The 72089-nt window shown below is 38.0% G+C and overlaps 3 protein-coding genes across 3 annotated transcripts; 1 reads left to right on the forward strand and 2 right to left on the reverse strand.

Annotated features, from left to right (window-relative positions):
- Window positions 1–9521: 9521 nt before the first annotated feature.
- On the reverse strand, window positions 9522–9968 carry LOC139736301 (craniofacial development protein 2-like). Its single transcript, XM_071647029.1, has one exon. It carries the CDS (start codon window positions 9966–9968, stop codon window positions 9522–9524), a length of 447 nt encoding a protein of 148 aa, XP_071503130.1.
- Window positions 9969–16201: 6233 nt separating this feature from the next.
- Window positions 16202–21410, reverse strand: LOC139736316 (ATP synthase subunit C lysine N-methyltransferase-like). The gene is made up of 3 exons (XM_071647043.1): window positions 21047–21410; window positions 17765–17953; window positions 16202–16596 (listed from the first exon to the last, which is right to left on the reverse strand). The coding sequence occupies exons 1-3, from the start codon at window positions 21338–21340 to the stop codon at window positions 16390–16392; spliced, it is 690 nt and encodes a 229-aa protein (XP_071503144.1). The 5' UTR covers window positions 21341–21410; the 3' UTR covers window positions 16202–16389.
- Window positions 21411–28285: 6875 nt separating this feature from the next.
- On the forward strand, window positions 28286–55639 carry LOC139736317 (tRNA selenocysteine 1-associated protein 1-like). The gene is given in 10 exon segments (XM_071647044.1): window positions 28286–28368; window positions 37387–37484; window positions 38859–38958; window positions 39795–39840; window positions 39843–39885; window positions 42082–42182; window positions 46610–46757; window positions 50013–50214; window positions 53729–53756; window positions 55248–55639. Coding segments are annotated over 10 exon segments (945 nt in total). The 5' UTR covers window positions 28286–28329; the 3' UTR covers window positions 55388–55639.
- Window positions 55640–72089: the final 16450 nt, after the last annotated feature.

Here is a 72089-nt window from a genome sequence, read left to right on the forward strand (position 1 = left end):
CAAAAGATGGAATTTTGTGAAATTCTCTTTATATTTTCCATATATTGTTGTACGCATGTGACATCTAAGTTATTCATACACTGCAGTAGTCTTCTCATCCAGCGGGTACTGCACAAAAACTTCAAAAATTCATAACTTTTGAACGGATTGTCTGATTTTCCTCAAACTTTCAATGATGTGTTCTACTAATATTGCTACATTCTCTCAATCCTTATGTTTATGAAGGTGAACTTGTCCTTTAAAGATAGGAAATATAAAGTTGAGTCAATAGTTTAAGTGGCTCGTGAGGGCTTCAAAACAGAGTCACAAAGGCCTTAAAGTGCCTAAATTCCAAACATCTTCTATTTCAAGAGGTAAGAATGCAAAATGGTTCATGTTATTTTCGTCCGTTCCCATCGAGAAGAGGAAGGTCATCGCTTTCCGGTCTATTGACATACAGAGCGTATCAAAAAAAAAGGTAATCCAACTTTGGAGGGCTGCCATTTCTTAATTGTCAGTTATGAAGAGCACAATGTTGGTTGTAAGGAAAGGGGAACTCTTTCTCTTTCCATTGATACCTAATTATGTTGACAATTGTTATGCATGCCTGAGCACATGGATTTTAAAGACAACAATGACAAATTGCACTTTTTCCAAGTTTGTGTGTTATTGTGAAGGAGCAATGCATGTCTCACTGCATGGATGAGATCTGCCGATGAAAGTTGCCAGCCTGTACGAATGCAGGTTTGTGTTTAGGGTTTGTGTTTAGGTTTTCTCCTAACATTTTACGGTCCATAACCTTTAACATGGCCTTTTGTCCCATAACTTGGTAGCTCCCACAGAGGCCAACCCACACAATCCATTTTTCTCTGTTCATATTCAACACATAGCTCCCAGTGGCAAACCATGTCTTGAATACGAAGAGAGTAAAATGGATAATGGTTTCGCCTTAGAGGGAAGGACTAAATATCGACAACGTGGCCATGTTGAAGGTTATGAACCATAAAACGTTAGAAGAAAACATAAAATACGAATTTGCAGTCGTGCAGGCTGGCCTGATGATTTGATCACTTTCATTGACAGATCTCATCCATGCAGTGAGACATGAATTTTTCCTTCACAATAACACACAAACTTGGAAAAAGTGCAATTTGTTATTGTTGTCTTCAAAGTCCATGTGCTCAGTCATGCATGACAATTGTCAACATAATTAGGTATCAATGGAAAGAGAAAGAGTTCCCCTTTCCTTACAACCAACATTGTGCTCTTCATAACTGACAATTAAGAAATGGCAACCCTCCAAAGTTGGATTACCTTTTTTTTTTTTGATACGCTCTGTATGTCAATAGACCGGAAAGCGATGACCTTCCTCTTCTCGATGGGAACGGACGAAAATAACATGAACCATTTTGCATTCTTACCTCTTGAAATAGAAGATGTTTGGAATTTAGCCACTTATACGCTCTTTAGTTTGCACTGTCTTATCCTTACAATGTACAATGGCCATTGTCTTGCACTGGTTTATCAAGTGGACCTCTCCCTTTCCCATAGATTATGTCCAAATCCAATTAGTAACCTTTTCCAGAATCAAAATATCCTGCAGAATCACAGTATCACAGCAAAGAATTGGGTCTCATTTCTATACCGTCTGTTAAAGCAATCTTCTACACCAATATTTCGATTTGCGCATCTAGGTTAAATCATGGATAGAGTGCAATGGTCTCTAAATGAATGAAAGCAAATCAGACTTTCAGATCTTTGGTTTTAAACAGAAGCTGTACTACTACTACTATTTCGAGGGCATGTATTAGCTTCAGCCGATGCCAATTCGGGTTCCATAAACAAAGTTGCGCCTCCAAACCTCTCTATCTAACATTACTGTCCTTAGGTCATTAATGCTATCAAGGCCTGCGTCCTTCTTCAGGACACTGATTAAAGTGGCCTTAAGTCTTCCTCGTTTTGCAGTTCCCTGTTTAGGTTCCCAGAGTACGAGGGAATTCGCAGATAGCTCAGGGTGTCGCGCACAGTGTCCCGCTAATCGCATCCTTCTCTCACGCACTTTGTCAGACACCTTTGGCAATGTACCATACAAGTCATCATTTCTAACGTAGTCACTCCATGACACATTAAGGGCTATACTGAGCATGCTTGTGTACACTCCGTCCAATGCTTTCTCGTGTCTGGCTGTAAGTGTCCACGTCTCTGCTCCATACAGTAATACAGACTCAACTGTTGTGACAAAAAGTCGCCGTTTTATGTCATCTCTAAGCTGGGATATCCACACTTTCCTCATACTGTGCAAAGCATTCCATGCGTGGCCACGTCTGATCCTGATGTCTTGTTCTGTCGAGGCAATACAGGAGCCCAGATACTTGAAGTCGTTCTTCACATCGAGTACTGCGCCGTCTAAGGTTGTGATAGTGGTGTCGTCAATATCAAATGCCATCAACTTTGTCTTCTTTGCATTGAGCCGTAGACCAATCTTCTTGCACTCCTTTTCCACTGCATATAGCAGCTCCCTTGCCTTTTCAGTCGTATCTGATATTAAGGCAATATCGTCAGCAAAATCAAGGTCAGTGACCATTACGGGCGGAACACGACGGCTTTGACGGGGCACCAATGTAAATCCAAGCTCCTCCTCCTTGCCATTGATGGCAAGCCTCAAAGCATAGTCAAGGGCTACGATAAACAGAAAGGGTGCCAATGTGTCTCCTTGAAGTACCCCAGCCTGTATTTCAAAATACTCTGTCTCTCCATCAGGCGAGCACACCTTTGCATGCGTCTTGGAGTAAGTGACATCAATCGCACGAATTATATTTCTCAGGAATGCCATAAGCATTGAGAATCTCTAGGAGCTTCCCCCGATGGATGTTGTCAAAGGCCTTCTTGAAATCGATAAATGTGATCACTGCAGGGAGGCTCCTATCTCTCACTCCTTCAAGTATTCTTCTAAGTGCTAGGATTTGTCCTACAGTCGATCGTTCTTGTCGGAAGCCATTCTGGGAGTCCCTAAGCAGTGGATCAATGTAGGGTCTGATACGGTTCAAGATCATTCTGTTATATGTTTTGGCTACTACTGAGCTCAGACAAATCCAACGGTAGTTGTCAGTCTTGGAGAGATCCCCTGACTTTGGTACTGTGATGATGTTAAGTGTAGACCACTGTTCCGGCTGGTCCCTATCCTCATATGAGCGGTTGATAAATTCTAAGATAATATCATCCACAGGAACCTATTTCAGAACTTTAGGGGCTACCCCATCCTCCCCACTGCTTTTGTTGATCTTCATGTCTGCTTTAGCTTTCGTGTACTAACTCATCGTAAACGGACCATCTGGTATGGGAAGGTCACTAAAAATAGGTGCTATTGGTTCATTACTTTCTAGAAGCTCAGGAGGGTTGCCCATGAGGTTCTTGAAGTGTGAGTACCAGGTCGCAACTCTCTTTTCTGCACTTTCATCTCGAATCCTGACAGACTGAGATGCCTTTCGTCCGGAGATGTCATTGATGAGCTTCCAGCTCAGTCCATATTTTCTATTTTCATGTGCTTGCTCTACTTCAGCTATTTGCCTACTCAATTTTTCCTGATTCAGAATTGCATATGTTCTGTACAAGTTTTCCTTTGTCCTTGCATACTCTTCTCTGCTCTAGCCATCTTCACCCTTGTCTGCGACGAACGCCCTATATGCAGCTTTCGTCTTCTTCCTGGCAACAGTAACTTTAGGGTTTAAAGGGATCGTATAGTTTTGGTTGAGACCTAATATCAGGTTTCTAACATTTTTTGGTGAGATAATGAGAAACCTCTTATGAAATATGAAAGAGCATGTAATTCCATGAGGAATTCAACGTTTATTTGATGAAAATTGGTTTTGAAATGGCTGAGATATCCAAAACAGAGCGATTCTAATAAGTGTGGGACCCACACTTTATTACGATCGCTTTGTTTTACTTTGTTTTTGGATGTTTCAGTCATTTCAAACCCGATTTTCATCAAATAAACTTTGAATTCCTCTTAAAATGGTATGCTCTGTACTATTTCATAAGTGTTTTCTTGGTATCTCGCAAAAAGTTAAAAGCCCAATTCTCATCTCCACCAATACAGTACCATCCCTTTAAGCTTTGCTCCTCCCTCCGAACCTTTTTGATCTGCTTGAGACATGTTTCTGCTGCTTGTTGATTTGCATCAATAAAGCGTTGGTACGTTTCTGTGGCAGACTCATTCTCCTCCTGGAGTACATGAAATCTGTTTCTTATTTCCACTGCATATTGCTCCTGTAATTGACGGTCGGTTGTTAGATCCTCCCAGCATATTTCACTCTTTTCACTTTCTGCTTTTTCGGCGCCCTAAGACTAAGTCTTATTGTTGCAGTCACAACCCTGTGATCAGATCCAATTAGAGAGGAAAACGACCCATATGCTTCACTGTTAACGATGCTTTTACGCCACTTCTTACTGATGGGTGGTCTTGTTTGGTGACATTCATGTCCATAGCTTTCCCTTTCCCTTTCGTTTCTGAAAGAGCGTGTTTGTGGCCAATAACTGGTATTCTTCCATCACATCAAGCAGTCGTCTACCATTGTCATTCGTCTGGTCATTGCATGTGAACAGGACATCATCTGGACCGAGTCGTGCGTTGAGATCGCCAAGCACCACCAAGAAGTGATGGCGAGGAACAATTCAATTCAATTCAATTCGTTTATTCATCTCATTTTCGGATAAAACAATACAACAGTATTGGATTTTACAATACACAAAAGGATAATCAACCATTTACATATAACAGTGAAAATGAAAAAAGAGAACTTGAGAAAAGCCAAAAAGGCCTTGTGAAGTAAGTTCCCTTACGATTATGCACAGAATAATTGATTTTTAAGGTACAAAGTGTAGACATGGACGGAAAACCAACAAATACAACAAAATATAACATAACAAAACAAAACAAAAACATAAGACAAATGATATGATAAATTGACTATGACTATGTGTGATTTGCTAGAAGGTATATTTTCAAAAATTTCTTAAAAGAGGACAGGCTATTGCGTGAACAAATATCTCTAGGAATCGAATACCAGATTAACGGAAATTGGTGACGTACAGAGTTTGAAACCAGATTTGTTTTTACTACCCACATATGAAATCTATTGCAATTTCGTGTATTGTATTTATGAATTTCATTATTAGTTGAAAACATACATGAAATATTATGAGGTAACATATCTTTGAAATAATAAAATCCCAAAACAGCGGTATTATAAGTATACAAATCAAATATATTCAAAGTATTAAATTTACGAAAAAGAGGAGCCGAATGAGCAAAATAATGACTACCAGAGCATATTCGTAATGCTTTTTTCTGCAATTTATGTAAAACTTCTATCTTGGTTTTATTATATTTGCCCCATACAGATACACAATAATTAAGATACGGAAGCATAAATGTATTATACAGCAAAAAAAGTGCAAACTCTGGAAGAATATTTTTCAATCTATATAATATACCTACACATTTAGATACCTTATTTGCTACATTCGTTATATGTACATCCCAATGCATATTACTCTGAATATAAACACCAAGAAAATTTACCGAATCAACTTTCTTTAGAGGAACAGAATCAATAGAACATAACACATCATCAAAAATATATTTATCATCACAAACATTACGGTGAAATATAACATAATTTGTCTTAACAAAGTTAACAATTAATTTATTAACTTTAAACCAATTACTAACTTTATCTAACTCCTGATTAACTTTAATCTCAATATCAATCAAACTTGGATGAGTATAAAACAAAGTAGTATCATCAGCATACATCACATACTTAAACATAGTAGAACTTTGAACAATATCATTAATATAAATCAAAAACAATAAAAGACCTAAAATAGAACCTTGCGGAACACCACGGGTTATTAATGAATAATTTGAGGAACAATTCTTAAATGATGTATATTGAAATCTATCAGACAAATAATTTTTAAACCAGAGTAAAGGTGTCCCACGTACCCCATAATGTTCTAACTTATATAAAAGAATATTACGATCAACAACATCAAAAGCTTTTGACAAATCCATAAATATTCCAATAGCATATTTGTTAAGGGTTAAAGCAGAAATAATCTTATCTTGTAAATCTATAACAGCATGAGTGGTTGAATGATTTCGTCTGAAGCCATATTGACAATTAGAAAGTATATCAAATTTTATTAGAAAAGAATACAGACGGGTATATATACACTTTTCAAGTAGTTTTGATATGACAGGGAGAACTGATATAGGTCTATAGTTTTGTAATAAATGCGGGTCATCTTTCTTGTATATTGGAATAATTTTTGCAATTTTCAATTTTGTTGGGACATCACCAGAACTTAAAGACAAATTAAATATATAAACAAGAGGTTTAACAATGGAAAATATTATCTGTTTCAAAATATTACAACTTAGATTATCAAAACCACAATAATACGTTGTTTTTAAAGCATTACAAATTTCCAAAAGTTCACTCTCTGTGGTAGGGTTAAGAAATAAAGAATGGAAAAAATCACTTTGGAGATAATCTTTAAAATGCATATCAGAACTAGGTTTTGATAAAGATGATAATGTTTCATTACAAATATTTGTGAAATATGAATTAAAATTGTTTGCAATCATTTGAGAACCTGTTATTTTTTCTTCATTTCTTATAAAAAATGTAGGCATTTCATTTGGTGATTTATTAAGCAGTGAATTTATAACAGACCAAGTTTTATTCACATTATTTCTATTTTCATTTAATTTATTACAATAAAATTTTTTCTTGGCGTGTCGTAATATATTATTAACTTTATTCCTATAGTCTTTATATTTCTTTTCATTTGTTAAAGACCTATCACATAAAAATTTCTTATATAATTTATGCTTCTTATTTATACACCGAAGATGAAAAGGAGTTATCCACGGTTTGCGAATCTTTTTCTTTTTTACTTTCATTAAGGGAAATATATCATCGTATAAAAGATTCAATTTCGCAATAAATATATCATATGCTGCAGTTGCATTGGAAGTATCATATACTGCTGACCAATCTGCACTAATCAGTTTCTCATTCAATAAACAAATTCCTTCATCTGTTATTTTACGGGAATAATTCTGATTAATGTTTTTGTTTTTCCTTATCTTATTCAACATTAGAAATATAGGTAAATGGTCTGTAATATCATTACTAAATGTACCAAAACATAATTGACAATTCATAACATTTGTGAAAAAATTATCCAAAAGAGTTGCACTGTTTAAAGTAACGCGAGTTGCACTCTTTATAAGGGGTTCAAACCCAAATGAAAAATTAGCAATTAAGAACTTATAAGCATCTTGATTTTCTAAATACTTAAGGAGGTCTACGTTAAAATCACCTGTTATAAATATATTTCTATGTTCCTTCGTTACAGTACAGAGGGCTTCAGAATAAAATTCTATGAAATCGTCAACATTTGAGTCCGGTTTTCTATAAATGACACCAACAGTGTACTTGGAGTTATCATGTACAAAATCAATAAACAAATACTCACAAATACCTTTATCAATTTCACTTGAAAACAAAATATCCGATCGAATTTGAAAAAAAAATATCATTCTTTATAAAGAGACCAACACCTCCTCCACGACCAAAAACTCTATCTGAATGAATGAAAGTATAACCGGGTAAATTAAATGGAATCACAGGGTCTTTACATATCCATGTTTCTGATATTGCGATTATACTAAAAGAGTGCTTCAGTGAGGACAAAAATATGGATATATCTTCAAAATTCTTCGGGAGACTACGGGCATTAAAATGAATCATACTAAGTTCTGAGATATATTTGCAATGCACATTAAATTCATCGGAGGTAAAACAATTAAATGAACTGTGGGTATTAAACAAGTGAAAATCAGGATCGATGCTAGTGAATGGATTATTCATGTCGGAAAAGATTGAGTTGGTATATCTCCAATGAGCGGAAATAAACATACGACAGCATTGTTCTGGTAATAAACTGAAAAAGCATAGTATTGATACACTTTACGTTATATACCGATTCAAGAATCATAACACAAACAACACATCTACCATCCTCAACGTGAACAAACATGGAAGAAAACACACACATAAAAAAGGAAATCATACAAAAGAAATCTTACAGAAAAAAAATAGGAGAGCGAGTGAAACGTGCAACGAGAGATGTTGGAGTCAGTACACATTTTGAGATTATTAGCTCTGTAATCCATATCCTTTTAAATTTTCAAAAGTAATACCTATATGTTATTATAAAAGAGCTTTTATCTTGTGTAGGTATACATCATGTGTGTTCAGTTTCAACAGGCTGACTGGTCTTCAGTTCAAGAGACAGGTAAGTATAGCAGGTAAGTTATAGGTAGCTTAAGTCTTCAGTGCAGTTGATGATTTTCTTCCTTGTTTTCTGGCCATTCCCATGCAGTATGACGAAGATGCGTCCATCCACAGACCATGCAGCCTGAACCTTCACATGTTGCTGTGCCGCTTTCAGGAGTTTGCTGTTGTACTCGGTGAGGTCTTCCTGTATTCCCATGCCGGTATTCTTCAACGACTTCCTTTTTGTGATCAGCATCTGACGATACCTGTAGCTCGTGAGCTTCACAATGACAGGCCGTGGAGGAGCGGGTCCACCCGAATCCTTGGGATTCCTCTGCTTTCCGATCCGGTGGCTGCGATCTATGTGATGTGGTTGGAGATCAACATTGAATTTTTCCCTCGCCATCTGACACACTAGGGAGTCAGTATCTTCGTGCGGGCTCTCCTTGATTCCATAGACCCTCACGCAGTTCCGACGGGAGTACTGCTCCTGCTTGTTGAGATCAAAGGAGAGTTTCCTGGTGTTGTTAGCGCTGGACTGCAGTTGAGTCTCAAGCTTTTTCACCTGCTGTTGGGCAGCATCGAGCTTGCACTGGATGTCATGAATGACGCCATCTTGTTTTTCAATGTTTGACCTCAATTCAGCCAGTTTGGTATCAATAGCACTTGACACCAAGCCAGCAACAGCATTCAGGAACTCGTCATCCTCAAGTAGTTCCCTAATCAGCTTTTTGTTCCTGGCAGTCATGTTCAGTGGTCTCTGTCAGCAGTCCAGAAAAGTCTATTTTGTTTGGAGTTTAGCAACCTAGCCCAGCTCCAGGCTAAAACTCAGGGTGAATGGGGATTACCTGTTTAGCGACAAACTGCAAACAATGGGCTACTTAGGCCATTGACCCGATGTCGTGTGCAGGCTAGCAATGACCAATGTATTACACGTAGGCAAAGCAACCAGTTTCACAGTCAAGTCCAGAGGTACACAGAAAAAGGTGTTTGGGACTGAGCTATCCTCGGGCTACCAGAGATATACTCACAGTTCAGATTTCAGCATCCCAAATTCAGGTACTATAAACACACAAACTGGTGTACATGACTCCCAAGTAGATCCTTGTTGTGTTATTCCATGATAACTGTAGTCAAGTATTCACAAGAGACAGTAAATGTCAGCAAATTGGAGTCAAATTACACAATTTATACCACCTTCGTGTTGCTCTCTCTCTCACAGCTCACAGCTTCAATTGCTTGACGAAGATTGTCATTGAAGTCAGTTTTGTCAGTGCTAGCTGCATATTCACATGGTGCATATGCAACAATTACGGTTAATGCAGGATTTCCCTGGAAGGTTGCTTTAATCAGCCTGTCTGAAATACGATCTACACCAATAAGAGCCCTTTGAGCTATCTTGCCGATAACAATACCAACTCCTCCTGTTACCGCTTGCATTGTATTCCTCCATGCTGATGGAGTGTAGAGTTCATACCCCAGACCAACTTTATAGCAGTTGATGTCATCTATCCTGTCTGTCTTATGCACCTGTCTGTGCTCCTGGATCCCACATATTTCTACACTCTGCTTCTTCATATTCCAGGCCAGTTCATCGGTCTTTAACCCCGAGTCACCATCCGCGATCTTTGGCATCGTCAGAGTTTGGCTGTTAAACGTGGCTATCTTGAGAGGCTGCTTACATCTTCAGCTGTGAAAGAGTGAGATACGAACATGTGGCATTTGTACTTGTTGCAGTAATGATAAGGAACCTTAAATTCAATTCTCAACTGATTAACTAAGTATCTTAGATTGAAACTTGTCAATGATCTATATTTAATGGCGCATAGATAGGCCTCTGTATCACTATGTGTGCAATGCCAGTTAGCAACGTCAGTTTGAATCTGCATTATTACTATCTATTCAGCATTTGTAGGGGGCACGTGAAAAATCAAAACAAACAAACAAACAGAACAAGCGTAGTATAAGAAATCAGGCTTCCCCTGATGTGCTTCCCTAAGTTGCCGGACGGGGAAAGAGCAATCAGGAATTACAGTGTACGATGTATAATACGGCATTTGGTCTTTCCAATCAAGAATATACACCACCTAGGCCTACAGGTTTTACCTCACAAAATATTTCTCTCATTTCATCTCGCATGGATTTCACAATACCTTTAGCAGCATTCCTTTAAAAAAAAAATAATATGATGCAACGTCTTCAAATTACAACTTAACCCACTAACAAGTAATTTAGCCACATTACACTTCTCCTGCCTTCTCTCGACTGATTCCAAGGTTACAAACGCGTTCACTGTGATTGGTAATGCTCCTGCTTGTATTATGCACTTATTCGTCAGCTAGCTTTCATTAGTAGAATAACGTGACCCTGCAAAAGCCATAACGCAGCCTTTGCCTTTTCAACACTTTGTTCCACAGATTTCGAGAATCAAATTACATCGGGGAAGTCGCGCGTTTATATATTCAGGCTCCATCTGTGGCACGGACACCTTTTTTCATTTACGATAATATCCCTGTATTATTCTGTGTTAGTTACAATATTGTGACAGTCCAGTTTAACGCCAGTCGATGGAAAGTGCACTTTATAAGGAACCACTGGTATCATTGCTGTTAGCCTTTGGCCGAGTTGAAAATGGGATGTATCAGCATCTTTTAGTTTACCCCAGTGATGTCTCCGTATTTTGCCTTTATTCACCACGGAAAGTATAGCAGCGCTCTTTTCCAAGAGTGGCTCAACTGAAAACAATCAAAAATGGACAAACTCTATCCTGCTTTGAATTACTAACAGTTTTACATTACAGGCCGATGTGCCACGACTTTGAAGAACTTTCTTCAGATACCTGATTTGTCCTTTAGACTTCTAAAAACACACACACACACACACACACACACACACTTATAATATATTATTCACTACACTGACGAAGGTCCTACGCGGGTTGAAAATTTTGTGAATAAAAACCTTGTCGGATCTACAGATGGCGTATTTGAGACTCATATAATATGTATATATATATATATATATATATATATATGTTATATACATGTTGAGTAATTCGTAGTCAACTTGATGGTACAATAATATTAAAAACAAAACAGAACAGAACTCGAGCTCAAGCTGTCAATACCAAGTTTGTTTCTTTTTGACACACAAATTTTCGGGCTCCTCGCCTTTTATCAAGTACATGTATATGCATGTATATCGTATCACAATATTCTCTCTACTTTCTCAACGCCGTCAACAAAGTCATTGCGTCCCTGTAGAAACAAACATTACATAGCAGAATATTGTATTAATAAATCAAGTAATCTTTCAATGTAGATGAAAACGTGAATAAACAGAAAATCAGAGACAATAATCACGTCACATAATTATCATTCCTTCATGGATGGTCTCTAGAACGCTCTTGTATATAATTTTTCATGGCATGCAGCATGTAACGAGATGTATCTCCATGTATTCTTCAAAAATGTTGTCATTGCTGGTAAGTATGCAGACAATGCTGCGAGACAAAAATCAGTCATTCACAAAGTTACAACGAATGGCCGATTTATTTGACTCGATCCACCTTTGATAATCGTTTGATACATGCACTCGTACGGTCACATCACAACTGAGCAAATTAATACAACACAGCAGTAGAGGGCAGGCCAACAGAAAGCGTTGATGTAAACTGCACCGATTCGACTGTCACTGCCGTGCGGTCAATATGGCGATGATACCATATACACTGAGGTTACCGAATTAAGTACATGTGTATATTTGACCTTTGACCCCACTTTACACAGCCAAGATGGCATCTGAGCAAAAAGTTGTTGTTTCTTGAAATGATTCTTGCAACATGGTCCTTACGTGTGCAAAATGTGGGAAAGATATGACATGTATCTACCAAGATTTCCTACCCAAGATGGTGTCGGAGGAAGTAGTTGATACATGTATTTATGAAATGATGTATGTGACATGAACTAAACATGTGCAAAATATGGGGTTGATAGGACTTATTGTTCTTGATCTATTGTACAGAAAGTGAAAGAAAGGCAGAAAAATAATGAAAAAGTTGAAGTATTGTATAGAAATTTAAAGAAGAATAAAAGGATCAGAAAAAGATAAAGTTAGGAAAGGAGAATAAGACTTACTGAAGAAAAAGTATAAGGGTTTTAAAAAAGCAAAAGAATTGCTTGGGGTGAGCCTCGAACACGGGACCTTTGGTTTAAAGTCAGATGCACTATCCACTGACCTATTTCATCCCCCCATAGGCTCTGCGTATTAAGGAAAATGATGCTACATCGAAGCCAAGTGCCAATTTCAACCATGTTTTTCGACGTGATCCCAACGTCTAATGAAAAAACGGAGGTTGCATTACATATACGATAGCCCAAAGTCTCAGCTACAACATATTAAAATCTGGGAGAAATTCACTGAAGGGTATTAAAAGTGAGCTAGTGCTCGATGAAGACAGTCATGACAATTTTCATTTCCAGAAAAACTGCACTCCCATAGAGATAACACGTAAACTCGTCAAATTTGTTAAGCTTACTTTCAATCCATTTTTACGAGGTGATGACGTCATCAAATCAAAATTTTGATATGACATTACTGAGAGAGCGTTCAATAAGCTAGAACATACTGAAATCTGGGTGAAAATTGGCCAAGGTCAAGTGGGATACGCTTGAATACACTTGAAATTTGATGACGTCATTTTGAAAATTTGCCTTTTTAAATTCATTGAGAAATTTGATATCTTTTAATCATTTTTCCAGCATCGGCAACCCATAAAATGACACGGACAACTCATCAGCTTTCAGAATATGTAAAGAAAATGGAGGGGGGGGGGGGGGGTCGTCGTCCATCCTGACGAGTAAAATCGGATTTAAAATTGGCGGTTTTTTGGCATAATTACACTGTATATCGCCATTAACGCGCGTGCGGAATTTCAACTTTGACGGGCCCGTATGACGTCATATTGAGCCTGATTGACTTGAAACTCGGTAGAATTATTTCTTGATATTTTAGACATCCGATACATGTAAAACTAGAAATGTTGCTATGGCGACTGATGCCTCCGCCATAATGCATGATTCTCCCAATAGGCGTATAGTACAATGTCTTCACAATGTGTGATCCATGAGTTTCACATGACTGGCAAAATATTGAAATGACAGGTTTGTCAGAAATGTCTCGAACTGGGTTTGCTATAATTTTCTAAGAGTGCAGGTACACATATTTTGGGAATTGAGAATTTTTACTTGAATTCTGACGAGTTTATGCATTGAGTAATTTCCAAGGTATGAAGAAAGAGTGTAATGACGGTACAAAATAGATTTTGTTTTTGTTTTTGTTTTTGTTTGTTTGTTTGTTTGTTTGTTTTTATTTGGGGGGGGGGCATTGAAACCTGGCCTTTGACCTTAACCTCTGACCTTTGACCTTCTAGCTGGAAATTTCCAGGAGAATCTCCATTAGGTAATGGATGCATTAAGTTTTGAAACTAATAATGCAAGCATTGCATATACTAGTATATGAGGGAAATAGTACAATTTTGTGGAGTTAACCTTGACCTTTGACCCCGAACTATTGACCCATGACCCCTAAATTCCCTAGATAATCCCTGCCAGTCAGTACATGCGTATGTACCAAGTTCCATGAAGATACATTGAACCATTTGCGAGAAAAGTGATATTGCAATATTTTCACCTAACCTTTGACCTTTTGACCTTTGACCTTTTGACATGAAACTCTCTCTGGAGAATCTTTATGCAGTAGTACATGTCCACACCAAGTTTCAAGAAAATACCTTTGGGCATTGCATAGATATGGGGGAAATTGCAACATTTGTGGCATTTGACCTTGACCTTTTGACCTTTGACCTCCTGCCAATGTCACTAAAATCTACTCAACTAATTGTCCCATCATACATCATCCTTGGACCAAGTTTGGTGAAAGCTGCTTCATCCAGTTTTGAGTTATCACGTAAACAGATAAATTTTAGGATTTGACCTAGATCTTTGACCTTTGACCTCTGTCCGATTTCACTGAAAAACGAATCAAGTAATTGTCCCATAATACATCATCCTCCAACAAAGTTTGGTGAAATTTGCTCCATCCAGTCTTGAGTTATCGCGCAAACGGATAAAATTTCATGATTTTAATTGACCTTGACCTTTGACCTTTAGCCGATTTCACCCAAAATCTAATTAGATAATTGCCCCATCATACTTCATACTTGGGCCAAGTTTGGTAAAATTCCAGTAAATATTACTAAAGTTATCGCGTAAACGAAAGCGGACGGACGTACGGACGGATGGACAACCCGAAAACATAATGCCTCTGGCACCACTTCGTGGCGAAGGCATAAAAAAAAAACCAGAAATTTCCATGCCGTATGAGCTGCATGTGCATACATGCCCGCGCGTGTACGCTCTAAATGACCTGAAACGTGTGCAAAACAATTTTGAGCTCGATTGGAGCATGTGAAAATTTCAACGCGCGCGTACGCGTACGATTAACCCTAACTTACCGGGGAGGGGGAGGGCCATAATGCCCCCCCCCCCGACACTTCGCGCGACATCTCCGCAACACGAGAACGCATCCACATGACGATTCATGACAATTTACCTTGAAGCCTTGCGCAACTTTTAGACCAAATTTGCGATGTCCGGCTACGCGGTTTTGAAGTTACGCAACATTATGTAAGTGCATGCCAGACTGAAAATTGCTCAAAACCGTGATTTTGTGTACAAAACTAATGCAAATCAGGTTTCTATCTGAAATTCGTAATTGTATCATTATTTTTACTTTTAGTGATTAAAAACAATTCATTTTGTTTCTCATGATTGAAATAGTGTTGCCAATGATTCCCATTGAAAAAAACAATAAAGAAAGTAAAAAAAGAGAAATGCTTAAGAAATTATAAAAACAATAAAATACATAAGATATCAAAATTGACACCAATTTTTTTTTGGACCTATATTTAATCAGAATTCACCAAAGAGTCCTCAAGCAAAAAAATTTGAAGTTTGGGGGCTTTATTTATGATTTCCAGCCAAATTCTAATTTTATGCATGAATTAACATAATTAACTCATATAAAATAAAATAAAGCGACTTATTGAAATTTAACAACACAGCCCTATAGATTGCGTCAAAAGTGATGTGTGTGCCAATTTTGTAACGAACGCGCGAATCACGGCTGAGATCATAGGGGGGGGGGGGGGGGGGGTCATCATGCCCCCCCCCCCCCCCCCCCCCCAAGACTTTAAGCTCACGATATAGCCCCGGTAAGTTAGGGTTAAAGTGTAGAGATGAATTTTGAAGACATGAGTTGAAAGACTTTAATCTGAAATATATGTATTGTCAATTTCATTGAAAAATTCCATTCCATCTATGAGATATGAATGAGAAAGAGATTTCAGATAATGACGTCATAGTGACGTCATGATTGACTAATTACAATGATACATTAGATCTGTTGTCCTTATGACATGATGCATATATACAACATGTATGGTGTAAGTTTGAAATTGATAGTTGGAGGACTTTTTGAGTTTACCTTTGCACAGCATTTGGTGGGAAAGAAATACAGAATCAGTACATAATTATACAGAAGGTACTCAGAGGATACTCAGATCACCTAATAATCTAAACAATTATGGGCGCAGCCTTCCTCCTGCATTCTAAAATATCATTTATACATGCTGAAAGAGGATGAGGGGAAAGGAGCGAAACAAATGGGTGGATATCATATGGCCGATGAAAATAGAACAGTTGTACTTTGACATTAACTTTTTAGGCAGACAAGTACATACATGTATTTACCAAATTTTCACCTATACTGCAAAGACTCTTCTGTCACAGTAATTAAGTTCTCCTGTAATTCCAAAGGTACCACTTTTGGAAAGATACAAATTTATGTTGAAGTGTAGTCACCAATTCATTTCTATCCACAAAACCACAACAATCAGTTCCATCTTTTCATAGCATAACACGGACACAAGGTGATATACCTCTCTATGCATAGTGTATCACACACAGTCATGATTAATTTAGTAAACACAATCCTGTCATGAATCTCCAACATGATCACATCCAGGATATGGCTTTGAGTCAGTCTTATTGTTTGGATTGCTGGTGGCACCATAGAGCCAAACCTCATCAACTCCCTCTCCTTTTGAAGTCAAAGGCTCCCAATTTGGCACAGGGAAGCGGCATGCAACAACAGATGCTGTTGGCTTCATCTCCTGTGAGATCTTCTCCTCTAAGGCATTCATCTGGCAGAGAAAGCAAACAAACATAACAAAGTAATGAGAACACAGTCAACACCATGCATGCTGGCTCTAGTGAAACAAATAAAGACACATATAAAAATTGAGATTGTTTTCACTCTTCCAAAAGTTGCTTCTTGAACATATAAAGTCTCTCATTGGCTCAGATAAAAATCTTGTAATTTGTCTGATGATGTAATCAACATTTCAGAAGTTTGCTTCTGTTGCATTCTTTATGACATTACAAATATGTACCTTTATTTTCTTGATGAAAACTGTGAATACTATTTCAGCACTACCAGCCAGTGAGCAATAAACTACTGCTGATTGTGCATGGCAAAGGATGTTGACATCCCTCAGCCTATGCACAACAAAACCTTGTGACTACATGCTAACGCATTCACAATATTTTTTTCTGAAACTAAACATACAGTACATGTTACATCATCACATGCTTTAGATCTATAAACAGATGATAATTAGTTTGAAATCTAACTTAAGTACAATCATCTTCTTTTTTCTTTTTTTTTGCCAGGCAATTCCTGTTGAAATTCAAAGTACAGCTGTAGTGAGAAGAAACACTCGTGTTGAGAATTGACAGTTACAGCATGACTGGGATCACTTGCAAGGCAGCTGTTTATCACACCAGCACCAGCAATAGCACCTAACTTGAAATCGCCCAATGGCTGATTACAAATGAAATTCATTTAAAAAAGAGGAAAAATGTCATTACCTAACTAATGTATGATTTCATTTGGGAGGTTGTTTTAACAGGACTTTCACATGACTGACTACAATGTGCATAGTCAATCAAATAAGATTTCAATGAATTCTTACAACTCATAATCAGTGATGGAGGAAGTTCCTGAAAATAAAGCAGTTGTGTCTCTCTCTTCTGCAGGCCCATTAATCTTTTCTTATGTCTAATGGCAATAGACATTATGGAATGTATCAATTTTTTAATCAAACTGCTTCATAATTCACAAGCAAGAAATAAAATGTATCAAACTTCCAGAATTGCATGGTCATTAACAGCAAAGAAATACTGCACGTTAAAAATTAATCAACCCTAATGGTTCTGTAATGAGAAATAAGTGTTACAAATGTACTTGTTACTGGTTTCTCACCAAAACTCACATTTGAATTACTTAAATAACATCAATGTTGTTCTTACCATTTGTGACACACCAAATATGACAATGACATCAAATTTCCCCAGGTCAACATTCCAAAGATTTGTACGATGAAATGAGGTTCTCTGCTGGATGCCAGCTTGTCGAGCTGCGATCCGAGAATACCAGACAAGCCAGGGGTTGAGTTCATAGCCTATGCCATGGTAGCCTTGCTTTGCTGCCTCAATGACCTTGAAAGACAAACACAGGGCTTGAAATAAGGTTTTTTGATGGAAAAGGCCACATTTAAAAGGGTGCTTTTTAGCTGGGGCAAAGTGGCCTTGAATACCCCAAAATTTCAAGGGACATCCAGGCATTAGCAAGGGCATTAAGACCACTTTTAAAGGGCAGCTAATGTTGGTCAAATGTGCACCAAGGCATTTTTTTTTTTCTAAAATAACAACTAGGGCAATGTAAGGCACTTTGGGACCAGAACTGCAATACTTAGTATGACACACACACACACACGCATTTCATACAGGGCTGGAAATAAAATCTATGAAGGTCAAAGCAACTTTTACTTTTAAAAACATTAAAAGGGCACTTTTTAGCTTGGGGGCAAAGTGGCCATGGATACCCCAAAATTTTAAGGGGCATCATGGCCATTTGAAAGAGCATTAAAGGCCATTTTTAAAGGGAAGCTAATTCTTACTTACTTTCTTCTTGGGCAGTGGGAGATAATTAAGAATTAAGAAATACAGAAAAGAAGAGAAATAGCCTTATTTTAGGCCAATTAAAAGAAAGAAATAGAATCATAACATTTGAAATCCTGCCAGTGGTCTTGCCCCGGACCTTCGACTTGTGCTAGCTTCGAAACATTCTTTCCTTGTTTATTCCCCAAAGCCCCAGAGTTGTTTATGACCTCCAGGAATGCACCAGTGCATGGTTTCTGCTCTCTACTCCCCCATCCCCAAGTCTGGCACCTCGCTATTGTGGGATTTTTCTTTCTTTTCTTTTTTTTTCTTCAAGACGATGTTCACACACAGTCAAACTACAATATGTACGCTGTACCTCCACACGAGTGCACGTTTTGTTTAGTTTAAATGGGTTTATTTTTTAATCCTGAATGATCACAATCCTCTATCATCTACACGTGGAGCATGCAGAGTCACCTAAAGGCAGCTTACTGCTAGCAGAAAACAGCAGGCAATTTTCTTTGTTGCTTTTCACATTTTTAAGTGAATATTTTTGCACAACTGATTTTTTTGTTGGGCCCAGTAAGGAGAGTATCCAGGGATGCCAAGTTCAAAAAATTTGTATGAGTGAGATTTTCATGACTCGGCATCTCGGCACACGAATGTGCGCGCGAGCGATGGTGTGGGAAGGGTTTTTCCCTCCTGTGGCCTCCCACGGTAGGGAGCTTTTTCAATTTTTAGCTCAATGATGGGATCAGGTGCATACTTAAGTGACCATTTTTTTTACTTATTTTGAAAGACAAAAGGGAAATATACCTTCAATTGCAACTATTACTTCAATCTTTTGAGCTCTGCTCATTATTATAGGCCCAAGTTACAGACTTCGCCCAATGAGTGAGAAAAATGGGTGCCGTGTGTGAGATCGTGAGACGACCCCTAAATGCTTGAGTCTCACGCAGAATGCGTGAGACTTGGTAGCTTTGAGTATCACAGGTTTTTGATTCCATGAAATCAAAACATCATCTATTGTACTACTACTGGATTATACTGGCAAGCAAAAAAAAAAAAAAAATCCCAGGTGCTTTTGTTTTTGCGCTAGTTTCTAGATGTGTAAAATGCGCACAAATTTGAACACTGCGAAAATGTTCACTTTTACAGTACCAGTACCATTACTTGTTAATACTGCCAAAAAAACTCAAATTTTGTCACCACAGTCACAGAAAACAGAACCCCAAAATGAAGAGAGGGGCATGATGGCCAAAAGAAAAACGGCACAACTAGCATCTTTGACCACGCACAGGGGCACAATGAACAAAAGAAAAAGGGAAGGTAAATGAATGGCTTTTAGAATAATCAGGGGCATCACAGCCAACCAAAAAAGAGGCATTCCATTGACAGCCATGCCTATGCATTGCGGTCGCTGGCCATCAACTAACTTGAGCCCTGACCATAGATCGATCAGGGGCCATATTCTGAGAGCTTATTAATATTACATGTAAAGTGTCTGATTAGCACTTAATTACCGAATTGGTATTCTGAGAGCATGATTAAGTAGGGGGTATATCAACTACCATAGCAACAAGCATTTTGGCGGGAAGGACCTACGCGTTTGCGCGCGTATCAATGCGCGTACACCTCTGAGAGGACTTAATCACAGAGTTAATTACGAATCGGTATTCTGAGGGTGTAATTAAGTATGAAAGTTAATGGAAAAAAACTTAATGATACCAAAGAGTGTCATGAACTACTCTGATATCATGCATTACATCGTGTTTTCTCCGCCACAATGATGCTTACCGTCTTCGGTAACCGAGGAGCGGTTGAATCTTGTTATCATGGTATCCGTAGAATTCAGATAAAAAAAGAAATATAGCCGATCTTTGAGGAATTTTGTCATTTTATGTGAGCAAAGAGGTTGAGATCTTCGCGTGCGTAGGTGAGGGGTTGTAATCAAATACCAGAGTGTTCGCACGGAGCTCTTAGGTTGTAATTACAGGGGGCGTGGAGGAGCGCGCATTGCGGGCATATTTGCGCGTGTAATCATCATTTTGGCTTCTAAAAACACGTCTGATTGGATGGAATAACAATTAGATGGGAGGGACCTAAGATAATTACAGGGGACTTAATCATATCTTAATTACGTCCTCAGAATACCGATTTTGCCCATGATTAAGGGCCTATTAACTTCACATCTTAATCATGAAGTTAATTAGACTTACAATGTAATTACAACCTCAGAATACCACCCCTGATAGTGCACTACTGCCACTGGTACTAGATACTGTATTGATCTATAGTTCTAGTCTTACAGTAAATTTACTTTAACATGTTCTTAGCTTTTGACGTATTGTCAATAACAGCATACTGTAATTACAACAGCATACAATTATACAAATGGAGCTTCTACGTACCAGCTAGCTAGGCACACCTCCTACACGTTACACTGTGAAGGCTCAAAGTCAACAACTATTAAACGTTACTCGTGACGTTAGACCTAGCGGCTGTATAGGCCTAGCTTATTTATTTATAATCAAAACCAGAACACTGTTTTTCTCCTACGAAATCATTTGAATTATTGTCATATCATCAAAGGCCTGCTAAATTTCTTGTACATATACATTTTGTATACCATATGCTAAATCTACTCACGATTCTTCCGTCCCCACTTCCAAGATCGACCAGTAAGCCTTTTCCGCTAGTCCCATCTACTGTGCTATGTGTTTGTTGATATACTGCGGTCCTTCGAAGTATGGAGAAGACATTGGCAACTTGATCCGTGGTTGCGGGGACATAGGGAAGACAGACCCGTCTGAACGCTGGAAGCACGAACGGCGTCGCAACAGCGTATAGGCCGCCCACAACAGCCCCCGTAACACCAAGTATAATCGCTCCTTTCCCCAGTTTCTTGCGCTTACTGTGGTCATTTGCATTTAAAGTGGCCATAGGTGAATTTACACTCACGGCAAGCCACAGTACCACGTAGTAATACTAATACTAGTATTCTATTCATAGACCTTGTACAAGAATGATAATTATGATACGGACTTCATTCACATTTCACGTGTCAGCAGACAGAGGGAGCATCACGCAGATATGCTTGGCCCCATATGCTTGTACTCGTACGTGCACGCACACGCAGCACTAAATACAAAAAACACGCCGATCCGATCGATAGCACGCGGTGTGTGAATACATGATTGTGAATTAACCCTATTTAGCCCAAGCTATTTTGACCCCTCGCAGGCACAAGGGGGGAGAGGGGGGGGGGGGCACATTGTGCCCCCCCCCCCTATATAACTTTTTTATTATTTGTAGTCCATGGGTCAAGACCCGAAAAATGGGTTATTAGTACCACCTGAGGTGGCAAAACCTTTTTGGTGTCATTTTGTTTGTCGGACATAGATATGCTCATCAAGATATGATAGCATTTCCAAATTTCCAAATTTTGGTCTCGTTTTTATATCCCTATACTTCTGAATCGAAACTACTAGTAACCACTATACAAAAAAGAGCACTGTCTTCTGTATGCCCACAGGTGTTCCGTTGTTGTTGTTTTAAATTTGAGGCGTACATCATTCATTCATGAATATATACGCCTTATAATGTATACTAAAATTTTTACAATTATCTTTTTTATTATTATCATTATTTAACACAAATTCAAATCAATTCCGCTGCATACTGCCGCAATTGTGGAGATTCTTTAAACAGACTGTCACCACCCATCATTGGTCGTTTTTGTGTATTTTCTGGCCAGTCGCGGTGCGCTTAGTCTTTATTCAAGGCAGCGAAGGGAATATCCAAAGGGTTGTGATGTCCACATCTGTCACGCGGTGCGCTTAGTCTTTATCTAGCTAGAACAATGTACCGTTATCATACGTAAAGTTCCTAATAAAAGGGATTATCTACCCTGTTTTTATGCTACCCTCTCAACAAATACATCAGTTTTAAACAAAAATCACTCTGTTCATTTACAATATCATCTATCATAATGTATTGTAGTGTATCAGTACATTGTTTTGCATTATCTTTCATTGTTGGATGGAACTAAAGCAACATTGGCGTGGTAGTAGCATTTTCACGGTAGCATTTTCACCGGAAAATGATAGATAATTGAAAAATACGGTAAAATTCACGAGGAATTACTTTTGTTGTTGTTGTTGTTTTTAGATAAAGGAATATGCACTGTATTATAAGCTTTGGATATTCCCTTCGCCGTCTTGAATAAAAACTAAGTGCTGTGGACATCATAACCTTTGGATATTCCCTTCGCTGCCTTGAATAAAGACTAAACACACCGCGTTTACAACAGAACACCTGTGAACATACAGAAGACAGTGCTCTTGTTGTTGTTATTTGAATTTATTTGGCGTTTATCATTCCTCAAGGAATATTTACACCAAATCAATATTCATAAAATCACTTTAAATTTTTCAAATTTTACCCTAAATTATTTTCATTTTATTAATAAATAATTCAAAATAATACATTATATCAAAACGAAATCTCCCTCACTGGCCTCGGTTCGAGCTGCCCAATCGACGATCGTATTTTCTGGCCAGCCCGGCTGCGTTTTTTTTTAAGACGGCACAGATTGGGGCATGGCGCGTGTTAAACCTATGGGAAAAACGTTGGGTTAGGGTTTTTGGTTATGGTTATGGTTAGGGTTAGGGTTAGGGTTGGGGTTAGGGTTAGGGTTAGGGTTAGGGTTAGAGTTTGATGGTTAGGGTTAGGATTAGGATTAGGGTTAGGTTTAGGGATAGGGTCCCCGATAGATTTTTAGTTTCCCCAATCTGTGCCGTCTAAAAAAAACACGCCGGACCGATACCTTGAGCAGACTTCTCAGCAAGGAGGGGCCGTGATTGGCTGTCCGCCTGCCTAGGCCACTCCAATACACGAGAGGGGCTCGACCGATGCTCGTGATTAATCAGGAGTATTCAACGCGAATTTTATCACAAATTTACGTTAATTAAAAAATTCTTTGTATAGCGGTTAGTCTCGATTCAGAAGTATAGGGATATAACGTACTTCTGACGTACAAAATCACACGTAATCTTGCACCCATATATCTTCAAGACCTAGTCTCTCTCCGCTCCTCCTCTTCTGCCAGACCCCTCCGTTCATCTTCCTCTCTCCAATTACTTCATGGCCCACGTACAAAAACCCGTTATGGTGACCGAGCCTTCTCTTCCATTGCTCCCACTCTTTGGAATAAACTTCCTCTTTATATTCAGAATGCCTCATCTGTCGAATCATTTAAAATTCTTCTTAAAACTCACCTGTTTAATCAGCTGAAATATATATATATATATATTTTTCTGGAGGCGCACACAGTTATCAATTATTGTACCATTGTATCACATGTATTTTTCTTTTCTTTTCTTTTCTTTCTTCTTCTTTTGTTACTGTTAACGTTAATTTTGTTAATGTTATTGTGTTTTCTGGTCTATTTGTATGAGTAGCAAAGTGCGCTTAGAAACGTCAGTATGAAGCGCCATATAAATGCAATTATTATTATTATTATTATTATTATAACAACGAGACCAAATTGTTTAAAAATTCATTTATTACGACTAAGCTACTCATTTGGAAATGCTATCATAACTTGATAAGCATATCTATGCCCGACAAACAAAATAACACCAAAAAGGTTTTGCCACCTCAGGTGGTACCAGTATCTGGCCTGGCCCATGGACTATTGATGTATCATCGTCATATTTGGCACATGGGTAGAGTAACTCATACTCTACACGACCGTACATATGAATTTTTCTCAAGGTCACCCATGGAGGGCGCTATTTTCCAAAATATAAAGAAATACATAGAAAATATGCTAAAAACATGATTTTTCTGCATAATTACTTTATCCCCATTATATATGTCTTATTATAGACCAATCATTTTCAAATGATAAGCAAGTGGAATCTTATTATTTGTTATGGTTGAAATTTCTCAAGGTCACCACATGGGGGCGCTATTCGTGTCAACATAATAATACATTATGAGACCTGAGATGAACTTGGGATGGGTACATGTACAGTTATGACATTTCCTATTTGTATAATAGTGGAATTTCAAGATTGCAAATTGAAAATATGATAAACTAATGATATTAGAGGCATAGCCTGGGTGAGGGAATCAAAATAACACAAAATAGAAGGGCAATCTTTACAAAGTATTATTGTTTTCAACTATCTATATTATATCTATTGTTTTATGCCTTTGTCACATAAAAACAAGGGAAATAATAAGAAAAACTTTCCAGGATCATAATTATTTCAAATTTTGCTCCTTCAACAAATTTCAGCCAAGAAACACCCATTTCATCCACTGTAATGCTGTTAAATAAAATGGGAACAGAAAAAAGATGCAAAATCTGACTGACATGGTTGTCAGTTTATGGTTGCCATGGCAACCAGCAACATCAAATATAGCTAAATTATATGTCAAAATGTTTGCAATAAGATTTTAGGATAAGTCACCAAATTTGGTTGAAATCGGATAAAGGGCGAAGGAGTGGCAAATGAAAATCTGGTAGGGGTGGGCACAATGTGCCCCCCCCCCCCCTTTGGGCTTTATAGGGTTACAGCGATGTGTAGTTTTAGCGGGTCCTACTAATTCAATTCAATTCAAGTTATACAAAATTCAATTCAATTCAATTCAATTTATTGAAAACCAAACCAAACATATTCCCCAAGAAGCACAGCTTGTGAGTGGGGCCTACTGTAACATATATAACATATAAACCGTTGTAACATATAAAAATATTCATAACATTGATAACATTCACAACATTTATAACATTTATAACATTTATAACAGTTATGACATTCAAAACATTTAAAACATTGGCCTATACAAACATTTATAACATTTACAACATGATTTATACACAGATGTACAAGAAAAAGAAAAAAAAACACCTCAAACATCGAAGATAACATAACGTAAGTCCCCCCCCCCCCCCATAGTGGTATTTGAAATGTGCTAGAGCATCAATTGGTCACACAGACACAAATACACACACACGTACACACACACACACAGACACACAGACACACACACACACACACACACACACACACACACACACACACACAGTGATTCGTCGACACTATCAAGGAACTTCAAACACACGGAGAAAAATCAATATAGGCCTACTGTAAATAGATCCAATATACACTTGTAACAGAGCCTGGTAAAAACAAACTGATTTTATCAGTCCCAATCAAATACACTTCCAAGGGCGGTTTTGTACTTTTTTTTTTTTTTTAAAGAAAAGAACAAGTGATGACAAGATGTCTGGCACAATATACCGAGCCTCCTCTGTAGCAGTAGTACATGTTCATAGACGCATTAAACTAATGCAAACTCAATGCGAAATACTAATTAATGCAAACTATAAACGCAAAATACTATAATTAATGCACATTAATACAGTGACCGTTAGCGGTGAAAACTAGGGTGAATTACAGCACCTGGACGACCTGGCTCTTCGTAGGCCACTTTGTCGTCTCGAAACAGATATCGATCAAGTAACTCCAACCACGTGTTTGAAACAAAAAATCCTTTTGAAGAATGACTAACGTCACGTTTACTTCAGTACTTACTACTTCAAGCATCTCACCTCAACAGTCAACAAAAACTCAGAAAAATCATCAGATTCATATTCTTTTGACTAAACAGATGTCGTTTACATTTTATTTTGCTTTCAAAATTCAGAAAATATAGGACAGAATGAGGCACAGAAATACGGATTTTAATGATCGATCATTAAAAGTCGAAATACTAATTCATGCAAACTCAACGCAAACTCCAAGACACAACGCTCTCTGTGTAAAAAAAAAAATTGCTTTCAAAATTCAGAAAATTCAGTGTAAATATTAAAACATAAAGTTTATTTGGATGATACTATTTTATAGACAAATTGTTCAATGATAATCGACTTTAACATAATATACTGCTACCTTAAACAAGTGGGACTGTTTCAAGTCGATAAAACAAGCAAAAACATGCATCAAATTGCACCATTTACAACATCAATGTGCAAAAACTTCTCACCGTGTGATGGGATGGGGAAACCCCCTCCCACGCCCCCCCCCCTGCTCCCTCCACTCGCTCTTGCTTGGTCGCGTTCATGATATTCAGTGTAAATATAATATCAAAACAGAAAAGTTTATATGGATGATACAATTTTATAGACGAATCGTTCAATAATAATCGGCATCAATATATACTGCTGTTTCAAGTCGATAAAACAAGCAAAAACATGCATCAAACTGCACCATTTACAACATCAAAATGCAAAAAGTTCTCACCATGGGAGGGGGACCTCCCTTATTGCTCGCTCCGTTCGCTCAGGCTCGGTCGCTTCGCTCCGTCGCATACTATAACAGCCCCCCCCCCCCCCCCCCCAAAAAAAAAATGAATAAAAAATAATAAATAAATAAATAAATAAATAAATAAATAAATAGATAAATAACTAAATAAATAAATAAATAAAATAAAATCCTAGCTACGCTGGTGCCCTTTCCCCGCTCGGCTTTCCTAAAAAAACCTAAAAGTCTGGGGATTGAGAGCTTCCTGAATTCCAAATGTCTGTCAAAAAATCTCGTTACATTAGTGTCAAAACGCACCCCCCTTGAAAAAAAAAGCTGGTGACGCCCCTGAATTCGCATTAATATATATTAGTTTGCGTCAATTAATAGGACCCAAAGAGATAATCTCTTTGGTAGGACCGCGCTATAGGGCTCACACCTGTAAATAAAATGGAATGTCCCTGACCCCTTCACAAATTCGTACCAAAGATACCACAATAAATGAAGAAAAAAAATTGATTAAAAATCAATGATGCAGTTTGGTTTTAAAAAAATAAAAAAAAATAAATGCAGAGACTCCAACCCAAAGCACCTTCTGATCTGGAGATTCTCCCGCCTGAAACCCCTAGCAAACGGGAGACTCCATTTTGATGTGTACGAAGCGCGAAGTTCCAAGGTTTCTAGATGCTCTCTGGTGCTACCTAAGGCTTATTTTTTCCACATACGATAGCAATAAGTAAGAAATCCTTTCCAACGGGAGACACAGAGCCAGGGCGGGAGAAATTAAATCTCAAGCAGAAGAACGGGAGATTTTGCAAAAATGGGTTTTTGGCGGGAGAATGAAACACCTCATTTCTCCCAGCTATTTAACAGAATTATTTGAAATTTGATTTCTAACACACATCCCTATGGGGAAATATTTATGGGTGTAAAGGGCTCACACCTGTAAATAGAATGGACTGTCCTAGACCCTTTCACAAATTCGTACCAAAGATACCAAAATAAATGAAGAAAAAAAAATTAATTAAAAAATCAATGATGCGGTTTGGCAAAAAACTGAATAGCTGTAGATATTGAGTATGAATTCCTCTACAAACTGCATTTTGGTTGGATGAGGAAAGCTTTTCTGATGGAATTTGAGGGGACTACATTTCATTGGGTACGTGTACGGAAAATAGGTGATTTTTTGAGTGACAAGAACTCGTAGTCTGGCTTTGCGGACCCCTGGACAGAATTAGAGCAGAACAACCCACCCTGGAAATCTGATGGATGAAAGGTAATATCTCACTTATTCAGGTTAGTGAAGATGAAACACCTCATTTCTCCCAGCTATTTTACAGAATTTTTTGAAATTTGAATTTTAAGACACGTCTCTATGGGGAATTATTTACCCGTGTGAGCCCTAAAGTGCTAGAACACGCGCACGCAGCACTAAATACAAAACACACGCGCGCCGATCCGATCGATTGCTGCATGTGTTGTTAATACACATGACTGTGTAAAGCAACGAGGTGCATGCTCTGTTATCTGTTCATTTGCGCCCGTACGTATTAGCCTAAGCAATAGCAAAGCCCTTTTAACTTTCAGTCCATATCGAGGGGGAAAGAGGAGAAAATGTCAGGAAGAGGTGCTTCATCGTTGTGGATGGGTGATGTGAGTATTTTGGACTAGGTTCTAGTGTCTTTGTCGTGTCGTTATCGCCGCAGGTAGCAGCGCAGAGTGCGCAGGAGACTAAAATGGAGAAGCAGGGAGCGTTGTTCAGTCCCATGCGTGAATATTCCTGTCAAGTCCTAAGGGTGGGTCCTAACTATACACAGCCCAGTCGCTGTTACTTACAGCGTCTGGTCGGGCTAGAGTCTAGTCAAGTCCATATCTCATCGAATGTCATATACAGATCTAGGCCTAGACCTAGATCGAATTAAAAGTATTTGAATTACCATTAATGAAAGCTTTATACCACCTCATGGCACTTTCCCTTTCTTCATACACAGGCGCAGGCTCACAGCTTCACACTTGACCTTAGCCCCGGAGACCCGCCGCTCTGCGGCGGGGTCCTGGCGGCTACCTAGCAGTTTCGTTCAAGTGAGAATCACGAACAACTCTCTATTGATAAATAAACCATGGCTAAATTTCTATCATAAACACAGTGACAATAAAAAATGAAATATACACTACCCCATTGCCTTGTTAAGTTGTTTCTTCTCACCAATTTATCTGGAAACTGCAAAATTTTCCACATTTTTTAGGAGTAAGCGGCCTGCCCTAGTGGAGAGCTTTGCTGCTATTTTGAACGTGTATATCCATTTGTACGCATCTACGCATGTGTGAACAGTGACGTCACCGTTACGGATGCTCAAGGATATGAATAATGCATCATCGCACGGTGCATATAAGGTGAAATGAATATGCATCATGTAGCGAGCGATACAGCTGTCAATGGACCGACTGAATGCATGCTGTGCGCATGTGCAAGTGATTGTGAGTTTTAGTGAGCATCGGTGAGCTGAAGATATTTCAATAATTTGCCTTATAAGACAGCATTTTCTGCATCATAAGCAATGAAATGCATCAAACAGTCGCCGATGTGAATCATTTAGGTTTAATCGACCCATGTAAGTGTAACACCCCTAAAAGGGTATAGGGGCTAGAATGATGAAAGAATGAGGAGAAACAAGTCGTTGGTTGTGGTAGCAGCATCTATGCATGGAATGGCACATTTATTGCTCTCAGAAAAAGTCACAATCAGACAATTAAGTATCGACAAACACTTCAGAGCAATCAATGTGTAACAAACAATAATAATCAGTCCTCAGTTTAACACATAACTTCACAAGAGCTCAATGTAACTGTATCCAAATCTGTCATAAACAGTGTTTCCACGTAGTACATGAGCTTACTGACACTCGTAATCAATAATCAGTATATTTTAATGTCAATGACTGTAATTCTAACAAACTCTTATCTGATTTTATTCTCCTTCTCTTTTCATCAATGATATATTCATAATATATTCTAATATCTTCTTTATACAAATAACTAGTGATTCCCGCCTGTGCTGAATTCTCATTACAATACAAGTCTCACATCTGTTCAAATCTGGCCTTTTCCTTACATGAGTGAGATAATTCTAAATATTAATTGTATAGTTTGCCTAAACAAACAGTCTTCCCATATAATAATTCCCAATGATATTACCCCTTTAGTATGAGTCTTCATACTAAAGTATGAAGCTAAACTATGATTCAAACAATTATATTTATTCCACAACCATTAAACAATATTTCTCCTAACTAGTTCATCTAAACATTTTTCCCATAAAGGGAACATTGAGAATAACTAACTTTTCTGCTTGATACTCTTTCTTCAGATAAATCTAGTTGGAAGAGGAGCTAATTTTACTTGCACAAAGAGCACTTTTTACTTTTTATAGTGTATATTACATCAATTGTAACAACAAAAAAAAGCATCAAACAATGCAGCGTGGCACACTAGTTTCAGCACTGCACAAAGTACGAAAATACTCTTTCCAGAGGTCAGTACTTCACCCGGAAGAAGAAGAAGAAGAAATTTCTACAATAACTCACTCACTAGTACAGAGCCAGCAAGCATAAACGGAGGGAGGAAGTCTATAAACTCTTTTCTTAACAAAGAGCACCACGGCCCTTGCCTTCATGTAGACATCAAACTTCCCTTATCCTCCTACCTGTAAGTTTGCTCTTCTCTGTGAGCTGGAGGGACAACATCTCGCTGGAGACTGTACTAACATACAGCACTTCCTGTCCCCTTGATAGTCTATGACGCAGACCACACAGCTATATGTACACTCTAGTCTTTCTTTCTATCAATGTATCCCTACTAACAAAACCTACTCCTATATGCTTCTGTGAATTAACATCAATAACATATCTACATAACGTGCCTGAAGATCCTTACAGATAAAGACACAAATGACATACAAATTATATACATGCATAGTAGTTAAATATTTCCTCACTTGTAGCGGGTCTGAATAATTCAGACTAGCTACACAGGTTGGCAGTCCCATCTACTGACCATAAAACTCTTAATCTCTGCCTAGTCAGTGACTGCATCTATTCAGTCTCTCACACAGAACAATAGCCTAGACCCCATCCATGGGCAGCGTAATAAATGTACTGGTACTCTAAATGCTGCATCTAGGCATGAAACAAAGGACCAGTTCTCAAGCCAGTGCCCTATGGTATGTCTACACCTGTATTGCAGGGTGCAATGTACATTCACATCCAAAACTTGCTTCTAGGTCTCTATACATTAACTACAAACTAGACATCCTCAAAAACCATGTACAAATTATATACAATTTACATATTCAGAATGTATATATCTCATGTGCAACAAACCACCCCCAGATACATATTCATTCATCACTGGTAAATCAGAATTAGCATAGTAGCAACACTCAAACTCAATAATACATATACCCACATAGTTACTATGCCATACAATGCTTTCTGACTGAAGTGTTCTCTCAAAGTAAATCTTATCCTTGAATAAACATATGTCAGTGTATTCCCAAGAATACACATTTCAATGTTAAATGAATAACATTCCTTATTGCAATAACATTACAAATATATGAAATCATAATGAGAAGAGACTTGCCTAGAATGATGAAAGAATGAGGAGAAACAAGTCGTTGGTTGTGGTAGCAGCATCTATGCATGGAACGGCACAAAGGCTGCTGTCACTGCCTGCCACTGCCTCTCCTCACCCAAACTCCTTAGACTCTTCCATTCTCTAATAGGGAGGGGTTATGTAATCTGGGAGGGATGCCTCTTATCAAAGTGTGTAGCAAGCATGTGTTATAACCCTTTAAGGTAAGTAATTGAAAAAATGGGGGGGGGGGGGCAATTTCCATCTCATTCCCAGGATCACATAAGTATTCCTAGTAGTTTTTGTTGAAAAATTAGGGAAATACAGCACCGGAACGGCACCCGTTTGGTACAACATTAAAATCTCAATGCCAAAACGGCGCAGGCTCCCCAACACTGTACGTTGTACGTTGGGGCTGCTGGTCGCAGTTAACTTGACCTGGTCTTTCACACTTCACACTAGTTTCTCTTTCCCTTTCTTCATAGACAGCTTCACACTTGGTTTGAAGCTTCTTGAAATATCCTGGAGACCATGATGTAGACTCGACCTTTTGTGTGTAGGCCTAAATTCAACTTTTTGAGACATGGCCTCCTTTACTTGTTGCAGTAATCCCATTCGCAGCTCCAAGGAAGCTATACCTGGATGCAAATCGTGTCATGTGCCAGTGGAGGTGCCAAAGTGACAAGGTTGTGTGTGTCTCTCTTATGTACAATAAAAGTGAGAGTGTCTGTGCAAGTAAAAACATTGGTCCCTTTTTACAGCATGTGGGACCCAGCAGGAGGTTGCATCTTGTTGATGAAGGGCAGCGCAACCTCTCTGAACGTGGCTGGGTTTGGAGTGAGTACCACAGATCCTGGTAAATTATTCCATAGTCGAATTGACCTTGGGAAAGTTGCAAATTTGAATGCGTCTATTGTAGCTTTGGGTATGACATATTTGGCTGGGTGGTCATGTCTTCCGAAGTAGGTTGCTGGTATGATTCCGTGAGGAAAAGGCATGCAAACGAGTTGATGATGTAATCGATGGAAAAGAGAGCACTGAGAGAGGAGCCAGCGAGAATGGAGGCTGTCCCATCCTAGGCCTGAAACCAAGGTTGAGGAGGATGTTGTTCTCCTGTAGTCACAGTAAACGAACCGAGCCGCTGATCTTTGTACCTGCTCGAGTAAGTTAACAGCTGTGACAGTGTGAGGGTTCCATGCCTCTGAAGCGTACTCCAGTTCAGGACGGACTAACGCAGTGTAGGCTCTGGATTTAACCTCTTTAGAGCATGGTGACAGAGTTCTGCGAACGAGGCCAAGTGTACGACTTGCCTTATTCCTGATGTTCTGGCAATGTTGATTCCATCGCAGGTCTGTAGTCACTGTCCCTCCTAGGTATTTGTATTCTTTGGCCCTAGGTATTACATCTTTGCCAAGACGGTACGTGTAGGTGTGAGGAGTGCGTTTACATGTGATGGAGAGGACAGCACATTTTTCAACATTAAACTTCATTTGCCATGTAGTAGACCAGGATGACAGCTGCAGGAGATCTTGCTGCAGAATGTGATGGTCATCATCAGACAATATTTCTTTGTAGATGACACAGTCATCTGCAAACAGCCGAAGTGAAGACTTGATGTTTTCTTGGATGTCATTTATGAAAATGAGGAAGAGAGTCGGACCAATGACTGAGCCTTGGGGGACTCCAGATGGGACGTTCTGCCATGATGACTTAGAACCATCAACAACCACACACTGTGTTCTGTCTGAGAGGAATGCCATTATCCAGTTTAGTGTATCACCTGAGATGCCATAATATTGGAGCTTTGGAGCTGTGAGAGTCCTGTAAATTTTATGTTGTGTCTGAGTTGTGTAGAGTAGTGTCAACCCCTATTGTTGTTGTCGTTGTTGTTGTGTTTGAGGCTCGTCATTCAGATATGAATATTTGCGCCTTCATCTAAATTTACGTAATTTAAATCATTATTTTACATATAATTGATTTCTCAAAAAATAAACTTCATAAAATTACTTCAAAATTATTATTAAACTTATAGATGCGCGTTCGAACGTTATAGGCCTAACATTAGAGTAATTGTTGCGGTTTGCGGCCACTACAGCATATTTGGTATTATTATAACGCTGAACCCAGCCACGCACTTTATACATGTATACCACACATTCACTATTAAACATACTGTCATTCTACAAAAATCAGCCGATAACATGGAAAAAATCTCCAACAAAAATGAAATTTTCTCACTTAAATGATGACATCTCGCATCAAAAACTTCATTTTCGGTACTTCTTAGCATCACAGTTAAGGATCAAGGGTCTAAGAAATAGGATATTTTGTCATTTTCCCGATGTTTGTGGATTTTGAATACATGTCCTCACATAGAAATAGAACTTTCGCGAGCCGATATGGGCCGCCCTTTTTTTCCGGAAGTGGATGTTACGATAGAAAAAATAGGAAAAACATGAGAAAGACAACAATAACACCGCCATGCCTGTTCGCAGTCAGTGCAAGCGCGCGAGCCCTTTTCATGTGCTTTCGCAATAGGACTTGGCGCTTACGCAACGTTCGCGAGCCAAAATGAAGCCGTTCAGCAGATCGCGGAGCACGCGGGTATCGCATAGGAATTGTTCATCAGGCCACGAACCGAACTACCACAGTCGCGAACCGGCGGACGCTGTACCGGATCGCGGCCGTGGTCTTTTTTTTCTATCGCGATGAACATTAGTCTTGCGATTTTCTCAATATTGTAAACTGGTAAGTGGTCAACCGCTACATGATATACAACTGTAACTTGGGTTAAAGCAATTAGCACGTTTGCGTTTCAGAGTGGAAAAACCCTTATGCGGCCGCAAACCAGGACTTTTACTCTATATAGATCTAGAACACCTAGCGCTAGTCTATATACAATGTATATATATATATATATTTTTTTTTTTTACAACTGTACATGTAGCTACAGCTGTAGGCTCCTTTCATGACCTTGACTGAAAGATCAGTCTGTATCTGGTCGTCAGGGATATGTTCCGCAGAGACTGAGTCTGGCTTCACTGATTCCCTCTGGAGGAGAGCGATAACGTCAAAAAAATACAACAAAGACTCCTCCGGACAGACGGATCGTTCTATCTATTCATGACCTATAAAATACTAACCCTGCCCCAGGGAGCTCCTTAACACAGTTATACTGTGGGATCGCCCTGATTCAAAAGAATGCTATCTCTGTACGGTGAAAAAGAAACAAATTTTCGCACCTGTAGTATAGAACCTAAATTTCATATTTTACCAGCAAAAGGCTTACTTTTATGATATATGTACTTACTATCAGCTATGCACAGCCCTGCTGCTTTACACAAGTGTCGCAACAGGGCTGTACCGACTGGAGGCCACGTAATCTTTAAATTCTTGGCCCAGACACTATTCTGAATTTACTACACCATATTTGTTACTCAGACTATGTAAAATGAAAATTTTATCTATTTAGCTTCCGTCTTTAGCTATCGATATTGACATAGGCCTACATGTACAGATATCACAACTTACCAAAAGTGAAGCCTTTTTTAATTGTATACGCCGCAGAAATCATAGAAATCACAGAAATGATTCGAAATGTCGGTGCAGCTCTGCAAAATGGTGGGCAAAGGGGGCACTGTCGACCGTGTGGGCGTACAAACTCTAGCAGCGCAATTTGCCTGGTTCAAAGCTGGGAAAGATTTTTTTTCTAATCGCCCAGCGATGATCACAGCATTCCGGGTTAAGATTGGACTTTTTGCTCAGTTGCAAGAGGGCTCACTATATACCATGCTCATAGTCCAAGCATTTCAATTCACTTCAGTGATTCGTAATGTGATAAGAAATTTTTAACAGTTTTGTTGTTGTGTGGCTGTGTTTTAGGGTCTTTAGTAGATTGGTGTATCACAGAACGTCTGACACCGTGCTTCGCACAGCGTCTGGTCAGGCTAATGATACACATAATTTCTTACAAACAAAGCCATACCTCGGAGATGCAATAGTTAATGCATACACTTCAGGTCGCTTAGCAAAATTACCGTTACAAGGTGGATAAAAGCACCAAATTTGGAGAGATGACCCCTCAGGACCTACTCATTGCTATTTTTGTAGGAGACCTCTGTAACATTTTTATTTTCATGGTATAAATGCTGAATTTCATTTTCCAGAAAATTTCGCGGGCGTTAAACTTTCGCAAATTTCTTGGGGAGCTAATATTGGCAGTCTAAGCAAAATATGTGCGATGCTTAACAATGCATTTAATGCCAGTGACAATTTGCGGAAGTTACATGCTGCGAAAAAGAATGTCGCCTCCAATTCGGGAAAATTTCATGTCGTGAAAATAACACTGTATTTATGTATCTGAGGAGGTAAAATAACAAAAAAGAGGTTCACATTTGTTGTACTTCTTTCATTTTTCATGGAATTGGATGACATGAACCCAATCTTTAATTTCATGACCAACAAAGCATTTGAAACATGGAGGTGGTTGAATTAATTACCGATTTATGAAGAGAAAATGCTGTTGAGGTGTCACAGTGTGATGAAGGCCCCTACTGTTTCCAGTTTAGTAACGTATAGTAGTAACATCAAAGGGGCTTGGAACGTTTTCTAATGTTGGGGGGGGGGGGAGAGATCACTGACCCTTGAACATCCCCTCAATGGTTGCGGCCCCCCTCCCCCAATAGTAGGGAGCTTTGGATTTTAGAGACGCGCGGACGTTCAGAGGGAAAAAAACATGGTCTGAGCATGCGCAGAAGCACGGGTCAAGTTGACCCACGCTTCTGCGCATGCTCAGACCATGTTTTTTTCCCTTTGAACGTCCGCACATCTAAAATCTAAAGATCCCTAGTAGAAAACGTTCTGCAGCCCCTTTTATATCAGGTCTATGTTTTATGTATACATGTACATGTAATCCTGAACTGGCAATAGTACATCACACTGTGACACCTAAACAGCATTTTCTGTTCATAAATCAGTAATTAATTCAACCACCTACATGTTTCGTATCCTTTGTTGATCACGGAATTTAAGATTGAGATTCATGTTTTCTAGTTCCATGAAAAATTTTAAAAATGCAACAAATCTAAACCTCTCTTTTGTTACTTTACCTCCTCAGATACATAGATTCAGTTTTATTTTCGCGAAATGAAATTTTCGCGAATTGGAGGCGACAGTCTTTTTAGCAGCATGAAACTTCCATGAATTGCCACTGGCATTAAATGCACTGTTAAGAATAGTGCACATTTTTCTTCCGCGAATGTTAGCTCCTCTCGAAATTTGTAAAAGTTTCATGCCCGCGAAATTTTCTGCAAAAAAGAATTCAGCATTTATACCATGAAAATAAAAATTTTACAGAGGGCTCCTCCTCAAATATCAACGAGTAGGTCCTGATGGGTCATCTCTCCAAATTTGGTGCTTTTATCCGCCGTGTAACAGTAATCTCAAAATTTGATGTTAAGCGACCTGACTACAATGTATATACACAGCCTTGTCACTGTACAGAAGTGTCACATGGCATCTGGTACCTGGTAGGGCTAAATCAAACTAGGACACATGCACTACTGCACAATGATTCTGTATTGAAAGATTTTGGTCATGCTGTCAAAGGTCAAGTGAATAGTTTAGAAAGTTACAGTATTTCCTATTAGAATATCTCAAAGTATTGTCATTAAAACTGGATGTTTCGAGTTAGTGATTTTATGAAAAAATGTGGGTCTCATATGGTCAAAGATCAAGTGAAAATGCTCAAATTCCTGGATACATGTACTGTATGTGCTCTATTAAACAATTTAGCCATCTATCCAAATGATGCCTAATTCAAGGAAAGTAGACATTTAAGGCGAGTGTGTCAATTATGCATGTTTTGAAGGCCAACCATGGGATACTGTCCTCTCACATTGTCAAGACTCTAGAACTATTGGGAGAGTCATGTGAAATGGTGGAGCCATTCTTATTTTTCATATTTTATCACATGTTTTATGTGCCCTCCCCCCCCCCAAAAAAAAAGATCACATTGTGCATTCTTATTCCTCTATCCAGATTGATGCCTACATGGATGAACGAGTCATCAACGAGGCCTTCAGTATGATGGGAGAGCATGTCATGGCTGTCAAGCTTCTCAAGGACCACAAGACAGGGTGAGGGTGTTACCGACATTACAGCTTCCAAACCACACTATGTACAATTCCTTGTTGCTAGCAGGATGGTATTTCTTACTATAGAATCACCCTCAGAACACTGGAAATGGAATGTGCAAATTGATCTGAACTCAATCATTTCAGATGACGATTAGTAGGTTACTAAATGGAGCTCAGCTCGTCTTTTGTATGAGCATTGAGCAATCATATCAAAGAATGTTTATATTGTCATTAGCATACATCAATTCTGCAATGAATTTTAGTCCCAAGTCCATATCCAACACTTTCCTTATAGTTTGTCTAGGTCATTCAGAAAAGAATCATAACAGTGGTAGCCTGTGACTGCTGGCTTATCAGGGTCCAATCACTCTGTAGGGGACTCACATTAATCAAAACTCAACTTGTTCTGAGGATGTTGTAGGTAGGTTTGTATGTCAGAGAAAAAAAATAAACAAGAATGTGGACAAGATTATTTATGATAGCTGCCCATGAAAAATAACCATTGTTCACTTCAGTCATTTCACAGGAGCTTCCTTCCAATTGCTGTGGAAGTTCTGCACTCCTCTTCCTGTTTTCTACATTTGCAGAGATGAATGAATGCATGCAGCCAAGAAAGTGCTGACTTTATCTAACAAGAAATCTATACAAGATCAATATTGCAGTAACTGTTTGGTTTAGGTGTTCTCTCAAAATTGAATATTGAGTACTAGTATATATTCTAATGAATGTGACATGTACTTGATCTTATCAGCAAGCACAAACATTAAGTCTGCAATCTACCCAATACTGTAAAAGTGGATATTTTCGCAGTGACTAATTTTTCGTACTTAGCCAGTTAAGAAGAGTTTCGCAATGTTTTTAATTCAGCGGAATCAAGACACCAAGTACCGGAACATATGGCAAGCAAAAATATTTGCTTGTTTTTATTTTCGCGCTATTGTGTGGTTGCACGAAATGCACTAAAATTTCCACTTTTACAGTATGAGATTTAATCTCTGATTTGCACTAGAGTTAGGATCCAGATTGGTAGTGAATACGAGATATACAGTCATGCAATCTGACTATTCCCTTAATGAATGGCATTGGTGTAAAAGTTTCCCATCATTACATTTCTAGTAGGTTTGTCTGGCTTGCATAATGGCTAGTTTTGTACTTGTTTCGTTGTTTGTTTGTTTGTTTGTTTGTTTGTTTATTTGTTTGTTTGTTTTTACTTTTCTGTTAGGCAGAGGTTAGTGGACTGGTGTAGAGTGCATATGGTTACAACATACTAATTCATTATTCATGTTTTTGGATGCAATGCCATAGCAATAGTTTGTATCATCAATAGCATGAATGAAGATTTCTCTCTTGCTTTTTTCTTAACTTGTTTTATAGGCAGAACAGGAACTACTGTTTTGTTGAGCTGACATCAAAGGAAGCAGTGAATTTGGCTCTCAGGAGACTCAATGGTCTCCCACTCCCCAATTACCCAGCTGTAAGTAAACATGTCATCTTCTTCAAAAGAAATTGAAATAATGCCAGTGAGACAAACTTGTAACTACTCCCCTTCAAATTCATTGTATCATTGCCTTCATAAATGGTAACCACACTTTAATAGAGGCTACTGTGTATGCATCTGATTTCAATTTTGAAAATTGTTGATGATATTCCATTGTGTATTTAATCATTTTTCAACAAATGAGAGATGGTATTTGTTGTTTCTGTTTTTGGTGGATGCACAGAATGAAATGTGCTCCTTTGGTATGAATATCTTTACATGATGACAAGATTAGATCTTCCCATGTCATACCATCAGAGGTTGTAGGATTTCCTGATCTGTTTCACATAGTAATCGCATATAAACAAGGGTAGAGCAGTAGAACGCAGCTTAATTAGATGACTGATGGATTCTGTTATTGAAATTAAAACATATTGTTGATACCAACCTTGTATAGTCGGTCAGATAGCATTACTGCTTACAAATCCTTTAAAAAAATCAACCATCATGCTTTCCAAATATGGATAATTACTCGTAGTCTGATGAAGATTTCATTGGTCACATCTTGCATGTTTCATGAATTCTTTTCCCTCAGTGGCGAATGTACAGGGAGGGTTCGTCGGGCTTACCCCCCCCCCCCCCCCACCTCCTGGCATAAAACTAGATCTGCCCCTGTGCCTTCCCTACACATGCCCTGTTGCCAGAAAGTCTTTGGTGTTGTGTTTCTCTTAATGAGCATTTACCTTGTACGAACATTTGCCTCATACATTGTAATCTCCTTATGTTCTCTATGTGTGTGTGTGTGTGTGCATGTGTTTTGTATTTTGTTACAGAAACGGTTCAAGCTTAACTATTCATTACGTGATCACAATGCCGCTCAACTCAAATGCAAGCAGATGCAGGCTCCACACCATCACCATATGGGTGAGTACTTCCCGTCCATCACTTCTGCACCAAGGGGGGTTGGGGAGCTTGAATTTTTAACTCAAAAAGAAGTTGGTGTTGCTTCAAATTTTGCTTTGAGGGGATGATTTTTGACTTGAAGAGAATGTGGTGCCTAAAAGAGACAAATGAGCCGACAGTTTCCATAAAAATCATGTATCACTTAGGTGAAATGTAGTTTTGCATAGCCACACTAGTATTTATCCCGGGATTTTTTACACCCCCGCCACACATAGTGTGAAGGGGGTAATAGGAATCACCGTGATGTTGGTCGGGCGGGTCGGGTCGGGCGGTCTTTTGCAAATCTTGCGTCGCAAACTCCCTCTACAGTTTTGAAGCAATTTAAATGATACTTATTGTAAATGATGATATTAAGGTATAGATGTGCAAGACATGTTTTTTTTGTGTTTGTCGGACAATGCGTTGCCATGGTAACCATAATTTTACCAAAACCTTGTGGATTGAAAAAACTTCCATAGTATTTAAGCAATCAATTTCAAAATTGGTATCTATGATGATCTACATAGGTGCAGTTATGCAAGACACTCTTTGTTTTTGTACTTGACAAAGAGTTGCCATGGTAACAGCATGTTTCCTTCGAATCTTGTGGAGTGAACAACTTCTACAGTTTTGAAGCAATTGAAATCAAATTTGTTAGGCATGGCCTTGAGGCATAGATGTGGAACACATACTTTTTGTGTTTGTTGCACAAAGCATTGCCATGGTAACCATAATTTTACAAAAACCTTGTGGATTGAATAACTTCTACATCATTCAAGCAATTAAGGTCACATTTAGTATGTATGATGATCGGGAGGTGTAGTTATGCAAGACACCAATATGTTAATGTAAGAAAAATATGTTGCCATGGTAACCACTCATTTTTGTATCAAATTGAACCATTTAATCTATGAAGGTGAAATTTGGTGTGTATGGTGCTCTTTCAGTGTAGTTTTGCAAAATGTCCTTTGAATTTGTATCGGACAAAGCATTGCCATGGTAACTTGGATTGAATAACTTCCACATCATTCAAGCAATTAAGGTCAAATTTAGTATGTATGATGATCGGGAGGTGTAGTTATGCAAGACACCAATATGTTAATGTAAGAAAAATGTGTTGCCATGGTAACCACTCATTTTTGTATCATATTGAACCATTTAATCTATGAAGGTGAAATTTGGTGTGTATGATGCTCTTTCAGTGTAGTTTTGCAAAATGTCCTTTGTATTTGTATCGGACAATGCATCAATTGCCGTGGTAACCGCATGTTTTTTTTTAAATCCTGTGGAGTGAACTTCTTCCACAGTTTTCGAGCAATTGAAACCAAATTTGGTAGGCATTATGGCCCTGAGGTATAGATGTGGAACACATAATTTTTGTGTTTGTCACACAAACCATTGCCATGGTAACCACAATTTTACCAAAACCTTGCAGATTGAATAACTTGTCCATCATTCAAGCAATTAAAGTCAAATTTAGTATGTACGATTGTATCATGATCTAGAAGTGTAGTTTTGCAAGACACCGATGTGTTAGTTTAAGGAAAATGTATTGCCATGGTAACCACTCATTTTTGTATCAAAATAAACCATTCAGGCTATATGAAGGTCAAATTTGGTGTGTATGGTGGTCTTTAAGTGTAGTTATGCAAAATGTCCCTTGCGTTTGTATCAGAAAATGCATTGGCATGGTAACCACACTTTTTACCCAAACCTTGTGGAACTCAGTGTCAACTCTGTAATTGTACAGTAAACTAAAATTATACTGTTTTTAATTCAACAAGTGCACAAACTTGGTATTAACGTCATTGCCCTCATGACATCACATACTATAAGGCAACACTAGGGGCGGGGGTATTAATCACCTTCAGTGATAGTTCTAGTTTTTTCTTCCTTGTTTTTGAGGAGAAAACACAGGTAAAATTCCTGCAAATTCTGAATTCACTTGATACTTGAATGTTCTTTTGAATTTACATTCAAAACCACACTCAATCGAGCAGCATATTCTTTTTTGAACTATGGTCTTTAAGAAAAGCTCAGTAGTCTTTCTGAGCAAGGAATGATTGTGTCAGATTATAAGAATGAGAAAACTACAGAAGAAAAATCTTTGCTCATGTGCCAGAAGGAAATCAAAGATTCTACATCCAAAATGTCTCTACTCTCATATTCATCATTTAGACGAGAGTATTCTGTCTATGTTGGAAACCTGTCTACATCTACAACTGACGAAGAGCTGCTTTCTGTGTTCCGTCACTATAAATCAATCAAAGAAGCAAAAAGTGAGTATTGGCACAAAGTGCAACAATTCTGTTGTCTTGTGTGGAATAATATCCTAATTTTAGAGACACATCAACATATTGTTAGCAGTCATAATTCAGTAATGTGTCCATTGATTAGACACAAGTTCATTTAGTATTTGATGACCCAGGATAACCCCTTGTTGTGTTATGACTATAATATGTCTTGAAGTAATGAGACTTGACGCAAGAAAGAGCCCTTGGCGCTGTCGCGCACAAATGCCATAAAACAGAGTGGATAATTGACAAACCAATACGTGGGTAATTCCGTGAAGTTGGGGCACAAAGTGTGACATTTTAGCATAACTCAATACTAATTATGCTATACATATATTCTTTATAGGCTTTACATTTGTATTGAGACCATACATTTTCCTGGAAATTTTGTGCCATTCAGACTCAATTTTGATGAAGTTATAAAAAAAAAATGTAACGGTGTCCTGTAGCGTCATGACGTGTCCATGTAATATCGTGATAGTTAAAATCTGGTCCTAAAAGACAAATTAATGCAATTAGCTTGACCAAAATTTGATATAATATGCATAATTACTAGATTAGTCAGATAGCTACAAAAACTTGTAAATATCTTAACTCTCCTTTCCACAGTTTTACTTTTACAAGAAAATTACACAATGTGTCACTATGCTACACGGTGTCCACCAAATGTCACAAAAAAGGACACCGCATAGCATCGTGATACATTTTGTAATTTTCTTTTAAAATTAAAACTGTGTACAGGAAATTTGAGATATTTAGCTATCTGACTAATTTAGTAAATATGCATATTGCATCAAATTTTGGTCAAGCTAATTGCTATAATTTGTCTCTTAGGACCAATTTTAAAATTTCATGATGCTACATGGACACGTCACGATGCTACAGGACGCCGTTACATATTGTTTTATAACTTCATCAAAATTGAGTCTGAATGGCACAAAATTTCCTGGAAAATATGTGGCCTCAATGCAGATGTAAAGCCTACAAACAATAAATGTATAGCATAATTAATATTGAGTTATGCTGAAATGTATTTTTCAAATATCACGATGCTACATGGACACTGCCCCAACTTCATGGAATTACCCATGTGCAAACTAAGATCATCTAGCTAGCTGCGCGCGCATGCATAGATGCATCAAAAAGAGGTAGAATTTGGATCAAACATGCTTTTTTTTCATGTCATCATTTGGCCATTTAGGAGTGGAATTTCAGAAAACTGTTTGTATATCTAAATACATCAAAGTTCATTCTACAATTAAAACTCATTTTCAGTATTTTATGCCCTAGGGGCCCTTTTCACGCTTCACGGACCTGATATATATATAAATATGTGGGCCATGACGCGAGAAAAGGGCCCTTAGCGCCGCTGCGCACAAACACCAGAAAATGGCACGGAAGTTTGACAAAGCAATACGCGCAAAAAAAAAAAAGATCAACTAGCTAACTGCGCGCACATGCATAGATACATCAAAAAGTGGCAGGATTTAAACAAAACATGGCCATTGAGGAGTGGAATTTCAGAAAAAGGTTTGCATATCTAAATATGTCAGAGTTCCTTCTACAATGTGGAAGTGAAAACTCATTTTCAGTATTTAATGCCCTAAGGGCCCTTTTCTCGCATCATGGCCCATATATATACAACTGTATGTTGTATAATATTTATGTGGGGGGTTTTTTGGTACTGAAAGTTTGTGCTTTCACACACACAAGAAAAAACAATGTCAGAAGTCATTATCTTATTTTTAGCTCACCTGAGACATATTTATTAAATGAGTTGTTTCTTTTGGGTTTGCATCTGTTGTGCATGCCTGTCATGCTTTGTCAGTAAACTTTTTACACATTAGTTTTTAGCTCACCTAAGCCAAAGGCTCAATTGAGCTATTGCGATCGCGCTTCGTCCGGCGTCAGTCCTCCGTAAACTTTTTACATTTTCATCTTCTTCTTGAGAACCCCTTGACCGATTTTTACCAAACTTGGCAGGTAGTATCCCTAGGGGGATAGGATCTCAATTTATTCAAGTGGGCACCATACCCCACCTGGGGGGCCCCCAGAAGAGCCCAAATCCCCCAAAATTAAGGAATTTAAAAAAATCTTCTTCTCTAGAACCAGAAGTGATAGAACTAAGTTAATACTATGAGTTAGTACATTGATGACTGTAGTTTCAAGTTTGTTCATGGCAGAATCAGGGGTGTCCCCTTTTGGACCCAAGGGAAGGGGGTAGGGAATGGTCCTAATGGGACCCGAATTGTACATTTTCGTCTTTATACCCCCGCCAAACGAAGTTTGAAGGGGGTATATAGGAATCAGCGGACGGTCGGGCGGTCGGGCGGTCGGTCGGGCGGTCGGGCGGGCGGTCGGGCGGGCGGTCGGGCGGGCGGTCGGGCGGTCGGTCCGTTGCAAATCTTGCGTTGCGAACTACTTCCTCAGTTTTCAACCGATTCCCATAAAACTTGGCACAGATGTGTGCCTTGGGTTGTAGATGTGCAAGACGTATTTTTTGACAGTACCCAAAAGTACGTTGCCATGGTAACGGCATATTATGGGCAAAAATGGGTACAAATCTTGCGTCGCGAACTCCTCCCACAGTTTTTGATCAATTTTTATGAAATTAGGTACAGATGTTCATCTGAATATGTTAATGTGCAAGACACATATTTCCGCAGTGGCAAAAAGTGCGTTGCCATGGTAACGGCACGTTATTGGTAAAATATAGGGCAAAATGGTTCATGGCAAAACTGCTTCATCAGTGTTCTTCCAATTTTCATGGAATTCATATTGAATGTTTGTCTTAGGATATAGGTCAGCATGACACATTTCTTGACAGTGACAAAAAGTATGTTGCCATGGTAACAGCTCACATATTATGAGCCAAAATGATGGAAAATTTTGTGTTGCAAACTACTTCCTCAGTTTTTGCCCAATTTCTATGAAACTTGGTACAGATGTGTGCCTTTGGTTGTAGATGTGCAAGGCGCATTTTTCGACAGTACCCGAAAGTACGTTGCCATGGTAACGGCATATTAATGGCAGAAGATCAAGGAAAGATCTTGCGGATTTAACTACTTCCTCAGTTTTTTGACCAAAGCTTATGAAATGTGGCACACACCTTGATCTTGGTGGGAAGATGTGGAAGACATATTTTTCGGACGTGTCGGAAGCTGCGTTGCCATGGTAACGGCATATAAATGGCAGAAGATCAAGGAAAGATCTTGCGGATTGAACTACTTCCTCTGTATTCGACTGAAGCTCATGAAATGTGGCACACACATTGGTCTTGGTGGGAAGATGTGCAAGACATATTTTTTGGACGTGTCGGAAGCTGCGTTGCCATGGTAACGGCATATTAATGGCGGAAGATCAAGGAAAGATCTTGTGGATTGAACTACTTCCTCAGTTTTTGACAAAAGCTTATGAAATGTGGCACACACAATAGTCTTGGTGGGAAGATGTGCAAGACATATTTTTTGGACGTGTCGGAAGCTGCGTTGCCATGGTAACGGCATATTAATGGCGGAAGATCAAGGAAAGATCTTGTGGATTGAACTACTTCCTCAGTTTTTGACAAAAGCTTATGAAATGTGGCACACACAATAGTCTTGGTGGGAAGATGTGCAAGACATATTTTTCGGACGTGTCGGAAGCTGCGTTGCCATGGTAACGGCATTTAAATGGCAGAAGATCAAGGAAAGATCATTCCTTGGGTAAGACTGTCGTCACGGGGCGGGGTATTAATCACCTTAAGTGATATTTCTAGTTTTCTTTAAAATGCCATTGTGAATTTTCACCAAACTTGGCAGGTAGAATCCCTTGGGGGGAAAGAGTCTCAATCCCATCAAATAGGCACCATGCCCAACCTGGGGGCCCTAGGGGGCCTGAATTTGGACCTAAATTGTCAGTTTTCATCTTTTTCTTGATAACCCCATCACAAATTTTTCACCAAACTTGGCAGGTAGCGTCCCTAGGGGGACAGAATCTTAATTCCATCAAAAGGGCACCATTCCCCACCTGGGGGGGGGGGGGGGGGGGGGGGGGGGCAGGAGTCCCAACCCCCCTTGTAAGGAATCTTTACCGATTTTCTCTAGAACCAGAAGTGATTGAAGTAAGTTAATACAATGAGGAGTCCATACATTGATGACTGTTGTTTCAAGTTTGTTCATGGGAGAATCATTCCTTATTCATTCCTTAAGGTGTGGGATAAACAGTTCATCAGTTTTGGTATGAATGTCTGATTAGTCATAGGTAGCAAACATCTTCCATTGACAAGTTTAGCTGTTGTTTAAATTTTGCCACTCTAATTCCAAACTGGCTAGTAGCAATGTTTAATCTTTTGTTTTACAATGTGCTTTTATTCTTTTTTTCTTCTTCCCCCTCCCTATAAATATCATGACAAACTTGATGAAATTATCCAGTTGTCAGGGATGACAATCAGAAGTCAAAGGGGTTTGGCTTTGTGCGGTTTTACACGGAAATGGACCAGGAGGCTGCCATCTTGCAAATGAATGGAGCTGTTGGTCCTCTTGGTGTCACCCTCAAGGTGGACAAAGCCATGCCTAAAAGGTCAGTTCAAGTGTCATAAGATTATATAAGCTCACTACATAGAGTATGTATGCTGTTCTACAGGCAAACCTTACTCTGATATTGCACTTACGTGCTCCTGAGTTGACAAGGACATGTGAAGCATAAGAAGGGTGTAAAGTTTAAAGTGTTTTACTCATATTTTGTAGGCCTGATGACTTTGTACTGGCATTGTTTGAGTGAATGATTTGTGGCCAGTTTCACTTGTCATCATCTTGGGTTCTTCAGTCCTGACTGAGATGAAGCTTTGACTTGAGTTGTAGGCACTTGACTTCATATTCCAGTGTCCTTTGACCATCCATAGGAATCCCTATGTCAGCTCCATTACCCAAGTGAGGCTCGAGCCAGTTCGAGTGGAGGACATATATGTGATGCGTCAAGTCCAAAGCAGCCATAAGTCGGATTCTTCAAATTTTATGTTAACAAGATATCTAGTTAGTTCAGTCTCTAAGCTTTAATTTGATGTATAGCTTATGAAAAGATGCGCTTAGTGGCTTTACAATTATATCCAGAGATACTTCAAATCGAATGTGGCGTGCATGGGAATTTCTTGACAACAAAATACAGAGAAAATCACTATCAAAGTTCGCTCTTTTTTTCTCTTTTGTGCCAAGATTGTCTGCCTTATGGGGTGGAAAATACTGCCTACATAGACTCCGTAGCAATGATATGTTTTGTAGAACAATTACTTATGAAAATTCACACAATGCATCACAATACATATGACTTCATTCTCATGAATTTTAGTGGATGATTTAGATGCTAGTGTCTACGGTAATCTTAGTCCGAATCATTTCAATTCTTATGTATTTTATTGTTTTTGGAATTTCTTGTGTAATTTTATGTTTTTCAGTTTTTGTTTTTTCTTTCTTTTTTATTGGAAATTGTCACTGACCACTTTTCTACCGTAGCATAAAATTGATAAATGAAAGTGACTAATTGTAAAGATAATCAGGTTTTTATGACTTTCATGACAGAGCACTGTGTTCTTTAGGAAATAAACACAAAATCACAAAATTCTGCCCATTTTGTGGAGCAACATGCCGTTACAAAAATGGGCATGGCTTCGAAAAAGTGCGCGCAGACATTGCAAATTTGGTCTCAAAAGTTGCATGAGCCTTGAAAAAAGAAAGACGAGGCCTTCTCGAGTTACAGAATTATAGCCCGAACATCGAGGGGGGAGGTGGATTCTGCCCCCCCCCCCCCCCCCCCCCCCCCCGGCCCTTTTAGGGTTAAGATTTTTTCATTCTTGGTTTTTTTTTTCTTTTTTTTTATGCCTCCGCCACGAAGTGGTGCCGGAGGCATTATGTTTTCGGGTTGTCCGTCCGTCCGTAATGAATTTTGTGGACAAGGTAACTATCAAAACCTGTTGAGGTATCCTAATGAAACTTGGCATGTATGTGTATTAGGGGGTGAAGTTGTGCCTATCAACTTTTGGGTGCACACGCTCAAGGTCAAAGGTCAAAAGGTCAAGGTCAAATACATAAAATTTCACTATTTCCACCATATCTATTGAATGCCTGAAGATATTTTCTTGAAACTAGTGTATACATGTATTACCCAATTAAGATTCTCTGGTGAAAGTTTGGGTCATGAGGTCAAAGGTCAAAGGTCAAAAGGTCGGGGTCAAATACATAAAATTTCACTATTGCCACCACATCTATTGAATGCCTGAAGATATTTTCTTGAAACTTAGTGTATACATGTGTTACCCAATTAAGATTCTGTGGTGAAAGTTTGGGTCATGAGGTCAAAGGTCAAAGGTCAAAAGGTCAAGTAAAAATATTAAAACTTCTTTTTTTTCTCCGTACCTTGGAAAATTGTTCAAGGTATCTTTCTGGAACATAGTATATACATGTACTGACTGGAAGTGATTATCTAGAGAATGTAGGGTTCATGGGGTCAAAGGTCAGGGGTCAAAGGTCAAGTGCAACACTTCAAAATTTTACTATTTCCCTCATATTTATGCAGTGCCAGCAGGGTTATTTTTTTTTTTACACTTGGTGTATGCATGTGTAACCTAATAGAAATTCTCTGGAATCTTTTTTTACCTCAAAGGTCGAAAGGTCAAAGATCAAGTGAAAGTGCTGAACTAACTTTTTCCTCCATATCTCGGAAGTGGCTCAAGTTATCTTAAAACTTAGTACATATTATGCATGTTCTACCTGAAAGTGATTATCTTGTGAATTTTAGGGTCAAGGGCCAGATGAAAATGGTAACAATTTACTATTCAATTCAGAAATTGCACTTTTTCTCCACACCTGTACCTTGAAAATTACTCAATGCCTAAATGTATGAATGGGTCAAAGTCAAGTTAAAGTCCTAGATACATGCTCTCCTATTCATCCAATTAAACCTAGGTCCAGGAAGGTGAACATTCATTACATTTGTGACAAACTTGTCATTTCAATATTTTGCCAATTTTGTGAAAATGTAATCACACATTGTCCACATGTACTATCTAGACCTATTGGGAAAATCATGCATTATGGCGGAGGCATACCAGTCGCCAAAGCGACATTTCTAGTTTTTTTTTTTTGTTGTTCATCTTCCTCCTTTTAACCCTTCCATTCTCACAGCCTTTGAGACCCTGTAATCATTGTACACTCTCTTGCTTTCTCTATGTATCAGTGTAGAACATTGTTGTGGTATCATGTTACTCTTCAAGATCCCTTTCTAGACCCCATTGATACGTACGTACTGATAGGTACGTAACCCGTTCCTTACATTAACCTGGTATACCAGTTTCCTAAATGTCGACAAAAATGTGCATTTGTGGCCTAAATTCATGTTTATTTGCATTATGCTGCCCAGGAAAGCAGCTTTAATAGAAAGATTAGAGTTTCTTCTATCAATGTCAGTTTTCTTCAGTGCCAATTCATAAATGAAATTCTTATCCTAATATCTATGGGCTAAAATGTCTCTCTTGAATATTTCTTTACAAATTGTACCTTGAAATCTTGTTGCTTTTCTAGGGGGTGACAGTATCTGGGTACATTTTGTGAGAGCTAGCATTCAATGAACTGTGATGTGTCAGCTGTAGACTACATCAAGAGCATTGTTGGACATTATATTATTCTGAGGAGAGGGTCATGAGTACTGTGACTTGCAAAACTGGGCATGTGTGATGTTATTTTTGCAATTGATGATTCCTCAGCTGTATTAAAGCTGAATTAAATGCTTCATTTATGTCTATGGTAAGATAATTTGATTTGATTCGTATATATGTCTATAAAGGGAAATAAGAGAGTATGGTGCAGGCACAGCATCCCTTTCATCCGGCTCAACAGCTGCAGTGGGTGCTCAGCAACAGGGTTACCCTGGCCAGTATCCATACCAGCAAGGCACAGAGCCTTATGGCCAAACACATGGGCAGCAGTACAACCAGTACCCTTCTACTCAGAACCAAGATGACAAGAGCAATCAGCAATCACGTAAAGTAAGAGTTTCCTCCAAAATCTTATCTTTGACATTTTTTTTTTGTTAGTTTGAGAACAAGATTTTTTGTTACTTTTGCCATCAGGTGAAACTTACCGCAGGTGGCAGATGTTTTTGTTTTCCTTATGCTTTTCTGTCTGCTTTTTGATTTGTGCAAGACAACTCGAGACCAGATGGACGAATTTTCACAAAATTTATAGGGTGTGTTCATAATTAGGTAAGAAAGGAAAGATTAAAATCCCGGGGTCATGATTTCAAGGGCCAAAATGTCATAGGGGGTGATAGAGGTCATCAAAAAAGCTTAATTTCCCAATAGTCAGGTCGCTTAGTGACATTACCGTTACACAGTGGATAAACGCACCAACTTTAGAGAGGTGACCCCTCAGAACCTACTCATAGTAAGAGCCCTCTGGTAAATTTTTATTTTCATGGTATGGATGCTAAATTTGGCCCGAAATTGTAAATTTTTGTCTTTTTCTTGAAAACCCTAAAACAATTTTTCACCAAACTTGGCAGGTAGCATCCCTAGGGGGATAGAATCTCAATTCCATCAAATGGGCACCATGCCCCAACTGGGGGCTGGGGGCAGTACATGACAAAATATAATTGAAGGTCAGACATAATGTTTGGCTTGACATCTAGTCATCTTGTCATTTTGTGATAGGTGTCTAAAACAAAGCATATCCATTTAATTCTGTAGTAGAAAACTGGTTGTATTTGTAATTTGTGCTGGAAGACAGAGGCATCCCAGTTGATGGTCAAGAAATTTAACATCTAATTCTTTCCAAACCAGTTTCTATTTTGGCAGGGTTATTTTGTTTGTTGGATGCTACAAGAGATGTGCAGACTCTTCATGATTTTAAAAGCTTTGATGATTCTAAAGACAGAAACATTATTCTCAGCCAACCAGAAGTATATGTAATAGCAAACTACCAGTTTTCACTGATTTATGAACTTCAGTGCATATTAAAAAAAGGTAATCCAACTTTGGAGGGCTACTATTTCATACTTGTCAGGTATGAAGAGCATGTTGGTTGTGAGGAAAGAAGAACTCTTCCTCTTTCTATTGGTACCTGATTAGGTTTGACAAATGTTATGCACGACTGAGCACATGAACTTTAAAGACAACAATGGCAAATTGCATTTTTTCCAAGTTTGCTTGTTACAGTACTCTCCGCATAATCGGGTAGGCTCGGGCAGAGCGTTTCTTACCCGATTAAGCGGAGTACCCGATTAACAGAAGATCACGTCTCATTCACAATTGACACACACATTGTGTATTTACATGCGTTGTACACTGCACCAAACACCACTGTATGCTTAACACGCGTGCTTGCACGGCACATTATACATACCTTACACTTGCTCAGTCACGAGCACTAATTTACACTCTAGGCCTATTTATGGACAAATATTTATTCAGAAAACTTTGTCGTTTGACGTATAGACTCCTCGTTAACACGCAGGCGTTTTCCGAAATGAACACGTCTCTTTGCATGCACTAGTCACGTAGAACGTCGGGTTAATTTGAGAAGTGACTGGGGAAAAGCAAGATTATGCATGGAGCTGGTACATGGCCTGATTTTCGTTTTAAACTTCTCGTATGATGAATGTTGTTGCGGAGCAAGGGAGGAGCGCAAGTGTGTGCAACTCCTGTCTGTCTATGCAATTGTGAGTGCCAAGCTACATGTGTAATGTTCGTTTTCGTGTGACAAGTCGGTACGTGTACATGTGTTTTCATGTTTAATTACTCCCAAAATGGTCGGTCTTCTTAGCAAATTAAGCAGAGAATGCGATTAGCCGTGGAAAATTTGACATGCATGAATCCTTAAAGTGTTATATCTGCGATAGAATGTGGGTAAAAATTAGATTAGAAGAATATTATTTACCCATTTATGCGGAGAGGCAACCCGATTATCAGGTAATTTTAATGTGCATTGGAACTGACTCTGACATAACTACCCTATTAAACGGAGTACCCGTTTAAGCGATACCCGATTACGCGGAGAGTACTGTATTGTAAAGGAGCAATGCAAGTCTCATTGCATGGATGAGATTTGTCAATGAAAGTGGCCAAGAAGGCCAGCCTGTATGAATGCAGGTTTATGTTAAGAGTTTGTGTTTAGGGTTTCTCCTAACATTTTATGGTCCGTAACCTTTAACATGGCCACCTGTCTGATAACTTGTCACTCCCACAAGAGGCCAACCCACACAGTCCATTTTTCTCAGATGTTCATATTCAACACATCTCTTGCAGGAGCAAACCATGTCTTGAAAAGTGGGTAGTGGTTTGGCCTTTATGGGAAGGACCAAGCTATTGACAACAGGGCCATGTTGAAGGTTATGAACCATAAAATGTTAGAAAAAACCTTAAACACGAAACCTGCAGTCGTGCAGGCTGGCCTGATGATTTGACCAGTTTCATTGACAGAGCTCATCCGTGCAGTGAGACATGCATTGTTCCTTCACAATAACACGCAAACTTGGAAGAAGTACACATTGTCATTGTTGTCTTTAAAGTTCATGTGCTCAGTCATGCATAACATTTGTCAACATAATTAGGTACCAATGGAAAGAGGAAGACTTCTTCTTTCCTCACAACCAACTTTGCACTCTCCATAGCTGACAATTATAAAATAGTAACCTCCAAAGTTGGATTACCTTTTTCTTTTTCTTTTTTTTTGATACACAATGTATGACTAATCTGAGTTCACCGATGTCAATACTTGGAAATAGGGCCTACACACAGATATTGTATCTGAGATATTTGTGGGCAGCAAGAATGTACAGTTACTGTGTGTATCATTGGTTTAATGCAATGAGCCAATGAATGTGCGAGGTTATATCGTTTGTCTAACCCAATGATCCAATGAATGTGCAGTTATATCATTGGTCCAATCCATTGATCCTGTGATAAAGCAATTTAAGGGTAATATTTTAAAGGTAAACTCTCAGTGGTATTTGCATTAAGCATCCTTTGTGTGCATTTCCTTTCATATTCTTAACATGTGGGATTTTTTTCCCTTTTCTTTCTTTCCATCTTTTTTTGTATGTCATCCTTTGTATGAGGATCACGTGAGCGGATATTTCCAGAAGTAAAAACATTTTACGAGTTCATAACATCACAGAAATGATCATGCCACCTCCTAACCTGAGAAAACAAACTTGAATTGCCCACTTGTCTAGACAAATGCCCACAAGAGAAATTCCAAGTCTGTCTGGAGAAAGTTTGTCTATCTAATGATTATTATGGATACATTTAATGGGACCACAGAAACAGGGATGGTTAAAAATGATGTGCATTGCACCCTGCTCAAATTCTTGTAATAACTTTTTGGTTGTTTTGTAAGTGGATTGCTGAAATATTTGTACAGGAAATAGCTAGGTTGCTTTCCATCAATATCTGTATGGAATCTCATGAGATTCTGTTGATGAGGCTTACTTACAAAGCCTGTAATAGGCAATGAGATTGTAGAGATGATTGTCTTTGTCTCTTTCCCTCTTCATTTCAACAGCAGGAAGAGGATGATGAGGCTCTAGAAGGTAAGTGAATCCTTCCTGTAAGTGATTCTACATGGCTGACTTTTTGACATTTTAGTTCTGGAGTACCTCTGAATGACGTGCATGGCAGAACCTCATTAGTTGAAAACATAAGAGACACTTGGAACATAATCATGTATATTGCCCTGGGGTCTTATGGATGCAGACCTCTATGAAACCTTTCATGTTTATGCTTGTAAACATGTACACTGAGCAAACAGTATGAATTTATAAATCTAGAATTTGAAATCTTTTATTGGATATATTTGGCCATCTCGGCTGTTTTCGTAGGGCCTGTTAAAAGTTGGCTGCCTGCACAGCCACAATTACCTCTTAAAATCTGAATTTGATGCATTGTAATTATACTACACTAGCTGAATTACTGTATGTCCAAGATGCAGTGTGGTTGTTGGCTTCGCCAGTTAAAAGCATTCTATTTTTAAATGGCACAGGTAACACATTGCACAATCATCATACAAAATTTCAGCTGAACAAAATGAATTTAGTTTCCACCACAGGCTGTGATGGATACTTTGTTCGTAATATTTAACCAGAGCACAAGGCAAAATGTGTAAGTACTGTGTCCCTGAAAGGTACTAACAAACTTTTCCTTCAATGAATATTACAAATTTCATTTTTGTTTTAATAATAATTATGGCTTTGTGTATATATTTTTGGTGATTATTACTTGATAAAGTTTTCCTCATAATTCCAGGAGCTCTTGATTTAGAATCCAGGTAAAGGGTAAATTCCCTCAGCAATTACATGGGAGACTTTTTATTAAGTATGTATTTTATTGTTATGTGATAAAGTTTCCATCAGAGTTCCAGGAGCCCTTGAGTTTTTAGAATCCAAATGAATTGTGACCTTTCTAGGCAGTGGTATACTTGTATGCGTGTTTGTTTGTTTTTTGTTTTTCAGTACATGTGTTTTATTGTTCTTTCACCAAGTTAGCTGCTATGAGGACTCACATTATGTCCCTGTTATTGTAGGTTGCCAACTGTCATTGCAAGACCTCATGAAAGATTTGAACAGAAACTCCACATCTGCCATGCCTATTTGTGCCAGAATTATTTCTTAACATCTGCTGGTTTGTGATAGAAAGATGATGGAAAGACATTTGTAGCATACATAAAGGGGATCCTGTAAAGGAACTCTCTCAATTAGACAGGTAGATTTGGTTCTAGTTTGGGTTGTGACATGGCCTTTGCTGTATACATGTACATACCAAATTCGTTGTACTATGAAAATTGTGTGAAGAAGAGATGTGATGAAATTAGATTTATGGTGTGCAACATGTTCATAATAAACAATGATCTCATACACGTACAAATGTCTTGTGGGACTGTGTGGAAACTCTGAAATACATGTTGATGACTCAGTATCCTACAGCCTCACAAAAGACACATTTTTCTCTTTTTGTATATATACAATGTAGTAATGTATTTGTAACCTAATTTCATCATTTTGCCTGTCTCCTCTTCCTACGCACAGAACACAGTACACCTGTCAACATGGTTGCCACAAACCTAGCCTTCATCCAAGCCAATCAAGATTTCTACCAGAAGTTGGCTGAGTCAAGGTGGCAGCCAGTCACTTCATACACGGCCACTATCGAGCAGATTTGTAAATAGATGCTGCAGCTTGCATCAGTCAGCACACTGACACTGACACTGACATTTTTCTTTTCCAGCCAAATGGATGATGTTGTTATTGATTACTTGTGTGTCAGCTTAGATGGTCTCATGTGCTCTAAGCACATGTCAACCACATTGTATGATGTAAATAAATGAAATTGCTTTGCTTGCTTTTACTTTAATCCCATGACGTGGAGACTAGAGGGGGTATACACAGCCTCTTAACAAGCCATTAGAGTGGGATGGGAAACTGAGTATACCAAAAATGTCAAGTCATAAAATTTTCATCCCACACGTCTTGAATTATGTGCATGGTAGTAGAGTGTACATTATTTAATGTCTAAATGTAAATGCCCATTTGGGAGTAACTTGTCATATTTTCGTTAGCTTGTATTTTTCTGATGTCATTAGTATGAAGCCACATCTCTCTTCACCAGAAGTAATTTGTCATGTCATTGAAAGGCCATTGAAATGCCAAACAGTTAGAAATTTGCTTGAAGACTTTTTTGTGACAAATTACTTTGCTACAATTTCTCTACATGTAACAAAAGTAGGATCAGAGATACCCTCAAGGGGTCATCCAATACGTGTGAAGTAAGCAAGTTTACATACTGAGGTCAAAGGCTATAAAAGTCATGGCGTCTCGAGATTCGTGTATGACAGATGACTTAGGATTTGTTGCTCCAATGTGACCAAATTTTGTTCAGAGATTTGTCTTTGCCAGCCATATAATGACATCAACATGAACACCCCATCACCCTCATGCATTGTGATGAATATGAAAATATTTAAACTGAAGCTTGAATGCTTCTTGTTGTCAAGTATCCATTTTACTTCTGATGCCTTCTATCGTACAGTATGCTGTACTTTGCAGCACTGCCTACACGTATCTACAGAGTGAGCTAGCGAGATCTTTATGTTTGCTTGCACCAGTATGTTTGTGAATGTCAGTACAACTTCAAACTGTACCAGTGAATGTCTGCTTTAGTGTGAAATTTCTCATGTGTTCATATACACTGTATTCATGGTATTCCATGATTAAACAATGTACAATTGTAAATATTTTTTTCAAGAAAAAAAGCCTGACTCTTGTGTGCTTGTTTTAGCGGTGGTGGAGTTGGTACTTTGCCTGTTAATTACTTTTATGTATTTTCTGCTGCTTAGGGTTCTGCCTCAGGGTTGTCTATCCATCTCTGTCAAGCCATAACAACCAAGATAGCTACCTTAAATAGCCTCTGTGTGTGTGTGTGTGTGTGTGTGTGTGTGTGTGTGTGTGTGTGTGTGTGTGTGTGTGTGTGCTGTGGAAGGGGGGAGGTTAAGGGGGTTTGGAAACAGATTTCATTTGCCGCTTTACTCGAAATTTCTTTTCAAAATTGAAAAATTCTGGCTCTAAAAAAAAATGAAACCCAAACATGCACACACACACACACACACACACACACACACACACACACACATATATATATATATATATATATATATATATATATATAAAACGAAGAATCAAGAAATAAACTAGTAACGCATTATTTCGCTAATAAGAATGAGTTTGCAACTGATTGACAAATTGCCCTACATCGATGTAGGGCAATTTGTCAATCAGTTGCAATGAAAAGAACTCGACGGAAGAATTTAATGAATTGGAAGAATGAGTTTATTGTACTCAAATTTTCGGTGGCCTCCACCTTCTTCAGGAGTCTCGACGGGAAACAAGAAGGTGGAGGCCACCAAAAATTTGAGTACAATAAACTCATTCTTATTGGCGAAATAATGTATTACTAGTTTATTTCTTGATTCTTCGTTATATTGGAGCCAACATGTGAATTCGCAACACACACACACACATATATATATATTATACATATGAAAAAACAAACTGGTAGTGCATTTTCGGCCAATAAAGCATGAGTATATTCGACTCAAATTTTCTGTGTCCTACGCCTTTTGAAGGCGTAGGACACCTCAACATAATGAATATATGATATATATACATATGTATTTGTGTGTGTTTGTGTATAGAAGAAAAAGTAGAGAAGGTTCTATAACGCATTATATGTCTAGCAGAAATGTTTATTAAAACCAAATTTTCGACGTAATTATATGTCTTCAGGGTGACGTGTAAAAATAAACAAGATATGATGGCCTGTTTTAATACGAAGGTGATAAAGCATAAGCATTTAATATATATATATATATATATATATATATATATATATATATATATATATATATATATATGTGTGTGTGTGTGTGTGTGTGTGTGTGTGTGTGTGTGTATGTGGGTGTAGGGAGAGGGGAAGAGAGAGTCATTTTAAGTTTTATCTGTTACTGATCAAAATTTTAAAATAGGGAGAGGTGGCGAGAAGGTGTGGGGTAATTCCGGCCACCACCGTTATCGGGGACAGCCCCGGATAAAGACTGGTATGATGATTGTTAGTACACGTATACATGTATTTGATGTGTAGATGTATGTTTGTACAGTACAATTTTGATTTGTAGAAAACATAATGAATAGATTGAAATCAAATTAAATGAGACACCTCGGCACAGAAAGAAAAAAAAAGACGATATCCACAACAGATATAGAATCTTTTTCGAACCATCCGGTAAAAGTATCGAAAACCTCCGAGAAATTTAATTTAATTGTTGGGAATATGAGACACAGCAATGATATATTTCATCAGATTTTGAATTTTACAGTTTCTGCGTCATTATTTCGCCTTAGAAAAAAGAAAGGAGACACAGTCTGGTATGCATGATGCATGGATCAGCCAGAAAATCCATCGTCACACATATTAAGCTTAATTATTTCATGTATCTACAGGAAGCACCCGTTTGAATGAAAGCACATAGCAATATGTTCACTATTCTGCTTACCGGTAGGGATAGAATTTGAAAAAAAAAAGAAGAAGGAGAAAGAATACAACTGTTCATCAAGACCCTTTATTTTTTTCTGCAGGAAAAGTTTGAATAATATTGATTCTAAATCAATGAAAAAATACATCCTTCAAAATAAAACGTGTAATTATCAACTAAAAATGCATTAAGACACTGCAGTGTATAGTTTCAAACGGTGACGGAGACACTAACCAATATATCAAAATTTTCCCTCCTTATATCCGGTCATATACTCTTGATTGATAAAACTTACATCATAGATATTACAATTATGCTTCATTACTAAAAAGAAAAATGCGAAATTTTCCTTAAAGAAGACTTAAGAAATATGAATATATGATACATTCTAAATGACATTATAGCATGCACACAAAGATTATCAATAGACTTCATGGATCATACGGAAGAGTGTAGCTTGAAAGGTTCAGTCAGAAAAAAAAAAGAAAAGAAAAGATGGAGGCAGAAGGCAGAAAGAATGCCCAAGATAACACATATACAGATAGGGGAAGTACAAAGAACAAAAAAGGCAACATACTATGAGGTTCTATAAAACTTAAATTTCATAATTCGCATATTAATACTGATTTAGAAAACACAGAGGGAATGGGGAAAAAGAGGAAGCCAAAAATAATTCAGCGTATGAGAAAGGTAGTCAGGGACAAGCTTTTCAACTGTCATGTAGGACAAGTGCAGTAAAATTACGAATCTAAATAGAATATAAAAGTTATTGTTTATTGAAAAGGGGGACTACAGATGGAATAGTTTATCTGTTCGGGGTTTCACGCAGATTTTGCTCATGTCGCATATCGATAAAACGAGGTTTTCAAGACATTTTCAAATCACGAGCCAGTGCGCGGAAAACGTTCGCAAAAAAAATTCAACATTTATGAAATTACCGCCGAACTTTAATGAAACGACACCCATGAACAGTTGCCAACGCTTCCGAACCCCCGCGCCGGTTTTTCCAATCTATCGCAGACTTAAATAAATGAACTTTGGATTTTGCCATTTTTATACCCTTGAAGGACAAGCGACTTTATGCGAACAACGCAAATTTTCCAATAACCATGGGCAAAATGTTTCTAAAAAGACTTAATAGATGTAAGTTGAAGTCTTATGTGATCTTCTCTCTTTCTCTTCTCTCTATTTCATTTCTCTCGTTGTTGTTTGTCAGTTTGTGCACGCATGCCTGTTAATTGCGTGTGTGTGCCGATTTCTTTTTCGAGGACTTACGCCTGCAAGCATCTGCTCGTCATACCCCTTACAATATCTTCATTTTCAAATATAGATATGGTGTACTCTGAAATGATTTTAAGTGTATCTGATACACAATAAACTTCAGTGCAATGTCTACACGGTTTTTTTTTTTTTACTTTTTCTTGATGTGTAGATGGATGTTACGATTTTTATGTGAAGAACATGTAATAAATGTAAAGAAATGAAATAAAGGCATGATTGATATTTTTAAGTCAGATATCTCTGCCGTGCGCAAACAAACCATTTTTGTCATTACGTGTGCAAAATGTGAACCCGTGCCATCATTATTTTTCGTATAGAGATATCATTCAAAGATTGTTATGCTATGTGTGTACCACCCCCCCCCCCCCCCCCCCCCTCCTAAACGCGCACATTAGCATGTGCATCCACAGGCACATGTAATAACTTTTTGGTGATAGTTTTACCCGCTATTACAGCTACTTTGGGGATTTGTTTCAAACATATATACCCATATGACCTAATCATGTTGTAATGCATATCATGATTGGGTCAGCATCTTCTAAAAATAATTACCAAAACGGATACAAAGAAAACACTTTACTTTAAAGGCTGCCTTGAGTGTTTCTTACGTGGATGGTGTTTTTCTTTGCTATGGGCAACTTCAGTCTCATGTTTAAGACTAAAAGCACCTCGCTAGCTTCTCTCATTCTTGCAACCAGTCATTACAAGGGCTGGCCGGAACTTCCGTTTCACGATTCGTGCTTCACAAAAGACTATAGTGAATGGCTCAGCACCGCGGATTCGCTTCATTGGATGTGAGCATAGTTTTACCATGCTCGCGGAAGTTGATGTACGTAAAAATTCCCGATTTCCAGGCGGGTAAAGCATACTAGAAGCAGTAATCTTGCTATTTGGGGTACATCAAAATCTAGCACTTCTCGGTGATCATACGTCTCCCCCCCCCCTCTCTCTCTCTCTCTCTCTCTCTCTCTCTCTCCCTCTCTCGCCATTGAATTTTATGCATTCGCTTCCCGTATTTTATTTGCTGTATCCCTTTTTGTCCGTCTCCATTAAATTTGATGCGATCATTTCCCGCATAATAGAACATGCGACAGAGGGAATGGAACTAACATCCACTGTTAAACAAAAACAAAACAAAACAAAACAAAATAGATAGAAAACCCCCTAAACTATTCTAAGCCCAAGATTTAATAAGTTGGCAAACGTGGTACCTGTTGCAATTATCTTTATAGCGATCTGCGTTCCTTTCTTTTTCATTTTCTTTTCCCGCATCTCAACCCAATTCTTTAGGTCGATTGGATGCAGGGGGTAGACGTTGAAGCATAAGTGCATTGAATTAAGAAAAGAAGAACGCAAAGCGAGAAAAAGAACAGGATTTCCTGAAAATACCTCGAAATGCACGTCACTGTAGATTAAAATGAAAGCCAAGTGGGGATCGATGCTTATCGATATTGAAAGGAGTTTAAAACAATTATTACGAAGATGAGAAAGAGAAAGAACGAAAGCACGTAAAGCAAAGTCATGAAAGGAAGACGAACAAAAGTGAAAGTCAGATGAACTTTGTCTAAAAAAAGTTAAGAAAGAGGAAGTTAAAATGTAGGAAGAAAAAGAAGAGGAGAATGATAAGAAAATGAACAAAAAGAAGACAAAAGTCGAGAAACAGATTCTTCAAACAGGCACGACATTTACAGCAAACTGTGGACAGATATGATTACAACAAACAAAACATTAGAGCATTCACTCTCAAGACTTTTTGAAGAACCTTTAAAAAACAGAACATCTAAATTATGGGCGCGATTAAGTAATTATCCGAGAGAAAGCAGCATCAGATAGGGATTACTGTGTAATCCACTGCCCCTGTATAAGGAGATAAGATGGTGAGGTGTCCATGACATGCAGTATTTGCGAGGTTTACCTACTAGTATTTAAGAAGGAGAGAGACAGAGAGAGATGTCTCTTACGTGTTGTAATACCATTTGAGCTATCATCTTTACAACAGAAAAGTCAAATTGTATTGAATGTTGCATAAGATCTGCTTTAAAAATAACCAACTTGTCATAATGTGTTTAAACCTCCGTATAAAACATATTGCTTGATAGATTTTACAGACAATAGTAAAAACCCGTTCACACCACGTCAAACCGGAGTCAAGCAAAACACCCAATTATTTGATCTTCTTCATAGTTTCTAAAGGTGAGTTTCTGAATTTTATTAACAAAACATCATTCCCCAATTTTTTCTTATTACCAAATCTTTTGTGGGTAAAATGATTATTATTCAGGTTTAAGCGTTTGCATATTTAAACAAAATAATCTTGCAATTTTTTTTGTACCTCCTTAATTGTTCTTCCATGATAAAAAAAGGCTTTATCACCAGCATAAAGTGACATTTTAGAATTCAAACGCAAATTAACATTACACATAATTAAAGGTCTAAATATCAACGGTCCTAATATAGACCAATTCGGGACACCTGATTTGATCTATGAAAAAAACACACGAAAGCAATAATTATTATTCATTGTAACATATGTCTCCGGTCCTTTAAATAGGTTTCCATCCTGTTGTATTCTTTCCCTTCAATACTACAGTACTTAAAGCTTTGCAAGAATAAAATTGTGTGGAATAACAGCGAAGGTTTTGCGCAGATCTAAGAATATACCTCCGATTACGTGTTTTTAGTTAATTTTATAGCAAAAATAATATGTAATTCCAGTTAAACATGTAGCAGTAGAATAAGATGGTTTGAACCTTGATTAATAAATTGCAAGGAGTCTATTAAACATTCAGATACGTATTAAGTTGATCATGTAGGCCTATTGCTCTCTCCAATATTTTTGACAATAGCACAGATATTGGTCTAAAATTATCAATATCAGAAGATCCCCTTTACCTATTGGAGTAAATCGTGCCGTCGTAAAGTCCTTTTGAATAATAGTTATTTTGTAAGATCTCATTGAATAAATGGGTTAAAGGACCACCTGTTGTATATACTGTGCAGCCAGTTTAAAAGTTATGAATATTTAAAGTTTCACTGCCATCATCAATGGTTGAGAAGACTACAACAGTTTGAAACGTCACTGTAAGAAAACAATGCAAAGTAGACATAAACAAAATTCAACATTTTATTTTCATATTTCTAGCGAAAAGAAAGGCTTACCTCTTTCAGAGAGCAAGAGACAATATGACCCTTAATATGTGTCAGTGATAAGTCGAGGGAATGTGTACTTTCATAAAAAGTTACATATCGTGAAATTGTCTGTAATTTTTCCTTTATATCGTTGTACACAAACTGAAGTAGTCTTTCATTTAAAGATGGCGGCAACAAATCTTTAAAGATTCATAACCTTCATACAGATTGTCCATGTTTTTACAAAGTTTCACTGATGTGTTATAGTAATGTTGCCGCATTCATTTAATCCACGTCACATTATTTTGGTAAACTTGTCCCTAAAAGAGCGAAGACACGATGCAATTCTTTTTTTTTAACTCTGTTGTCCCTTTTTACAAAGAATTTCACCGATTCACCCTCGAAGGGCTCCAAGGGTTTTTTTTTTCTTCATCTCTTCATCATGTCTCTTTAGCCTGTCGCTGATTCATACTGACTAATACAAAAGACTATGCGAGCAATGTTAGACTCTTCCATTATGTCGGTCCAGAAAAGAAAAACTTAACGAACGGTTACTGTGTGCCCATTAACGTTAAGCGCTTGTATCTGATCAATGACCGCTGCAATTACAACGGAGAAGCAGAATGAAAAATTAAAGAAAAAACCTTATCATGAAAGGGGGAAATAAATAGTATAACTGAGTGGTATTTCATAGTCTTATATCGCCATAGATGTATCGCTTTTTGTGAGATTATCAGAAGAGGCCGGTGCATAATCTGATAATGAAAACAAAAACAAAATAAAAAAAAAATCACCGTGGAAAAAGAACAGTGTGTAGGCTTATTTGACAAAGTGTCATAATGCAGTATACTTGTCTGGTAGTTTAATTATAAAATTGAAAATTCTCTCAAGTTATGTTCAATATTGAATATGTAAGAAAAACGCTCTTTTAATGTCTAATAATTATTTATCTATTTTGCATCTGGATACTTGGTGTGAATGGGAGTGCGTATGTGTATCATAATGATCACCTCCATCGTTATTTGTGTATATTGCTGGATGTGTATGCATTTCTTTTTCTCTTTCTTTTCCTTTTTTTTTCATAGGCAGTTTGCCTTGTTTTGGTAGTTTAGCAATTAGTTATTTTTATGAGGAGAGATTGTAAACTAAAAGCCCTGCATGCTTTTTGGTACTCCAGTCCATTTCCAACAACTTACAGTCGGCATTAGACAGACAAGTCACAACATTTATTTCATTTCAGTTCACAATAGCCAATTTGTCTTGATTACATTATATTACATATATTTTTTCTGTGTGTGTCATTACGTGTATTCAAATGCTTTATTGCGATTATATTTTGCTTGAAATCAAATAAACGGAATTGAATAAAAAAAAAGACAATTTTACTTCCTGTTTGTATTATTTTTGAATAATGAATATAAGCTGCCCGCATTATGCAACCCGCAATGATATCTATTTTTGACATTATGTCGAGTTTTTAAGACATTATTTTGTCAGCAAATACATACATAGCTATATATATCATAATATATTTTGTATTATATCGATGCACAGCCGTTCGAATATTGCGTATAGTTGGAATGCTAATACTGTCACCTCGCTTGTGATGTGCAGCCTATCTGCATGCTTTCTGCAAAGCGTGTCTTCAGTCTAATGTGAAACCGGATTCAAACAGTAAATGCATGACAAGCTCTATAACGGCTGGCGCCAAACACACGGATCGGCGTTGTCAACAAGTTTTTAGAAGTGTGAATTCCCGACCTAGACCCTAGCGAAACAATTCCGCGCATTTCCGTCCTCTTTCACGCTGGGTGTGATTTCCAGAACTGCTCTAGAATAAGAGGGAATAATCGACAAACACTTGTTCGTATGCGCATTACGACATCAGGGAATAATCTCTTTGAAAAATTTGACAGGTACTAATCAACACACTTCTTTTTGACATGGCATATCGTCCGCTTTCGCATTCGATCGGTCTTGAGAAGAAAAACCACATAAACACCTTTTCTAAGGCTAAACCTGTTCAACTGTAAAGTAGTTTTAATATTCATTCGTTTATTATTGACATTTCTTTCTCATTTTGTATTTCAGAAACTTATTCACAGATTCTTTGGCATCAGAATATTACTCAGAATACCTTTACATTTACTGATTTTGATTTCTGTACATGCAAAATAGCACACCTATACAGCATTTCATCTTACTGGTTTTGACTTCCAGAAGTGCACAGTAACTTTGATATATATAATCACCATTCTTACTGACGTCGTGATGTTCTTTGGCGTTTAGAGTGAATGTATAATATTCCATCAAAATTTTTCGCTAGTACCAATGCACACATAGTATATTACGTACATATGCCAATCATTACAGTCAAATCTGTCAACAACCGCTGAAGAATAAGAAATGAATAGTCGTAGACACATGCATGATCGATGCAGTAGTCCCTGTGATATATGATTAACATTCCACCATAGCTCCATGATTCTACAATGGTTACTCTATGTGACTGGTGAAAAACAACTCATGACCCCCTGGTAATGCATGAGTTTAACCATTATCTCGTGTTTGTTTTACTTGTTTAACTTGTACTCCACGATACTACATGTACGTAATGATTATGTATTCATCTAGTAAAGTCATTTGTATCAAACTGAAACTCTAATAGTTGCAGCTTAATAGCTGTAGACAAATTATTTCAACTTCATTTGTTTCATTAAATGTTCAACAAAATAAAAATTACCAGAAACAATATCTATGGTTGCTGGTTATGAACAGGAATACCATGACCACGAAAGCAATTGCAAAATATTCCCAGTGATGGGTGGTACCTATTTTTTCTTTTGCGTGTTAAATTACGTCTCCTATGACATTTCTTTGAATGAGCAGGAGGGAATCCTGGTATCGTATCCTCGTGCGCTTTGTATTTATTCACAATTTGCTAACTTTAATCAATAGACTGATGTATAACATCATCCTTTCTATCGTACGCAGACACAGACAGACATAGAGCTGACATAAACATAATTCTAATTTATTCTGGCTCACAACACGTTATCTAATAGCGCCGATAACATCTAATTGGCATTTTCTTCAAATTGTGTACAAAGTTATTTTTCTCTCTTTTCTTCTTCTTTCATTTTTTGAAAAGAAAATTGAGCAAAAAAAATTAAAAGAAGAAAAGTCCAATGACTGTTGTATCGCATAGCATCTTAACGGAAGAAGGGAATGGGTTGGGGGATGACAACTTCTCATCTGCCCATTACGAAAAAATGCTGTTCTATAAACAAATTGTATGTGAATCTACTCTCGTTTGATTCTGTTGTGAATGTCCAGAAAATGTTCAAGTACTTCCCCCCTCTAGCTCTTCTTCCTCTTCTATTTCTTCACTAAGGGGATATCATGGTCTTGAGCTTCGGAAAACACTTTGCTGAACAGATTCACACAGCATTTTGACTGTCCGACTTTTCGACTTAGCTGGCTAGAAACTAGTAAAAGGGTGGAACCACCTGTATTCTCTCGCAGCTCATTGTTGCCAATATAATTGATCACTCTGAAAGCGGTTGTTGTGTGTGTTGTGAGGCAGTAGAGCGTACAGTCTCAACAACGAAGCAGGTTATTTTAATTCTGAAACAGTACAGTGGCATGCAGGGTGTTGCAAAATGCGAAAGCTCGGCTCAGTAGCTGGCAAAAAGGGAACGCAGTACTATTTTGTTTGTGTTCAAAGTTGACTCGTTTCTACGTGGATATAGAAATAGTTAATGTATTCAGAAAACATAACCGGCCAGTGTTTGTTCTTCCGCTTTTCACTTTCCAGCGGGTACATAACCGCCCACCCTTTATCCATCCCTCGGGGGAGAAGTGTGAGATTTCAGTAGCTGATGATGTTACAAACCGGAACTGCAAGGGGTTTAATCCCGTGTAAAACCTGTCGGAGGGACAAACCGTCCTTCTGATGGGCTATTCGACTTTGGGAATATGACTCATTGCGTTCGAACTCTTGTGGGAAAGTTAAAAATAAATACCAGTTCCAGGAACACAAGGGTAAAAAGTTATGACATTTGAGCAAAGTTTATACTAGCTGATGAACGAATTAAGGCCATTTAATTATCGATTTTAAGAGAAATTAAATCATTTTTTATTAACTTACATCACTATAATCTTATGATCTTAGAATGTGATCTATCCAGAAAAAAAAAGTTGATGCTTCTTCTATTCTTGTTAATGGCCAGAGAGTTTGATAAATTGTTAAAAAGTATAGTAGTCGATCCATCTACAGAAAATGACAACCATCACAATGTGTAATCCATGTGAAAAATAATAACGAGTTTTGAATATTATGCTAGTCTTGCACCCAATTTCTCATTACTTGTTGGTGTTTTGTGTGATTTGTCTTTAGAAACGTTGTTCATGCTGTCTTTCTGCTTCTGACAATGACCTAAAAATCCAATGTAAAAGTCTCACAGGCTCTACATTTCCAAGATTTTATCCTCATTGTGCTTTAAACTTCACTAGGTTCTTTTACTAGTTTGTTTCTTGTCAAAACTCAATAAAATTAATTCATATCACTAAGAGTGCCAAAAAGAACAATTTGTTGCTTTCAGTTTCAAGATTCAAGATTCAAACTTATTTGCATTTCCATCAAATATACAGAGAAGACAGTTAAGACAATCTACGTTTTAATCATATGGAAAATCTTATCTTAGTTTTCAATTGCAAACTGGAAACTTTTCCAGCAGAACCTGAGATGTTGTTGAGGAAGTGGTTCCAGAGGACGCTTGGGTACACACTGGACTGCATGTGCGTAGAAGGCCGAGTTGGCCAAGCGCATCATAATCCAACACCGATTTTTTTTCGACTGCGCCGAAAACGGGAATTCCCCATGTTAAATTGATCACATGACGCTGTTGGGAAGAACACATACCAGTTCTTGATGAAAGAAGACCTAGGTTACAGTCCTCCTGGTCTCCAGTCCAATCTCATGTTACTAATCTGGTCTATATAACCAGACCGTTCTGTAATAAATCTCCACAGACAGCAAATCCAGGACCGAGGAAAGAACTCCTAGAGGAAATCTCATAGCGCGGAGGAACGAACCGGAGTGAGCGGCGACCTGGTCTTCTATCAAGCCCTGACATCGTTTGACAACCAAGCAGTCTATATTCTCGGTTTTTTTTTTCATCTCCATCTACTTATTTCATCGTATCCAATAAAAAGAAGAGAGTATCAAAATGGCACAGGTAAGGCTGGCAGCGCGTTATAGATCCCTATTCTCTCTGTTTTCGATTTTTTTTTTACTCTCTTGATCCTCTCTTATCAGTTTATAGGGATGCTCTCTTTTTTTTCGAGAGAGAGAGAAGAAACAATGTTGTTGTTTTTCGTCTTCTCTACTTTTTTTTTGTATTACTTACTAAGAATTTTCATACTTTTATTACCCTTTATCTTTTAATAGAATTTTGGTTCCGAAAAGTATGAGTCTTAAAAGACCACTGTTGATTTGTTATCTCATCTCCACCTATTCTTGTCAAATGAGAGTAAAAAAAAAAGACACCCACACACTTGAAGTCTATTAGATTTATGAACAATCGCCAGCAGAATGTATGTGTCCAGGGTTGAAGATGAAGTGGCTTGATCATTTTGCAAAGTGTCTTTCGTATCGTGGTAAGGCGTTTTCTCCAGCTTTATATGCTATTCGTTCTCTGTGATGCCAGATAGACTACTCGTAATCAGAGTAAGATGTCAGAGGTAAAGCGTCGTCGGAAATTTCACATGATTATCAGTCAAAACATTGTACTCAAATGGCTCTGCCTATTACGATGTTTACTAGCGACTCCATTGGCTACTGTGGAGTACTACAATAATACTTCATGCATTTTGACTTATTAAATTTGACCTCTAGTATTTTTACCTCTTGATACTTCTGCTTCTTACTACATCCATGAATCATTTGCACACCTTTCTTTTCCCAACGGTTTATGCTACAAGTGATGTTCATCAATATTCACCAAGACCGATACAAAAGTGTTTTCATGAAGACTCCGTCTCTCGTTCCCACTGCATTAACTCATGTAGATTAGTACTTTGACTTCGAATTGTCGATGTTGCGCGTGTTTTGTTTTGGTCTTTGTTGTTTTTGTTTTTTTTTTTTGGTTCAAAATGAGTGTCAGATGACGAAGAACAGGGATGTTGATTCATTTGGTAATATGAGGAGATACAATCTAATGCTAATTTACTTATGGATATTCCACGTTTTGATAAATGTGTCTGTTATAATTCAAAATTAACTATTTGTTTGTTTAGAGTGTCGATTTCAACAGAAAGCCCCATAGCATTATGTGCACTGTTCAAACACCTGGTTCAAAGTTCCTGGCACAGTAAGGGTTGATCATGAACGTTAATTTATGATGTTTAGTTTGCAAAAGGCAAACTACACAACTGAGAAATTTTGCAAAACGCGGATAATATCAATATGCAAGTAATGAAAGAATCCCAATGCTAATCTGTCGTAATGTTTTGGTCTCCGTATTTCGCAGAGATTCCAGTGTACTATCGTCTTTCTGATCGTCATCGCAGGGCTAGCCGCCTCGACCCCATTAGGGGGTCTGCCCAGTATCCCCCTGCCCCCTAATCAGCCAGACAGTACGCAGTGTCTCTCACCTGATGCTGCCGAACAAGCCAGGAGGGCCCAAAATGCGCCCAACCTCTTTCCCTTCAAAAACGCTTTTGCCCTGCAAAGCTTCAATTCCCCATCGCCCGACCTCTTCGCTGATCAAACTCCGATGGGAAACTGTCCTCTTGATGGTGTTGATAGCCCCACAGAGTGTCCACAAGGTGAGTCCTCGATATGCACTGTCGTGACCGATGTAAGAATCATTCATTGCAGGTTATCTGATAAGATTATATTGGAGGAGGATCGGGGATTATTTCAATTCAAATCTATCCAACTTTTTATTTCCAATATCACTTTTTTGTCTATACAAAAATAAAGAAAAATAAATGTCATACAAACATACAAACATTATGTAAAAATATTTATTCAAAATCATTGTATCATTGGAATAGAGAGGCCCACACAAAAGGCAAGCTTGTAGATGAGTAGAAACAAGCTTGTGGAGGAAGAGATTTCAGCGCATGCCAAATACCACGTCTATGTTATTTTGTCTGCTCTCCATGTTTATTTGAATGACTTTATTTTGAATTTTTAATTCATTTCTTGACGCCATGTAACAGAAGATGTATGGATGCATTGAAATTTCAGCCCAGCCTCTATAGCAACGCCTGTTTGTTTGTTTTTGATGATGTAAAACAGTTTTATCTAATTCATTGAAAGTGATAATTGGGAAGATTCCATTCTCTTCCAAATTGTCTTCTGATTAAACGTTACAAAAATATGAAAACGATTTGATTTTTACGTCATAAAGACTCTTTAATCTTATCTCTAGCATTAAAACCAACAATCCCCTTGATACAGACAAGCCTGAGCAATTCTTGTCGAACTAGTTGACAAAAGTCATGGTACCATTATGTATTTTGAGTAAACTTAACTCTCATTTTGTTCGCAGTATAGTATAGATTTATATGCATAAATACCAAACACTATTTCTTATTGAAGCGGCATGCATACAAATGAACATGCAAAAAGAAAGCATAACTTGTGATGTTATTAATAGCAAGAGAAACCATTCAGAAATTAAAAGTTCAGCTAAAGTTTTTGTCCTTTGAATTTTATACCTTGTTTAACCCCTTCATAAGTTAATTTCAGGAGGTACGTGGGCTGTCACGTAGGCTGTTTGATATTATGATAGTGCCCAAGTACAACGAGACGGGCTACGTCATAAAAACTAATTTTGGCAATACAGAAGGGATAATGAATGTCTATACACAAGGGATAGTTGTTACGAACGGTATTTTTGGAATAAGAAGCAATTACAGTATAATGGCCGGTCAAACTGCTCCTGGTCACCTGCTCCACTAAAAAGTTTTGTTTTTTCTTTTCTTTTACTTCTTTTTGCTAAGAAGTAATAAGTCATAGATGTACTTACAGGTATAACAAAGTTTGTTAACATGGATAGCTGGCGGAAGAAACGGGTTTGAAAATTATTGTGAATCAACATTTTGTGCAGAACATTTCCGAATTTGTTGTCAACACGTTTATTGCGGCAATCCAATTCAGAGCAGCAACTGTAGTTCATTTCTTCATAATAATGTTGCTGTAATGGACGAAATCTGCTGAGACTGCTGTGGTGCTAAAGTATGGAATTTTATAACTCAGCGCCTATAAGTACCGACAAAAGTGCAACCTTTAGAATTATTTCCTCCGTGCAATATCGCATGCGCTCGTACAAGAATATATTAAAGTCACTTTATTTTTTTGTGTCATAAACACGTAAAATTGCAGTATCTCATGCATATAGTAATACAAAATCACATTTGGGAACATTGATCAACACTTAATAGCCCTGTGGGCTGGCGCTTGTATCACACGACTATAGAAGTTTCATTGTTTTTTTTTTCATTTTTGTGCCCCCAGATATCAAACCGGGTCACATGAAGACTCCCGATCAAGATTCATCATGTCCCTTCACCTACGTCACCTGCTACGACCCAGACCGCATCCCGAGTCAGATCACGGTGACTCAGTGCCAGTGTACGGCCTGTCTCGACCCCCACACCAGCAAACCCGATCTGAATCTAAGCTGCCAGCCAGTGTATTACAACATGCCTGTGTTGAAGAAGAAAGGCTGCGACAATAATGGTCTATTTCAGTATGAGGTGAGTGAACCCCGCCTCGAATCTTAGGCATTGAACAAAAAGTAACGCGAGGCAGTCACCGCAGCAATAAGTGGGTTGAAAAGAAAGAGGTTACCTCCTATCACTATTGTCGTCAACGTTATTGCGCTTGCTATTACCCCTTGATACCAATAAAATAGGCGGAATGCATCAAGCCTTTCCTATTAAAGACCACATGCCTGATAATGATTCAATCATGAACGGTTTTTTTTAGAGTGGTTTTAACTGTGAAGAATAATGATATACCTTTATTCACACTGAAATGACTAATGTCATGCTCGTCACAAGTGCCAAGTGATAGGTACCATGCACCTATCAAGAAAACATTTTATTTTTTTAACTGTTAAACAGTACAAAGTTTCGAGTACCTTACGAATGAGAAAAATATAGATCATACAAGAAGCAGAAGAGATTTACTTCATTGTTCACCTATTTCCGTCACCCGTCACAGTCAATTACTCTCTCTGTGATCTTCTTTGTCATTCTTTAATACACACTATTAAGTGTGAGTGGCGTTTCATGTGTTTTTTAATCATTGACAAAAGTGTTACGTCTGCAAGATTGCTCATTCCAAAATCCTTTGTCCCAAGACGATGGAATAAACGAGAAGAGGGAGGGTGGTAGGAATGAGCCCAAACTTTCA

The sequence above is a fragment of the Diadema antillarum genome, unplaced genomic scaffold (assembly GCF_040938485.1).
Source record: "Diadema antillarum isolate AM-2024a unplaced genomic scaffold, OU_Dant_1.0 seq00000636_RagTag, whole genome shotgun sequence".
NCBI classification, from domain to species: Eukaryota; Metazoa; Echinodermata; class Echinoidea; order Diadematoida; family Diadematidae; genus Diadema; species Diadema antillarum.

Coding starts and splice junctions, on each gene's coding strand:
- LOC139736301 (XM_071647029.1), bottom strand. CDS start 9,968: ATGCCAAAGATCGCGGATGGTGACTCGGGGTTAAAGACCGATGAACTG.
- LOC139736316 (XM_071647043.1), bottom strand. CDS start 21,340: ATGGCCACTTTAAATGCAAATGACCACAGTAAGCGCAAGAAACTGGGG. Junction 17,954..21,046: donor GAAGTGGGGACGGAAGAATC/GTGAGTAGATTT, acceptor TTGTCTTTCAAG/GTCATTGAGGCAGCAAAGCA. Junction 16,597..17,764: donor TATTTGGTGTGTCACAAATG/GTAAGAACAACA, acceptor TTTCTCTGCCAG/ATGAATGCCTTAGAGGAGAA.